Source organism: Clytia hemisphaerica, unplaced genomic scaffold (genome assembly GCF_902728285.1).
Source record: "Clytia hemisphaerica strain Z4C2 unplaced genomic scaffold, Clytia hemisphaerica genome assembly, whole genome shotgun sequence".
Taxonomy (NCBI): Eukaryota; Metazoa; Cnidaria; class Hydrozoa; order Leptothecata; family Clytiidae; genus Clytia; species Clytia hemisphaerica.
This window is the reverse complement of record NW_027104560.1, coordinates 119278-177612: the sequence shown is the minus strand read 5'-3', so window position 1 is coordinate 177612 and position 58335 is coordinate 119278. Positions and strand designations below refer to the sequence as shown.

Below are 58335 nucleotides of genomic sequence, written 5' to 3'. Positions count from 1 at the left end.
GGTTTCAAAGCATAGGAACTTTGCATTTAGTGGGTTTGAATCCCACCGGTGGCGATCTGTCGGTAAGTCATTCAGTAAGTTAGAAAACATATAAAATAACTCACAAAGAACCAGAAAGTCAGAAAAACTACGAACAAGAGACTGGAAAGTACGAAATAAGTCCAGATCTGTCTTTCGTCTTTGTGAAGAAGCAACGGATAGTGAAAAAATTAAACGGCAAACGATTTTCGCTCAATTGTTATAACCTTTTGAAAAAGGCCTATGTTTTGAAACGTCGGTGCCGTTTTCTGTGTCCGTCAAAAATGGTAGGTGGGTTGCGATTATCGGACGATTGTGACTCAAGGAAGCGACGAAAACAGCTGGTTTTTTTTTAGAAGACAGATTAAGAAATTCTCTATACTTAAAAAAAAAAGGTTTCTAAATATATTTTTTCAAAGGTGAGATATTTATCTCCAAACTTCTTTTTTACGAAAATCAGGAATTGTTACCGCTCCGCGCGCAACCTTTCGGCCTCCCTAATCAAAGCAGCAAATTTCAAAACAAATGAACTACGCAGCTCCGCTCGCAGCTCTACTCTATCATTTTTGTTTAGATTTAACTTTGTATTTTAAGGACCAGCCAGGTCATTCATTTGAGGGCTATGCATGTTAGCCTCCACTGATCCAGGGGATGTCAATCGAAAAATTCGATTATCGAATCAATCGAACTTAATCGAAGCCAATCGAATGATTGATTTTCGATTAGCCAAATTGATCGAATTATTACCGTTTGATTGGTGTTCGATTGACGTTTGATTAGTTTCGATTAGCTTCGATTGCATATACTTTTCGATTGATTCGATTAGTTCGATTAATTGGAATTAAGCAAACATTCTTCCGCTAACTTCTTTTGGTGAAGGGAATTTCATGGTGGTATTACAAAAAATCTTCCAAATTTAGCCCCGCAAAATTTAAACTTTTTAAAGTAAAATCGAAGTTGATCGAACGCTAATCGAAGTTGATTGAACGTTAATCGAAGTTGATCAAACGTTAATCGAAGCTCGTTGAACTCATTTGAAACCAATCGAATTTCACATGTTTTTCGGTTTCGATTAGAATTCGATTGCCTTTCGATCAATTTGGCTAATCGAAAATCAATCATTTGATTGGATTCGAGTGAATTCGATTAATTCAATTGGTTCGATTGGCAATCGAACGTTCGGTTGACATCCCCTGGACTGATGCAAGTTACCCGACTTTACTGTAATAAAAAGTAATTTGTTACTGTGAAGTCGGGTAACTTGCATCAGTGGAGGGAAATTTGCATAGCCCTCAAATGAATAGACCTTTTTTCAAAGAGGCCACCCTGTTGAATAACTATGTAGTCCAGCATGATACAGTAATTATGCATGGCTCTATCATTGTTTTTATGGCCGGACTACATAATTATTCAACAGGACGTCCTCTTTGAAAAAAGGTCTATGACCTGGCTGGTCATTAAATTACAAATTTAAACCAAAACAAAACGGTAGAATAGAGCTGCGTAATTAAATTACAATTGTTTTGCAAGTTTCCCTCCACTGATGCATGGAATAAGCAGTCCATCACAAACTGCCATATAAACAAAACTCAACATTCTCACAAAGGTTGTCTTTTTGATTTCCCAAATTTCGTCGTAAGCGTTCACTTTCACAATAATTTATGTAATTGCAATTTTGGTCAGTCCACAGTCGGGTTCAACATATACGCGTGTTTTTATTCACGTGACCGAAGTGCCTACCAAAACAATCCGGGGGTGAATGGCGAGGCAACACAGCAGATTAATCGTAAAGTAAAGAAATATCTTTTGGCATTGTTGACTCAAATATAATATATTACATTATATTTCCTTTAATTCAAAATCAAAAATTCATTTTGCATTGATTCGCGAAAAAAGAAAATAATAATAATGAATTAATATTACATACTAAGACGCCCCCATCTTTTACTCTGGTCTAATTTCTGATCTCGGAACGTGAAAAACGCCTGTCTGCCCAATATCTACCTAATCAGCTTAAATTAACTTTAATTGTCCTTTGACTTTCAAAAAATAGTATTTAAAAATTATGAATTTATAATAATTACAAAAAACAAAAAGTTTGATACTTCATTAGTGAAATATTCAATAAATTCCTAGTTTCAATTTTCAGTGGGCGTTTTTCTAGGGCTTCGTTTATCGCGCAATTTTTGCGTCACACAAACTTTCTCGGCCGCTCGTAATAATTATGCATTGCCAAATTTGGTTCTCCATTGTCAAGACAGGATCGATGGTGACGTCACCTAAGCATAAAAAAAAAAGGATTCCGTCAGGTTTATGCATATATTAATTTGCGAGATATTCTATTCGCCGCGTGAGCGCATTTTTCGTGGATTAGTCGGAATAGACCTTTTCGCCTTTCCGTCCGCCATCTTGAATTGTATGCAAAAATACAGGAACGAAAATGCTGTGGTTGGATTTAGTTGGAAAATATGCAAAACATATGCAAGTTTACACAAAGATTAAAAAGAGAACAAAGCATCTTATAAATAAATATTATAATCATTAGAACAATAAAAGATGGAATTTCTTAATCCAAAAGGAAATATTTACAGAACAACAAAAGCCTTTTAGGAATTTGTTCTTAACCCTTTGCGTGCCGTTACCTTGTTTTTGTACCCCAATCCATTTGCCGAGGGGTAATTTTTTTTAGTAACCTGATTTGCCGATGTCGTATATATACGACATGCAAATTTTAACTCGTGTTGCCGTATGTCGTATATATACGACAAGGATATTTTATTCCTATTTGCCAATGTTTGACATTTGTATTTGACATTTGTATTATATATATTTTATGATAGACTAAAATAAACCTGAAATAAATCTTTTGAGCACTTAATATATACTTTCACTACTACTATGGATTTTTTTATGTCGGATATATACGACATTGGCAAATAAGAAAACCATTTTCCTAAAAGCTGATTTCTCGGCAATAGAACTCACTCTTTTTTAAAGGCCTCGGCAATTAGGTAAAAAAATTTGATGTCGGATATATCCGACATTGGCAAGTAGAGTGAAAATTTGCATGTCGGATATATACGACATCGGCACGGAAAGGGTTAAAGACATTGTATATTTTGTTTTCATGCCATAAAAAAATTCCACGAAGACGGAGTACGCACATCAAACTTTCAAAATACGCAAACTGAAAGCAGTAATTATTACGTCAAACTTTCTCAATGTTTTGATTTGATCATTTGGCGGCTCTATTCCCAGGAGAATAATTTGCGCCGTCAGCCGAATAAGGATTGTTTTTTACCTTTGCGGGTGATTTTTCAGTTTGAGTTTCTGTCTAATGTTATGGTCTTTTGAGTGAATATAATTGTTTCTAGTTTTCATTCAAGAGAAGCAAATTTAATCTTTCTTCTACAAGATTACACTTTAATATAATGCCAATTATGCATGTAAGTTTTTAATTCATACTTTCTTTTTGCATATGTTTTGCATACTTTCTAAGGGAATTTCACCACGGCAATTCGGCCACCATAATTTTTGCATACAATTCAATATGGCGGATCGGATGGCATGGAAAGGCGAAAAGGTCTATACTTTCTTTTACTTGCGGGATTGATGGTAACTTTTTCTTCTTCGTTTTTTTTTTTTAAATGAAGCATAACCGAAAAAAAATGAAACTTCAAAAAGTTGCGTATTTCCAGCGAGTAAACGATTCTGACAATTAACAAAATTGATGATGATTTTTTTTCGGTCAGGCAAATGTCTCGTATTGGGGGTTCTAGTCTTGACCCCTAAGCCTACGCGAGATTGAAGCGTTTGGGTAAACGAGACAAAATTCAAAAAAAGCTGGTGTTTTGAAGCGCTTCCGTGCGATCGAAATACCGCTGTTTGTGACGGACTGATAAGTAAGAGTTAAGACATGATGCAAGTTACCCGCCGACTTCACAGTATATCTGGAGCGAATCCTCCATAAAATGCAACAACAAAGCCAAGTAGACAAACCAACCCAATATAATTACCTAAGACCCAAAGATGCAAGAAACTCAGCTCACGGAGACAGGGACCAACAAGCAAGCAAAGCACCACGTCTTTTGCCTGTAAAGTAAAAGTGACGAACTTCTGGGGAACAGTGGGGTCTAGCTTTTCTATTCGAAGGAATTTCTCCTTGTACTACAGCTGCACCCGACTGAGAGAGTCTGGAAATGAAAAGCATGGCACTTTCGATTTCAAATTTCCGCGGAATTTCAAGATTTTAAAATTGAAGACCGAAAGTAGAAGACTTTGAAACTATTTTTAGTGGCATAATCTTTAACTAATGACTAATAACTTTTCTTTAACTGATTGTATTTGTTTTATAAAATTATAAAATATCAAGTTAGCTAATCTTATATGTTTTTTTGTATCTTTAATAAATTATAATTTCAGTCTTCAAAATACTTACTTTGTTTGTCTAGACAAAGATGGAACAGTTTCTTGTTCCGAGAATTTTGGAAAGAGTTACATCGGATCACCCAAAGTACCTTCATGATTTTATTTTATTTTCTTATCTCTGATCCTGTCTTTCTCTTTTCTGACTGTCTGAGTTTCTGAGTTTCTGAGACTTAGTTTCTCATTTCTGACTGAGTTTTCATACCTGTCAATCATTTGTCCATCAATTTCGACCAACCTAATTTTCGACCCGAGCGGGATTCGAACCACCACCAAAGAAAGACCTTCAGATTCGGTTGGCAGACGATATCATCCACCAGGATGCAAGTGAAAATTTTCAATCTGCGGACCTAGACGGGGGTTCGGTTATTATCAGTTAGGGTTAGGGTTGGAGCTCGAGAGTCACAATATAAGGCCGAAGGCCTTCTTAGGGGCATCCGTACCCTGTGACCTAACTTAGAATCCCGTAGGGATCCTTGTAGGGGCACCGGTAGGGTTGGGAGCTTTCTTAATAAAGGTCTGTAAATTACACGCTATAAGTATTTGTGAGTGACAACTTTCTGCCGTGTCTCGTTGACGCAAGCGGTTAAGCGTTGGGTTTGTAAACCAAGGTTACTTGCATTTGGTGGTTCGAGCCGGGGTCGGAGACCAATTTCACCGGTAGGGTCAAATTTCAGAAACATACTTCGAAAACAGTTAGAAACACTAGAGAAAGTCAGAAAATCAGGATAGAAGATAGGAAAGTAGAAAATAGGGGGAAAATAAGAGAGGATGCATCCTGGTGGATGATATCGTTTGCCAACCTTCAGATTCGGAAGCCAGCGCTATGGCAAGCGATAATCACAAATTCAAGAAAAACTAGGTTTTTCTGCAGAAAACCTGGGTTTTCGGGTGAAAAACCTAGTTTTTCTGTAGAAAACCTAGGTTTTCCCGGTTTTCCCGGAGCTTATAAATTTTCAAGAGAAAACTCAGGTTTGTCAGTCGCGCTTTTAATGATCGCTTTTAATATCGAAAAATCGTCTGCCGTAAAATTCGAATAAGTAACTTAGATTTTCTCAATGTCAATTGAAGAAATACATGGTCATAGAGAATTCAATTGACATTGATTTTCTGAAGCGTATTGGTCTTTTTTTTCCAGAAATTCATGGTTATGTTTGTCTATTGCTCATTCCAACATTTTAAATTTTCCGGGGGTTTTGTTGTTTCATGTTTTGAATTGCTTAGGTAACGGCTTGTCACTGTGCCGGGTGCATACTCGGCGCCTTGGGCCCCGCAGGGTTGCTAGTAACGGCTCGAATTTCAGTCAGGTTAAAAAAGGGGCAATTTTACCCATATTATAATAACATTACCCCCGTCTTTTTTGTCATTCTATAAGTATTTCCAAATCTTATCTCTCGTCAACCGAGATTTCTTGTCTTTTAGTAATTCATCAAAACAACATTGACCAAAGGAGACATGTTCTATCAAAAAACTTGAATTTTCTGAGATATTGTGTCTTCTTTAGAAAACCTAGGTTTTCTACAGAAAACCTAGGTTTTCTACAGAAAACCTAGGTTTTCTACAGAAAAACTAGGTTTTTCACCCGAAAACCCAGGTTTTCTGCAGAAAAACCTAGTTTTTCTCGAAATTGTGATTTTCGCTTGCCATACCATCAATTCCACACAATTCATAACATATTATACCGAACTGGCAAAAGACGGGGGTAATGTTATTATAATATGGGTAAAAGTACCCCTTTTTTAAACCTGACTGAAATTCGAGCCGTTACTAGCAACCCTGCGGGGCCCAAGGCGCCGAGTATGCACCCGGCACAGTGACAAGCCGTTACTAGCAACCCTGACCCTACCTAACTGTTAGTTAATCAATTCCAAACAACAAAACCCCCGGAAAGGTGACTATCAGCGATCCGTGGATAAAAAAATAAAAAAATGAAAAATAAAAAAATGAAGGTAACTTTGGGTGATCCGATATAACTCTCGAAACAAAATGGCCGCATCAAAACAACTTAGAATTTCGTTAAACATTTTATAAAGGAAGATTGTTTTACGTACAGACGAATGATTGCTAGAATTCAATTGATATTATTCTATATCATTGATTAGGTAATGTTTTTATATTACATTCATTATTAAAGAGGTCTAGAGTGTTTCAAGTTATTGCCGCCTGATTACAAACGTGTACCGTCGTTTTGACTCCAGACTCCCGCGCTCGATAGGATCGATCATCGGAACGGCTCGATGACGGATCGATATGTGATCGATGGATTACTTAACGATCTGGATAGGAGATCGATAGAGGATCAATACGCAAGATTTTTTTAAGCCTATGATTAGTTATCGATTAATTATCGATCTATCATCGATCTTTTATCGATCTTATCGACCCTATCAATAACAAATCGATTAACGATCGAAGACGAATCGATTAACGATCAATGACGAATCGAAATACTCGATTGAAATACTAGCTCGATAATGGATCAACAAAGTATCGATACTCAAGACTTTTTAATGGCTGAATCTTCCATCGATCTTCTATCCGGATCGTTAAATAATCCATCATCGATCACCGATCTTCTATCCGGATCATTAAGTAATCCATCGATCACATATCGATCCTTCATCGAGCCGTTCCGATGATCAATCCTATCGAGCGCAGGGGTCTGGTTTTGTATAAGATTCCCATTTTCTCCGCAGTAAGTCTAAGAATCCTTTGCCACTTTTCTAGCAGAAAAAGACCAGGACTTCGGGTAGTTAAATAACGAGCTTAGAAAAGTTAGGCAGATTTGTGAGTAAGCAAATCCTTTGGAAACAAGCTGCCCTTTCCAATCTCATGCCGGTTTTATCCCAGAAAAAAATAGCAGAAAGATTTCTGGAAAAGCGACAAGACAGTATAGCCCTAAATCTCCCACACTTTTCAATAAGACGTGTGCGGTCGCGCTCGCGCTTAGTAAAGGGCTCGTCAATCTCGTATTGATTCTATCAAGCAGTTAGTCACACTAGGAAATTAAGCTTTCAGAAAAAACAACATCAGTCATCTACAGGATGTATTTCAACAACAAGGATGAGAGTTACCTGAATCAAGTTCAAGATCCCAAGACAATCAATTAAAACTTGCAAACTTAAAATGAGACAAAATTACCGATTGCGAACGTGCAGCAGCCAAATATCAACCAACCAAATTTTGTCATTCAATTCCCGAGACAGCGCTTCAATTTTTAAGGCCTTGTTTATACGCTAAAGTAAAAATAATTCCGCACATGTAAATGGGTCATTGTTTGAGGTCCGGCAAAATTTCCGGGAAAAAGCCTATCCGGCGGTGCGCGGATCTAGGTGGGTTCCGCCTCCCCCGTAGATCTTTTTCTTGGGAAGTTGCTCTTCAAATTAGTTTTCAAGGTTGGCTTGGCTTGAATTTTTTCATCTATGGCTTAAATTTTAGGCAATTTCTCAAAGTTTTGGGTAGAGACAAAACGCAGAACGGCGGAATGCCGGAATGCCGGAACCGGAATAGCTGTTCCGGCCGGAATAGCTATTCCGCGGAATATGATTTTTTATTATAATAATAATCTTTCTCTTTTATCACCCCTGAGGGTATATCTATGTACATAATCACCCATTACCACCCATAATCACCTATAATCAGCAATCGGCTACCTCATTGGCTGTTTTTCGTATATAAAGGAATGCACTCGTGCACTCGCTTGTGAAGGCATTCTAATACACCTTTCCCGGGGTGTTGTTTGGGATTTTATGTTTGAGTGTTTCCCTTAGATATAACTAAGATAGAACTAGATTAATTATACCTCACGGAAAATTTGACCGGCTAAAAACGCCGTACGACCCGGCAATCGTCCGTACGGGGACGTCCCGCAGCGTACCTTGCGCGGCCCGTAGCCCGGCGACCGGTAACAGTGGAGTGATGAAATTTGGCATTCTCCCCCCCTTTGATATGCTTGACGTCTCCAGAAAGTTTCAAGTCGTGAGACCTACCCAGTCCGGCGCTAGGGGAGGGGATCATTCACGGTCCCGTACGGGTCCTTTACGGTCTCATAGCGCCCTTCCGTCAACTTTTCAGGACTTCAGACCTATTTTTTCGGAATCTACACCCAAAAAAACATGAAACATCAAAACCTGGATAAAAATTTTAAAGGTGACCTTGACCCGCTTCGATCCGGGGATCCCCAGTACGTGAAACCAACGCTTTATACCACTAGACCAACTTCCAGCCGTGCATTACAATAATTTTTCAGCGATGACATATCTTCGTTAGCTTGACTTGGCCCAGAGCTCAATAGGGACCCCTCAGAGTATTTTTTTAGACTTGGCTGAAGGTGTACGTCAGCACCAAGTGGTTCACGAGTTGTATAAACGCCCCACTTGAGGCCTCTACAGCCCTCCATATACAGCCAATTATATCTTAGTTATATCTAAGGGAAACACTCAACATAAAATCTCAAAAAACACCCCGGGAAAGGTGTATTAAAGGTAGCCGATTGCTGATTATAGGTGATTATGGAAAAATATATATAATCATATTCCGCGGAATACAAAATATAAAAAAATTCATTATTCCGCGGAATAGCTATTCCGGCCGGAACAGCTATTCCGGTTCCGGCATTCCGTCGTTCCGCCGTTCAGCGTTTTGTCTCTACCCCAAAGTTTTTGAAAATGTTTTTCTCATTAAAAAGCGCCGGGTTATTTTTTCATGAATCCCTTTAGAAGTTTTGCGGCGCATTTTTTTTGCTTGAGAGTCAAGTAAACGATATAGCGCTTTCGCAGCATTAATCTTTGATATGCATTTTGGCGGGAAGCTAGTGTGACTAACTGTCAAGACTATAAACTGAGTGATAGATTTCTTATAAAAAATATCAACTACATAAAGATTAAGAAAGATTAATTTGATATTATACTGTAATCTCGACAGAACTGATGTTCATTTGATTTTATACTAAATTTACTTAGGGCGCTTTCTATGAAATCATGAGCGCTAAAATTGATTCACGTGCATGCGATTTCATAAAAAAATTTGCTCGTGCTAGTTAATTATGTGCGTGTTTTGTTGCTCTCCTGCTTTTTTCTTCCTGGAAAAGTCTGATCTCCATTCAAAATTAACAGGAAACATATATTTTGACTTTGCAGTCTATCATCATTTTTAAAAACTTTATTTTCTTTTACTCGCTTCGTTGAATTTTGTTAAGCGCGTAATAAGAGAATTTCCCAGACTTTATGTCAATCAAACAGACCAGACCTAATTCATTCACTTTGTAACCCTCTTTCACCTGTCGTTCAAAAACTAAGCCCAAAGTGATATTTTTACAACTTCTTTCTATTAAAAAGATTTTTTGCTGAAAGCTACTGTATTCAAATAATTCTTTTGGAAGATATGTTACTTTTGTCTGCTTTTGTTTTAAAATATTAGAAAAATGAACGTGATCAAAGAAAAATATATCATAGAGTGATAAAAAATTTGTTCTCAGATTCTTTTTGTTGTTTTCTGATCATGTGACACGCTTAGCAGTTGTGGTTTAAAAGTTATCTAGACTTAAGGTAGTCTCTAAAGCAATTTTTAGTGGGAAAGTACTCTGGGACTGAAAAGGGTTAATAAAATTGGCATTAATAGAATATGATTTCTATTTCTATTTCTATTCAATAATTCAGAGGGTACATACGTACAATTTCCTGAATGTAAAATAAAATGGTAATAAAATAAAATCTATCTAAATATAATAAAATCTAGAATTTAATAAAAAGGCAACCACTTTGGATTAAGAGGTAATTGAATATTGCAGAAAAAAGAACTTAGATTACTGAGGAATTTAAGTCGATAGATGAGAAAAGATTTGACCCATGTTAACCTTGAAAAGTAATTTGAAGAAAAATTTCTCCAGAAAAATTTTTGCAGCACTGTCGGTTTTGGTAAGGTACTAAGAGTGGTCTTATTGTTATAACAATAAAGGTTTTAAATTCAGATCAGCCTTTCAGACAAGTATAATGATGACATTCAATCAGATTTTTTTAAGAATGTGGACCAGTTGATCTATCCTATCTATTCTTATATTTCGTACTAAAAGGTCATAGTACCCATTATCCGTACATTTGTGATCATGGATTGCCAGGAACTGGTCCAATTGCTGAAGTAGGTCCTTTGAAACGACTGTTTAAGGAACATCCCTGGTCTGATTTTCAGATACTTTGAATTGCTTGACGAAATTGAAAGAGCTTCAGAAATACAACATGATCAGTATAACAGATGATTTGACTAGAATGGAGAGGGATAGAATAAAAGAGTTACAAAAAATAGCTGATGTTAGAAATTATAAATAGAGAGTGTGAGGCAGTCGTTGTGATATTAAAAAAATTTACAGTATTATTGTTAGACCGGTTTAGAGAGGACCTACACGGGCCTGAAACCTTATTCTTTATAATAATAATTGTAGGTCACATATCCGGATAGTCTCATAACTATATTTAAGTCCTTGCTACATGCTCCCTTCTTATGTTAAGTTACTCATTTTTTATTTTTAAATTTTCTTATAGGGAGTTTCAAAATGGAAAAAGAGAAAGGCAATACAACACCAGGGAAACAAAGAAAGTGTTTTTCAATGGATGACACAACTATAGAGAAATTAATTCACCAAGAAAGGTTGAGTCAGCAAACTAAGTTGTTGAATATGAGTATGAACTCTTTACCTATGGTCAGCGACAGAATGCTTCTCAATTTCTTATCAAAACAAACTTCAAAAGTGAAAGCATCAGAGCTATGTAAGATTGCACGTGAAATAAACTCCTCACAGCCTGATGACTTATCACTTAATTTAATTGAACACAAAAAAGTAATAGAAGGACAGAAATATCACAGCTGGCCTAAAAATAACTTAAAGAACTTTGAAGAAAAACATGCTGTCAAATATCATAATTATGGACTGCAGGAAGAGGAGAATGAGCACCTAGAAGAATCAAGTGATGATTTATTAGGTATTCAAACAACTGGTTCCAACACAGCTCGTAGCTGGGCTTCACCTTCAGAACTCAATGTTATTGATGGTAAAAATTACAAGAAAACTTTACAGACTGCAGAAAGGAAGAGACGACACTCTTGCCCTTGTTTACCAAATAGAATGACTTTTAATAAACAAACTGTATTGAATGCATATTCAAGTTTAATGGATATTTGTAAAAGTGTAGAATCTGACGACTTTGTAGCCACTGAAAACCTTGAAGTGATTTTAAACAATGATTTTAAAAGCAAGTTTCAAAACACACAAAATTTTGAAGAAACCCCTCCTCAGAGACGTTGCTCGCTGGATGAAAAAATCGACGATTTTGATCAAGTTTATAACAGTGTTTTTAAACATGGTAACTTGTTAGATTTAATTGAAGAAGAAAATAAAGAGTTACATTCTCATTTAAATATACCTATAGACCAGCAATCACTTCTATCAGAAAATCTTGAAAAAGATGTAGATAGTTCAACACTATCGATATATAATCAAACAACTGATGATAATGAGAGTTCAGATAGTGATTCAGGTGTTGGACATATTTCTCAATTGTTACCAGCTTTCAGTCATCATGATGTTGGTGTTGAACCCCCACTATTCAAGAAACGTGCTGATGTAAGTTTTTTACCTTTGCTGGTTTGGCTGCACAAAAGATTAGGGGTTTTGAGGAGAAAGTTTATCTAACAAATACTCCATTACTAAAAATACACAAAAAGAACAACAAATTTCATAAAGCCACCAAATTTAGCTGTCCACAACCCCGACTGAAAGTGACTGTGTCACCCCTACAGATTCATTCCTCTTTGTTTGTCACGGGAATCAACTACAAGTGGTTTACAAGCAATCTTTATAATTCATAATATTTATTCCAATTTTTCATATAGGTTATGATGCAATGGTTTTCAGGATTCAGTAATGAGCAGAAAAATATTTTCATCCAGAAAATTCTGGTAAGAGTTTTTATATCCATTTTGCTTTTGCTTTGATTCTTTCTGTAATTTGGGTGTATGTATGAGACGGTGAAATTTTCAGAAATTTTGATTTGGACAATTTTTTTCTGAAAGTTTACTTGAAAATTTCAAGACTTTTTTACAAAAAAATCAAATTAAAAAGAATATCCCTTTGCCCCAGCATTTTGTTAAATTGGTTGTTTTAAAGAATTATCAAAAAAATGCTGAACATTAAGGTCGTCATACCAACTTTCAGTGACATTAGTAGAATAATCACAATAAAAATAATAAACCAATCGATTCTTAAAATATGTCAGTATTATCAGAAACACTAAAAGAAAAATTTTTGACTACTTTTTTTTAATTATTCATGATATGCACCATTGCAATGTCTTCCACGGATCCAACAGCTGATTGACTGATTTTACGTCACTTACAAACAATCAGCTATTGTGTCCGTGATGTAATGTCAGAAGATATTGCAATGGTGCATATCATGGATTTTCTAATTTGACAGGAATCCTCTGAACTGCCACAAATGCATATGTTATCGTTGAAGATGGAGAACAACTTACATAAGAATTGTCCACTTAATTGTCGTGACATGTTGCAATGGTTACCAGAGAATGTGGTGTACCAGATACTGGACCAACTAGATCCTAGTATGTATTAAGGCCGGTCTCCACTTTCGCACGAAATGAGCGAAAACTTTCTAACGTCTTTTTGTAAGGTCATTGGTCGGTTGAGAAATGAAGCATTTCCATTAGGCAAATCTGACATAACGGTTTAAAAAAGGTGAACATCTTCAACTTTGTATTTTTTTCGCTTGAAACTTTTTTGATGACGCAAAAAGTTTTTGCTCATTTTTGCGCAAAAGTGGAGACCGGCCTTTAAAATCTTAATTTAAGTGTAGAATACACAATAATAATTTTTTAGCACAGTAAATATTTCGTTACGTCTAGAGAAAGTCCTTAAGAGTATAATGGAACCTCTATGGAATATCTATAATGGAACTATCTATTGTTTTAAAACTTATGTAAAATGCCATACAGCATGAGCTGTCAACTCCAATAAAATAATATCACACCTGGAGAAACAGAGAGAAAGTCTTTCCGAGAATTAAGCTGTCTATTGCTTTTGATTTTAATCAATACCGAATTAAATGCACCTGTGTAGATCCAAAACTTTGTAACTTTGCAGAAAATCGCAAAAATCAATCCACTTGAAATTTAATCCACTTTAAGGTAATGTTATCAACAATATTTTATATTCCAGTCTCATTGTCCAACGCTTGTCAGGTTAACCGTGTCTGGCATGAATATGGAATGCACCATCATTTATGGAAGAAATTTTGCAGGTGACCCCCATTTTCACAGACAGACAGTACCTTGAAAATCTTTAAAGCCACGGACAAAAAAATGCTTGGGGAAATTTTTCAAAAAGCTTTTATTTTAGTGGCTTTGAATTTTTTTTCTGTTAAAAAATGGAAATTTCGAGATGTTAAATTTTACAAGACATTGTTGTAAACTGAAGGGAAAGGGTTAAGTGATACTCCCATATGAGTAGAAAACTGTGCCTTGACCGCACCAAGTATTAAGATTAAATGAACGTTTTCATAACTTTGAATGCGGCTAACAAATATTGCATAGACATGATTTCTAAAGAGTGATTCATTTTCTGAAATTTCACTTTTTATTTTATTTTAAATCATCTGTTTACAGGCATCCAGACTATCAACTTTCAAGCCAACGACAACGAGAGCAAATCTTGAAGTTTACCAACGTTAACGGCACCGTCAGGGTATGCCCAATTTCTATTTACCCTATAAAGGCCGGTCTCCACTTTCGTGCGACACGAGCGAAAACTTTTTGACACTTTTGTAAGGTCATTAGTCGGTTGAAAATTGAAGCAATTTCATTGGTCGAAATTGATGTAACGGATGAAAAAAGTAGAACTTCCTTTAACTTTTTTTTGTTTGCGCGAAACCTTTTTATGACGTAATCTTTTATTCAGGCAAAAAAGATTAAGAAAAAAGCTGTCGCCCATTTCGCGCGAAAATGGAGATCGGCCTTAACGTCCTCTTTAATTCAATAAACAGGGGTTGGAAAATCTGCTAAACAATAATCTTCATCAATATTTTCAGGCTGTAATTCGATCTAGATCTAAAAATTTCCTTTTGCTTCTGGCTTATGAAAGTCAGTTTATATATGAAACAGAAGTTTTTTCTGCTTCATATATAAAAAGCTCTACTATGTACATATAGAGAACTCTTGAGAAAGAAGATTCTCTACAAGATATTGGCAAATATAGTGACTTCAGTTTATACAAAATTCAGGATATTCACAACTTATAATGCGTCCAAAATAGCTCGCAAGTTTGCCACCGGTTTTATTGTTCATATTCAAAATTAGTCGCAAACACCCGTGCTTTTATCATGAATTAACGAGTGGGAGAAGGATGTACAAATTAAACAAAGTTATTCGTCAGAAAATAACAAGCGATGAATATCAGCAAAAATATCTAAAGAAATTTTGTTTAAATTTTTTCTTCCCATTTTTCAGTGGTCCATTTATATTTTTAATACCATTGTCTGACTCTCAAATTACAAGCTTTTATGCCAGTTTTAAGTTTTGGAATTTTAAAAATGGGCTCTTCCAGAAAACTTTCGTACATGGGGGTGGAGGATATATTTGAAATATTGTCCAGGGGAGGAGGATATATTTGAAATATTGTCCAGGGGAGGGGGGTAGTGAAAAATTTACAAAATTTGCCTTGTTTTGGGGTGGCAAAACTGCTCTGCTTAGGGGTAATTGTGACTGTCCGGGGGCTAACTGATGCTTGTCCGGGGGGTTAAATCTGTTGTCCAAGGGGTCAAAAGTCGCAATGTCCGAGGGGGTCAAAAGTCACAATGTCCGGGGGGGGTCAAAAGTCGCAATGTCCGAGGGGTCAAAATTCACAATGTCCGGGGGTAAATTTCCAAAAAATGTTACATCCTCCACCCTCCATTTTCAATTTTTTCTGGAAGAGCCAATAGAGTTTTAAAATTTTCGCATTTTTCAAAAAATGTTTCGCGCATGAAAGGTGACCTAATTAGTTCGAGTTATAGAAAGATTCGAATAACTCATGATATGCACCATTGCAATATCTTCTGACATTACATCAGCAATCTCTTCTGACATTACATCACGGACCCAATCGCTGATTGGTTGTAAGTGACGTAAAATCAGTCAATACGTCACTTGCAACCAATCAGCTGTTAAGTCCGTGGAAGACATTGCAATGCTACATATCATGAATAGAAAGGCCGGTCTCCACTTGCGCGCGCTGCGATCGCTCTTCTTCGAGCAAAGCTTCCACGCTATTGGTCAAAAGAAAAATGAAGCAACTCCATTTGTGCGATATGACGTAACGATCGCGCGCTTGAAAAAAAAGTTTAAATACATTCAACTTTTTTTCCAAGCGCGCGCTGCGTTTTTATGACGTAATCTTTTCTCCAAGCAAAAATGATTGAAGCCAAAGTTGCGATCGCAGCGCGCGCAAGTGGAGACCGGCCTGAAGTTCGAATTGTTAGAGAGGGTTGACTGTATTTTTTCCTTTCCATTTTTCATCAGTGGCGAGAAGTGTTTGTTGAACGGTATTGTTTACGAAGAAACTGGATGACTGGACGATGTAAAGTCAAAACACTGACAGGACATACTCAAGGTGATCAGTTTTGTTGTGCTTATAATAAAACCACCGTAGTGCAGTGGTAGAGCATCCGGCTACGGTGCGCAAGGTTGTAGTTTCAGTCCCCGGCCAGGTCATACCAAAGATTTCCAAAATGGTACTTGATGCCTCTCTGCTTGATGCTCAGCAATTAAGATAAGGACCAAGGGTGGAGCAATCCAGGGAGAAAGAGTGGCGCCCTCCCCTACCTTCGTATAGATAGCTATCGAAAGAGGAGCCTTCGGGTCGCCTCCGACTGCTGTCGCAGACTTACTCACTTACTAGTGACCCTAGTAAGAAGTTTGGATATAATGAAGAAGCTAAAAACTATAGGTTGAACCAAAATCTATCGTTCTTTCACTAATGTCGATATTATATAAAATACTCCAATATACTTCGATCCTCAAAACCTCAAGACCATTTTGTCAAGACAAAATGGCAGAGTTTTGGTTATTTCGATGGGACATCATTCCGACATACTTAATTTTCTTTTTTAATTTTTTATTGTTTGTAGACTAATTCTTTCATTAAAGGTGTATCCTGTGTACAATTTGATCAAAGTCGAATCGTCAGTGGCTCTTCCGATAAAACCATCAGGGTAAGAAAACGTTTTGTAGGCTACATTCTTCCATTCATATCGTGGCTGTAGGTTGAGGGAGTGGTCTATCCCCTTTTCTATTTATGCTAGGTAGACTGAATGAGATTGAATGCTGAAGTGGAGTGCCACACCTACTCTCAGCTCCCAGTAACCAACCGCCTAGATTAGATTACTAAGCCACGCGTTCGTTGAGTTTGCGACCAAGGATCGAACCCACAACCTTTGGATTGTAAAGCGAATGTCCTACCGACTGAGCTGCCTGACCACATTGTATAGGGTATAGAAATGTTATGAAATGTAATGACCAACTCAAATCAAGTCAAGTAAACTTGACACATCCAGACTAACTTTGTTAGAAAATTTTGTAGAATTTTTCAAAGCAGCAAATTCTTATACTCACTTTTTTCCTTCTTTTTACAGGTATGGGATTTGACGTCATCGTCTCAAGATCCGGTTTTGCATTTGGTCGGACATTCCGGTACTGTCCGTTGTTTACAACTTATCGGAAATCGACTGGTTAGTGGATCCACGGACACAACCATCAAAGTAAGAAACACTTTTTTTGTTTTACATCTTATCGATTTCTCTCTGATGTTATTGTCTTCCAATCAAAGGAGAGCTGGTCACACAGGGAAGCGTATTTTCAGCTCCGTTTACTAGCTACTTTATCGGCCAAAACTTAGGAAAGCTTAATTATAAACTTTTAATTTGGCCCAAATTTTTAATTGGCCCAAATTTTAGTCGGCCCTCCTAATTTTTAGTCAGCCCTAATTTTAGTCACCAAGCCAAATTTAGTCACTTAGGGCCGACTAAGTTTTGGCCGATAAGGGTAATTCCGCTGTACTTTTTATGGCATTTCCACAACGTTTTACGTCGGATTTGTTGACTTTTTGTTGGTCGTTAAGGTTTTATGTTTTACTTGAATCGGACTTTGCTTTAGGCTGTGTGACCCTTTTTAAGTAATGCTCTCCGTAAAAATCTGTACCTTGACCTTGACCTTGAATTCTTAACTTCTCAACAAAAGACTTTTCATCTACAGTAATTGAGTCTTTTGAAGTTTGAAATCGAACGGGAAATCTAATTTTGGTCAAATGACAGAGAGTATATGTATAATTACAGTTGACTCTTTATAATTCGATCTTCAAGGGGCCAAGAACTTTCATCGAATTGGGAATAGTCTCGAAAGGTACTTACGGAAGGTACTTTGGGTGACTTTCAAGGTGAGGGGGGCAATGTTTTAGTTCGGATTACAGAACAATTCGAATAATAGAAGTTCGAATTAAGGAGAGTTGACTGTACCTTGAGGAATTATGTAAAGATTCGAATAATAGAAGTGTGAATCTATCGACGAAAATCTTTTTATAATTCGAAAGTCACCCAAAGTACCTTCCGTAAGTACCTTTCGAGTCGATTTTCAATTCAATGAAAGTTCTTGGCAAGTTCTTGCTTGAAGAGTGGTTTGAAATACTCTTTGTAATTCGAATATTTCTCTAATTCGAAGAAATTTTTTGGTCTCTTGAATATCGAATTAGAGAGAGTCAACTGTTTGTTATCTTTTGAAGGTGTGGGATCTATCAGTGGGATCAGATTGGAATATGGCAGGTTGTCGTGTTACAATGATCGGTCATTTCGATACTGTCCGCTGTTTGCAGGTACCTTTTATTTCCGGGAGTTACTGTTTTTTCGGAACCCTTATCTCAAAAAGAGTTCTCGACATTTTGATAATCCGCTTAGACCGAATGAAAAATAGGTTTAAAGAACAAAGTTACTTTTTAGAAAGAGGATAATCTGACTTATTATTAATGAAAGGCTTTTTGATTTGATCAAGTAGTTGTCAAATTAAATTTACAAGAAATGTATGTATTTACGTGAAAAGGAGTTGCAAATACCAAATCTAATACCCTTATAGGACATTTCACAGAGCGTAACCAATCCTGATTACCCATGATTCATTTCTACTGCAAAACACCCTTATTTTGATCAACACTTTGAATTGCTGATTTAGGTTGACGCAGACAAGGTTATCAGTGGCTCGTACGACAAAACATTGAAAGTATGGGACCTCAAGACTGGCAATTGTAAACTCACATTAAGGTACTATAATCCTATACTAACTTTATTATGAGGAAAATGTCGTAAGATATACTGCATTCGTGGACAAACGTTTTGAAGTCGATCTCAAAAAATTGACTTATTGGAACTTATTTTCGCGGGAATTAATTTTTGCGTTTTGAACCCGCGAAATACAAATTTTTCCAGTTTTATCGAAAAATTTGAAAAATCTCTAGGAAAATGAAAGTAATTTGTCCAATAAAGGGCAAAACCGTGAAAATTAAAACCCGCGAAATGCAGTTTTTCCGATTTTTTTTTTGACCGCGAATATTGGTTCCCGCGAAAATTAGTTCCAATAAGGTAGCCCTTTTCATCATTAATGAAAAATTAAACTTGTTACTGGTCCTGTTTGAGTTTCACGAGACTGACTCAGATTATTTCGAATGAATTGAATGGAGCGATGGAGCCTCAAACCAGGGGATTGCGGTCCGAATCCTCGCTCCTTCTAAATGTTCTGTTCAGCTCATAGATAGCCGAGGCAGCTGGCCGCGGTCCCCGTGAATACAATGGAAAGGCTGTATAAAAGTCCTAGATAACTGGGCTATCCACGTAAAAGATCAACACTATCCATCTGTTACTTCAATCGCCCTTTCTTTAGATATGAGAATCTCAAAAGTCAACTAATTTGAAAAGTATTCATGTAATAAGAATTGTATGTAATAATTTATTTCAAGTTGACGAACAGATAGCAGCAGATAGCAATAAAGGCTAATAAAAGTCAACGCTACTTTACAATTTGTAAGGTGATTACAAAAAGCCAACACGAAGAAATTCTCAATTTGCTTTTTTTGGAATCAAAGGTTTTATTACCTTATCGGCCAAAACTTAGTCGGCCCTAAGTGACTAAATTTTGGCTTGGCTGACTAAAATTAGGGCCGACTAAAAATTTGGGCCAAATTAAAAGTTTTTAATTAGGCTTTCCTTAACCCACTTTTCATATCGGTATTACTTTAACAAAGAATTTCGGTCTTAATTATTAGCCGGTTCTTAGCGACTAAATTTTGACGAGATGACTAAAATTAGGGCCGACTAATAATTAAGGCCGACTAAAATTAAGGCCGACTTAATTGGCTTTATTTAAAACTGTTTACTTACTTTTGCAGTCTCTCAGATGGGGGAAGAGGCTAAAAGTTGACAGTTTAAAATCGCTGAGTAGCTTTTATCTGAAATCACCATTTTTTACTTGGCTCTCAGTGAATATCGCCAGCTTATTTAACTTCATTTACTGTCTTAGCCACAGACATCTTATATAATATAATAGCTGAAACAAAATAATCCGCCATCTTTATTAATTAAGTAGACCATTGTTCGGTGCCGGGAATTGGATCAGTCTATTCTCTCGCCTTTTCAGGTTTTTTCGGTTGGTTTACGAAATTGCCGGTGCCGAACTGTGGTCCACTATGCTTACATCAAAGATGGTGGATTATTTTGCTCCAGCTGCTGTTGCTTGCAAAATACAGAGTAGCTCTATCTAGTGTTTTCTGTAAGGTCTTATCATCTCACCAATCCATATTTTGTTTTTCAGAGGTCACAGCGAAGCCGTTCTTTGCGTTCAATTCGATGACCAGAAAATTGTCTCTGGATCCTCCGATAAAACTATTAAGGTAATGAGATAACCAGATCGGATCGGATCGGCTTTCCTAATTATTCCGATCCAACCAATCTGTTATCTGGATACTTCAATCGGATTTAATTTCGCGAGTCTGGAATCTCATGCGTTTTCGCGAGTTTTAATTTTGCGAAAATGGCATAATAATTCGCGAAAACGCGAAATTTAATCTCGCGAAAGTTAGTCCGATTAAAGTAATCCTCTTACCATACAGTTGGATCTGATTAGAATGTTTACGACACGCCCAACTTTAAATAAAGAATTAACAAAGTAAAATAAAAATCAGAAGGGGCTTTTTTAGTAGGGGGAAATTTGTAAAATCGCTCGATTTTTTTAGTCAAAGTACTTGTTATACATTTTTAGAAAGGTAAGAGGTATGGGAATCAAAATAACATAGGTGCCAATTTTTTTTTCGGACACTTAGGTGTGTTTTTCGGACAAATATGACGGTCTCAGGAAAAAATCATTTGGTAGAAATTTAATGAAAATTTTAGCTTGAGAAAAGAGAGACCTCTTGTATATATTTGGAAAGCTCTCGAAAAATTAAGATTAGAGATATATTGTGAGTGTATATGATTTCTCTACCTAACTCGAGATATTGAGCTTCAAAAAGCGCAAAAACTGGACTAAACAGCTGTTTCTGGCTTTAAGGGTTAATATCTCGAGTTAGGTACAGAAATCATTGCAAAATACTTGCAATATATCTCTAATCTTAATTTTTTGAGAGCTTTCCAAAAACATGCAACAGGTCTCCGTTTTCTCAAGCTAAAATTTTCATTAATTTTTGACCCTATGATTTTTGCCTGAAAAACACACTTAAGTGTCCGAAAAAAAATTGGCATCTATGTTATTTTGATTCCCTTACCCCTTACCTTTCCAAAAATGTATAACAAGTGCTTTGACTAAATAAGTCGAGAGACCTCAAAAAATCGAACAAATCTCCCCTACTATTTAAGAAAAGGCGTCGAAAAGGCTTTTCAGGCACCCTATCCAGAGATGAACACTTTAGAAAAACAAATGGCTCCCCTCGTTAGTTCTCTGGTCAAGATCTTTCTCCCACTTCTTTGGCTAGACAGGGAAAAAAGCCTTCCGCTGTGCTGGAGATGCCCGATTCCGTTATATTTTTGGATGTTACTATTTGATTGCTCTTGACTCCTTGTGATCTAAAATTCTAAAATTAAATTCGATGCCTAACACTGTTCGTTAACTGAGAAAATCTCCCAATCAACGGTAATCTTAGGTTATGAATATCACTGAGTCGATAAACTTAAATTAATTTTAGCGTGAACTGATTTTCGTGGTTTTGTCGTTTTTTGGACATAAATTTCTTTCAATTTTGATAAAAATGACCAAAATTTTACTTCGCGAGTTCTAATTTTTGCGGTTTTTAGGGAAAACTAGAAAAAAGCAAAAATTAATTCCCTCAAATTAATGCAGTTTTTGTTTCATATTCTACTGTAGGTGTGGAGCTTGTTCACTGGTGTTTGTTTATCCACATTCCAAGGACACGACGATGCAGTAACATGTCTACAGTTCAACCATTCCCACGTTATAAGTGGCTCTCTTGATTGCACTCTCAAGTTTTGGAATCTACACTCTGGAAAGGTACTTAAATTATTCAGTGTTAGAAAGTTCTTTCGTCTCATTGAAGTATATAAAGAGACGCTTTTCCGTTTCAAAATCCTGCACATAATTCACCAAAAGTTTAACAATTTGCGCTAATTTGCTGTGTAAAATCCATTTTCCGTCTCAGACGAAAAGCCCTGCTTTGACCACTAACCATCATTGAAAGTTATGCTATAACCATCTCTTTTCATCACTTAAAGTTACACACTAATTGTACAAAGTCTCTTTGGTACTACCCGGGCGGGGATTACACCCACAATCTTTCTGATGGTAACTGCAACCATGGAGGTATAAAGAAACAGGAGAAGTATGCTATTGTAACCATGCTCGCCCTACGATTAAAAAAATTACGAGGTACGCATGCTCATAATCTCATATATCGTGCATTTTTAATGAGCTCTTTTGTTGATAGGTGAAATCTTATTGGCTAACTCAAGTGTCGGAAATAAGATGAGACGAGATTCATTGTTTCTGACATCGGCGTAAGAAAATATTTGGACTAAAAAAAGGCCTGTAAACTTTGCAATCCTTCATCAAATGACAAGATTTTTCGATCAACATTTTCTTCAAGGTGAATTCTATTGCCTAATACTTTCCTCCAAAATTCTCCAGTGACCTTTTGTCTACAAGACAGTTGGGTCTGAAATTGTGTGTGCTTATAAAGAACTTTTTATTTTCTGGCTGAAGAAAATATCTTTTCAAAACAAAATTTAATGGATGACAAAATTGAACGCAAACTTATTTCGTGGAGCTAAATTTCATTTTATTCTCGTATATTAGAAGGCTAGAAATCTTCGATGCTGATAATAAGAATGTTCAGAGCAAACTTGAGTTCTACTAAAAAGTCGTATTTCATCGGGCGAGCCTAGAATTTCTTTTGATTTATTACATAAAAGAAATCAAAAGACTTTAACGACCAATTACCGACAAATTCATCTCCTGTCTTTCTTCATACCTCTATGCTGCAACACTAAGTAGAAGAATATTTATGTTTTTGTTTACAATAAGAAGAACCAATAAAGAAAGTAGAGAGCTGACTTATGCTTAATCGAGCGACCGTATTACAAAGATAGAGCGTACGTTTACGGTTTGCAAGGTCGTGGCTGCAATCTCCGGCTGGGTTGTACCAAAGGCTTTGGTGGTACTTGATGCCTCTCTGTGTGACCAACGATGTAAAAATAATAGATAACCAACTACCTCTAGAAGGCACTTCTCCCAAGAGAACAACCATTGTTTTCCTATTGAAATGAGCACTCCTTTAAAAAGCTCTGTGTGCAGTGCGTGTTATGCTTTTAGCTAGATTTTGACACACTTTTTGACATCCACTGAATTGATAGAAAATTTGAATTGTTATTTACTGCAAATTTTGGAATTGTTTTCAAAAGATAAAGGTACCAATCTTTAGACAAACTGACTACGGATCGGCCTGATACCACTTAATCTTCATCTGGATAAATAAACGCTCATAAAATGCTGTTATCTGAAAAATATATGTGTGATTTGAAGTGCGATATCTCACGAATGAAAAGTGCATGAAGGTTGCCTGATACAAAATAAACAGATGAATGTTTATAGAACAATAATATCTAATTAAAAAATTCCTTCTGCGAGGCTGCCTATAGGAAAATACACTTTTTCTAACCCAAATTTTGGAAAAATATACACCACGTGATCGATTCTGTCCAATAGAAGGTTGCAAATGAAGCAAGTTTTTATTTAATTGCACTTTTTACGATGCAAAATGTCATTAATATTTTTACAACCGTAACACGGATGTTTTTTGAGAATCAAGGCAAGTTGGTTATCTATTATTTTTACATCGTTGGTGTGACGCTCAACAATTAAAGTGAATGATCAAGGGTTAGTGGAGTAATCTAGGGAGGAAAAGGTTGCGCCCTCCCCTCCCTTCGGGTAGAAGATAGTTATCGAAAGGGGAGCCTTCGGGTCGCCTCAGACTGCGGTCGCAGACTTAAGTACTTAGGATAAAATGCAGTAACCATTTGGTTTTCGATTTTATTTGCAGTGTATTGGTACTATTGATTGGATCCGATCTGAAGGTCACACCAGAGTTGTCAGGTATAAATAATTTTCTGACCCTCCTTGCATTTTTAGTTTGACAATTGACTCTCGCTAATTCGAATCTGAACGGGGAATCAAATTTGATCGAATTATAAAAGTTCGGATTAACAAGACCTCCTTGTAGCGTAGAAAATTCGAATCTTGTAATTCGAATTTTACCATGGTTGAAATAAAGCAAGTTAGTGAGAATCAATCCAAACTTCTTATTAGAGATCAAGCCAACCTCGTTCCCTGCGTATTATCAGCTTTTTGAAGCTTACTGATAAGGCTATACAATACCCTGGCATTGTCTGTTTTTCGAACGCGAAAGATTACGTAATCCAAAAACAAAACGTCAGATTTCATTGTTCTTCTTGATTGAAATTGTTGTATTCATGATATGCAACACTGAGTCTTCCAAGAATTTTCAAAAAGTTCAACCCAATACGTCACTTTTTCTATTGTTTAAGTGACGTATTAGGTGGAAGATTTCAAAAGTTCTCAGAAGACTCTCCAGTGTTGCATATCATGAATTGCAGTGTAACTTTGTAACGTCAGATTTTTTACGACGTATTGTTTTGAAAAGGGGGAACTCGCATCAGCCAACACCAGGGTATTCTCTGGTGTCAACCAGTAACGTAAATAAAGCCGTGGATACACGGGGACGAGGTTGAGATAAAGAATATTTTCACATATACAACAAGTCACTCCAATGTGATATAATGTCACTAAGCAAAATCCGAAGATTGGACATGTCTATCAGAAACGCAATATACTTGAATCAACATAGCCCCCTATCAAAAGGTTGCCAATTTGTCTCGTGAACAAAATAGTATTATACACATTTTAAGTCTCGAGCCCTGATATCAGCCAATTTTTTTTCGCTATCCCCCTAAAGTAAAAGCTTAATAATTGATAATAAAAGCTTGATAATCTAAGCATAAGCATAAATATGGTATAACATCAGGGGTGGTCAAAGCAAATTTTTCAGAAAATGAGCTAGAATGCCAAGTAATCTCAACCCTGACCCGAAAATTGGAATTGCTTATAAAAAATGTGTAATTGAATAGAACCTTTACCAAAATTGCTATAATGAAATCAAATTGGCCTGCCTACCTTCAACAACCTAAAGTTTTGAGTAATAACCTAATCTCATGGCAGATCATCCATAATATGCACCACGTTCTTCTCTTAAGCGAATGTGGCGAATGTGATTGTCTGGCCTGGTTGTTCAACAAAAACAATCAAAAACCCCACAGCATTTTGCTTTAAAAATATAAAAGTTTGAAACTTAGATATTGTGTCAACTCTTTATTATAGCTTTTAAAGCAAAAGTATCTGTTAACCTTGCGTTCCCACACAAGGCAACATTTCTGTTTTGACAATTATGTCTTCCAAAAATAAATTGTTGGAATGTTTCGTCCAGTGGTTAAAAGTTTTGCACACGTTTCCAATAACACTTTGAACCAATCAGAAACTTAGTTTTCCTTTTGAGGGTAAGAACAACATCTCATCAATGTTTATATTAAATTATTGTTTATACTTCGGTCTGGATTTATGATTTCTTTTTAACTACTCAGAGTTCAGGAGGATTTGAAAGCGAATAACCAATTATGGTAGTTCGACCCTCTTTTCATTCTCGACAGTTTTCACACGTGTATCATGAGGTCACGACTTGACCCCAACACGCTGCAGTATTTATAAAGTAGAGAGTAAAATCCATGTGATCAAAACGAAAACGTGTCCAGTAAAAAGAACGCTTTCCCAAACCTCACTGTAATTGTCTTTCTAATTGTACTCTCATCCCTCCTAACTTTTATAATAGTAAACAGCTGACTCTCTCTCTAATTCGACGAATCTCCTTTTTGCCTTACTATTCGATTCCCTTTGAAAATCGAATAAGAGAGCCTCAACTATACTTCCAAATGATATTAAGAGAAGAAATTTTCACGGAAATTAATTTCGCGATTCGCAGCTCAAAATTCGGAAGTTTCGCGGTTGAGAGAACTTTTTGTTTGCAATATATGACCTTTTTTGCCCTAAAAAAGACTAGAAGTGTCAAATTTGTCAAAAAACCGCGAAATTAAATTCCGCGAAAATTTGTTCCTTATGGTTTCTAAATTATATTTTACATGTAGATGTTTACAAGCAGATCGTTGGAAAATTGTGAGTGCTGGTGATGACAAGACGTTAAAAGTAAGTTTAATTGAAAAAGGACTAGTCACATGGTTTGAGAAATTATTGGCCTGCAGAAACCTTCTGTAGTCCTTGAGTAAAACCGTCAAGTACCGTCTAATTATTTTCTAAATTCAAGATATCTTAATTTGAATTTTCTGAAAATGGGTTCCTACACAGTTCTTTCGTTGAATCTCTTGTTTTCTTACGAAAAGTCAAAACTTTTTACTTAATCATCTCAAATGGAAAATAGTTAGACAAAAAGATATTTTGATATTTTGCTCAGGACAATAGAAGGATTCCACATGCCAAGTATCCCAAACCATCTGATTATCTCCTTAAACATAAAAAGTGGAACATGTTTTATATAAGTTTTAAAAACTTTTGTAAAACGCTTTGAAGTTAGGAACCCGTTCTATATGAAGATTATGAAAACACTTTGCATAACGGCCATAAATTATATCAGCTAAAGTCTGTCGCCCTGGCAGGTCCCTAATTTTTGGGTAATTTGCCCTAACTTCGCAATTTTTCAAGATTACAGTTCATGTAGCGTATAGCCATCACCTGACCTTCTGGCCACTATGATGGTTTATGATAACGTTTTGAAAAATTTGCGTGAATTTATAAGAGGATTTATATTTGTAAGCGATCTCTCGCGACTTCATTAGGTGAAAGAAGCAAAACTTTGCAAAAACGTGTAGGCTGCTGGCATCAACTAACGGATCCTGGCTCCTGTCGCTTATATGCCGTCATACTTACGGATTCGTGCTCCTTATAAATCTCGTATAGCTTATGTGATCCCTATACTTACTGCGATTTTGTAGAAGTCTACGATTCAGACTAGAAAATTAAAATTAAAATACCTTACTGCTTACTCTAGGGTACATAGTAAATGGGGGGTTTTGAATAAGCGGGGTGGGTGGAAAAATTCTCAAAACATGTCCTGGGTGGAAAATACTTGAAAAGGAAGCTAATACAGCAGAATCAGGGCAAAAGAGGGAACTTTCAAAAACATTTTTTCCAAAAATTAATAAGCGGGGGGGTTGAAACAAGAATGTGCTGGGTGGAAAATTTTCGAAAAATTAATTAGCGGGGGGACGCTTATTAGGTAACCGAGAGCAAAATGATTGTTTCCTCTCTCATAGATTTGGTGTTTGGAGAGCGGCGAACGGTTTGTAACTTTACACAAACACACCGACGGTGTCACTTGTTTACGTTTCGATGATTTCATGATCGTTTCAGGGTCGTATGACAAAACTGTCAAAGTGTGGGATTTCTTGCCTTAATTTACCTACTTCCCGGCTGGCACACAACGTTGTTTCAACGTTCATTTAATGTTCACAACGTCCATATAACTTTAGATGAACGTTAAAACAACGTTGTGTGCCAGCTGGGTTAAAGGGACATAAAAGTCGTAAAATGTAAACATTGTGCGAACCACGTGTCATTAAAGAGAACAATTAAAATCACGTGTGTCCAAAACAAACTAATAATTATAACAATTGAAACAATCAAAATCAGCCATATTTGCTTTGATTTTTTATTTTGATATATGACATTTGTTTTGTTTTTGTATCCCACTGCATACGGTTTGTTTACAAACTTCGTCAGTACTTTTATGTCACTTTAATGCTGTACAAGGTGTCCCGGAAAAAAAAGTCCTGTTTCCGACCACTTCTATAAGTAAAAAAAAATTGTGTATACAGTACAAAGCTTCTTTTTTTAAATGGAACGGCATTTAAAACTTAAGTATTTATAAATCATAATAATGCAACAAAGACGCTAATCGCTAAAATCTGTAAATTCAAATCAATACATATCACATTAATCCAACAAGGGAATAATCCGAAATTATTCTTTAAGGTCTTCTTTTATCAAGTAATTAAAAAGAACAGTCTTTAGATTTTGTGAAACACATACAATTTTTTTCTACTTAAATAAAAGTGGTGGATTTTTTTTCGGGACACCCTGTAAGGTTATTCAAGAGACAATCTGCAACCTTTCCAAAGCAAGAGAGAGCGATGCCTTAAAATTTGCACCTCATCTCGGATAATGTAATGAATCTATTGAATCTAGCATTTTCTTTGTTTTCACTTTCGCTTACTTAGGAAAGGTCAAATAATTTGTTTATTTTGTATTCATTTCTCGCCCTTCCGCTATGCTTAAGGCTGTACGCATCTCATCTGATATGTTTTTATACAGGGTATACGTACTCTGTATAAAATTCCAATCCGAGGGATACCCACAGATTTCTGTAAAGCCCGAAGGGCTAGATGTCTTGCTTTAAGCTCTTCGAAGCAAAAGAAAAGTGAATATCGCAAAAAATATTGTTGCTTTTGTTGCTATTGGTCAAGCGCTGAAATTCCATTGTAATATCACGTGACCTAGATAGGGTTTCCTACCTAACTCGGCACACCTTTCAGTCAAAGCACAACATCTAGCCGTCCGGGGGTTATATATCTATGGGATACCCCACAAATTTGATGAGGTTGATATGACTCTCCTTCGTTCTTCGAGTAAAGAAACACAGAAAGTGTAACGTTCACTCAGCCTGTTCGGTAAAATATACCCTTCAAAAACACAAAGACGGGGGTAGCTCTCGGACCGGATTTTTATACACGATACGCATCCCCTATATCAAAATCAATCTCGGGAATGCGTGGTGGCGTATCTGTTCTTCATTGGCGTTGGTGGGCGTATTATTTTTATAATTTTGTTTCCTTATTTGTATGAATTCTTTAATTTAGTTTAAATCATTTTTGATTTTTTTGTACAATTTTATATTAATTTTATATTTTTGCTTATATTCAATTTCATTTTATTTCAATTTTTTTTAAAGAAATTATTTATTTTTTATTAGTCCAAATTTAAATTCAATTTCCAAATTTGAATATTAAATGCTGTCGACGGGGCTTAACAGTTAATATTTAAAAAGCTTTATCGGGTTAAGTTGGTGTTTGATTTCTGATAAGGGGTTTTCAGGTCTGTACTTTCTTTCTATATTATTGGTATTTTGTGAAAACAAACTTCTTGGAAAAGGATAGATACTCCCTGGAAAATGGCAAAATTTTCAAAAGAGCCCTTGGAAAAAATTCTTTTCATGTCTTAAAGTGAGGGTGGACGAACTAAAATCAGATGTTCACCCCCTGGAAATTCAAAAATAACTCTTTCCCCCTTGGAAAAATGAAAAAACACTTCTTTAGACCCCCTTGAATTTCTTCTCGGATTACCCCTGGAAATGTTCGTCATAAAATGGAACTGGCAATATATTGCAGAGTTCTTTTTGATAGTCATGTATGGTGGACTTTCAAATATGATACCAGTACAGTTCTAATTCCCTTCTTAGGTTTCGACCAGTATAAATCATTCCATTTTATATCCATACAGAAGGGTTGGACGAACATTTCCGGTGGGGGGTAGTCTGAAGAAGGATTTCCAGGGGGTCTAAGGGAATTTCGCCTGGGGTAAAAAGGTAAAAAGACTGATTTTGGTTTGTCCACCCTCACTTGAAGGTATGAGGAAGAAGTTTTCCAAGGGTTTTTCTTTTGCAAATTTTTGCCATTTTCCAGGGGGTATCTACGTTTTTTGAAATGAAAAAAAGCTTCGTCTGTATGGATATTAAATAGAACAGCCCAATCGAGCCTCGTGTTCTTATATAAACCTTTTTTCATGGAAAAAATGTGTATGCATTACGAGGTCAAAGATTGACATTTCAAAGTCCATTCGATGTAATTAGTGTGCACTCTGCTCCCATGTCATGTAGAAACCACTCTCAAGCGTATTAGTCTTCATACGCTGATATGGTTTTCACATAATTAAAAAAAATGCTTCCAAGCTGCTCCAGTCGACAGTATTTGATAAAAACAATTTTTTTAAAGAATCCAAGAAATGTCGAAATTTTAATTTAAAACAGAAAATAATTATTAACAAAACAATATCATTGTTCAACTTTTTCTTTCAGATCTGCATTTATAAAATTATATTTTCATGTTTAAAATGTTGACTCTCGCTAATCCAAACTTCTATTATTCGAATCTTTCTGTAATTCGAACAAATTAGATTTTGAATTTTGAATTAGCAAGAGTTAACTGTGATCATTCCCTACGGATTATCTGATATTCCGATGGCGTATTGGCGGCCGCCCACGCTAAAGCTCTAAAGAAGCGTTCCGATTAAAATTGGCCCGACCTTCAGAGCAAAGGGTATCGTAGCAAATTTCAAAATCTGGTACTAGATAATTAAATTGACTAAATTTCATATTTTCTTATTTTAGATTTCAGAGATTAAATTAAAAAAGAAATCCTTCAGCTGGTACACAACGTTGTTTTAACGTTCATCTAACGTTAAATGAACGTTTGGGATGTCAGATAGACGTTGTCATGACGTTGTATTCTATTGAATGGTGAAACATTGATGCTCTTCCACACTGAATGGTAAGCGATACACGTTTTCATAAGAACATCTAAAAAATTTGAAGTCTTTCGGATATTCTTAATTTTTTGAGTTTTAAGCCTTAAAATGTTCTTAACATGTTCTTATTTTCGCCATTTTGTGTGTATTTTTATCCAATTTCCTAAGTGTCCGCAAAGCATTAAAATGTTCTCAACTTGTTCTTATATATTATTTTGGCTATCAATCTTTCATGTTCTTACATAGTTTATCCTTATAAAAAACGTGTATTCCCTGTTTTTTTTCGTCAATTGTTCCTTCGTTCTAAATGCTGATTTCAGCATAAAAGTTTGCATTTTTGAAGACTTTTCGACCATTTCCGGTGGACCCAATCGACCAAATGAACCCCACCCAATTCGATGACTTACTCTTCATCAAGTTTTATCCGATACAGACACGGTACGTTTGGCTTTTTAAGGGCCATCTTATCCAAAAGAAATGTATGAAAAGATTTTCTGGAATAGCCTAATGAGTAACGAAGATACGGGATTAAAGAGTCATATATTTGATCCAAAGAAAAAGTGCACCAACGTGGTATAAATGTGCTATTATTTATAATCTATTAGAACAAAATGTTATTATATATTAATAATTTTTTGTTAAATTGTTAAAAATATAACAATAGCGTTCAGTTTGAGGTCGTTGTTGTTATTTTCTGCCCGCGCTGTTTGATTATTAGCCCGAGAGTGTCATTTGGGCCCGACACGAAACGGAGGGCGCAAATGGCACTAGAGGCCTAGCGTCAGCCAAGTCTTTTCGCTACAATGCAATGACTTTAACACGTTTTGAGTACCCTTGCGAGCGGGCCGCAAATGACCAAAAAGTTTTTTTTTCTGACGTTAGTTTAGTCTCTTCGCTTCAATGCAACGACTTCAATAAAGTTCCGAGCGGGCCGCAAATGACGTTAAATCGCCATATAACCAGGGCGGTTAATGATATTTCAGCCCTCTGGAGTGCGACGTCTTAGTTTCCGCCTTAGACTTTCGAAGCTCCTGCAGTAGCAAAAAAATAATTTGCGTCAGGACACTTGAAAAGCTTCTATTTTTCAAAAATCGTCAAATTTGGGGATTTCAAGATTTTTCATTCCGTTTCTTAGTTTGTTCCACAACTTACTGAGAAACGGAATGAAAAATCCCGGTTTTTGGTGAGGTGCTCGCTACAAGAATGTCAAAAAACATTGAAATTTTACCATCACGCAAGTCACAAAGTCCAATCACGTCATCGCACAAACTATTGGGAGGTCTCTTTAATCAGTTGAATTAATCGGTTGAAGGTCTGAAATTATTTCTCCGTAAGTCCCTTCGTAAGATGAAAATTTTCATTGTTAGTTGACTTGATGGAGTTGAATTCCATAGTGGAGAATTTACCAGTGGTTTTGTGGATTTGAGTACTTTAAAGGGAACTTATCTTTCCGGGAACATATTTTCGCGGGACATATTATCGCAGTGCGAGGATACTAAACTGGCGCATTTTGAGGAGCTAGTTTTTGTGGACACTCACTTCTTGCCGAAGTTCTTTCATATTCCTAGAGGTTTTGAGATTTTTTTGTTAGAAATTGCATTTGGCAGAACTAATTTTCGTGAAAAAACGCTAAAACTATTTCGCGCAAAAATTTGTTTTGCGAAAATTAGTTCCTGCGAAAATTAGGTATGTCTGATGATCACATCTACGTCTGATTGGCTGTTTTGGTTTGGTCTTTTTCTTTTTGATTTCGATTGAAGATTTTTTCGTTGTTGTTGCAACTTGACTTCCTTTTCAAGAAAGTCTAGCATTTGTGTTTTTTTTATTTTTTCCGAACATTCCTATATCTGAAGGCTCAAAATGAGATTTGCTAGGAATGTAAGAAAAACATCTCATTTGCTAAAAAGTAGGAAGGCTTAAGTTTCCCCGCCTCCGCCGGGCCTGATATCGCCAAGAGCAATGCAGAATAAAGTGTTATGTATTATCAACAGAGTTTATCCAACTTATACAGGGTGTCCCTAATTAAAGTATCGAGTTTGAACATGCGATTGAGTAGAAAAGTTTGTGTGTGTTATCGCTAAAATATAAGAACGTTCTCCATCACACAGGCTTATTACAAAAGGTAGTTACAACGTATAAATTAATTGTAATGACAAAGAAAAAAGAGGGAGAGCTTAAAATACAATTTTGTGAACACACACATAAAACTTTCTACTCATAGTTGTGTTTCGACTCGATACTTTAATTAGGGACACCCTGTACAACCACAGAAAGAGTCACCAGTATCTGTCTCTACTACTATCTACCTTCCTTTGGTATCTTAGCTAGCACACAGTCTTTTTAACGTTTATTTAACGTTCACAACGTCTATGTAACGTTAGATAAACGTTGAAACAACGTTATGTGCCAGCTGGGATCTCACAGCTGAGTGTTTGGTTATCTGATTGATCTCTCGTCACCAAGTAGATTACAAGCTTGATCAAATGCATCATAATACCTTATCGGGGAAAAAATGTCGGAGTTTTATTCAGTCGGGTTTTTTTTTCGTTGGGGAAAAATTTCGTCACCTACAGGCACTTTCCCCCGACCAAAATTTCAAATTCGTCACTTTTCCCCGACAAAAATTTCAAAAAATTTCGAATTTTAGTTGCGGTATAAGATTTTGGGTAAATGTTTTGGTCGGGGACAAAAAAATCGGGTACAAGTTTTGGTCGGATGATAACATGTCGGGGAAATATTTCGTCACCCCTCAAAATTTTCGTCACTTTCCTCCGACATTTTTTTCCCCGATAAGGTAGTACGGTACATGTTTGCTTTTTTTTAGAGATGCTTAAGTCGAGGGTTTGACAATGCTGAAAAATACTTATAAGGATGCTTATATTACAAGCAAAATCTGTTAAATCCGAGCCAAAATCCCGAAAATATAATTTTTGTAGACTCGGGGGAATCCCAGCTGGTACACAACGTTGTTTCAACGTTCATTTAACATTGTATGGACGTTTTGAACGTTAAACAAACGTTAAAACAACGTTACGCGCCAGCTGGGGTGCTTAGCACATTCTTAAACCATTTAGATTTTGGCCATATCTGAGCTTACATTAGACTATGCTATAGTCTACGACGAATTCGAAAAATAAAGAATAATCTGAAACACGCAAATTAGCAGTCGGACGGAAATTTTGTCCGCGTGGGCGAAAAATAATCGGAGGGGCTCTATTTTCCGCCGCGCAACATATTACGTTTTATAATATACAACTATGTTATATCATAATATTATAATAATATATTATACGGACGATAGCATCGTCTAAACTTACATATGCTTATAAGTGCAATGTTTATAAAGCAAAAGAAAAATGTATTGTGATTTTGATGATTTGGTCTTATTTGATAGACGGGTAGCTTCGTACACTACATTTGTTCAAAGTTCCCCGTCTATCAAATCCAGTTATGTCTAACATACAAATCGAGAGCTATTATTTGTCAAAATTGTGTCGTGATCACTCCTGATCTATTGGAAGGGGTCAATTCATGTGAAACATCAACAGTTTCAGGATTCCGAAGATTATCGAATGTATATTTCCCATTGACCGGCAAAATCATTTACATGCATATTATCATCACAATGATAACGGTTACCTCCAAATGAAAAATGATGTAGGCCCAGTACCCAAATGGTATCCAGTAATACCTATTTGATCTTATTATCGAATGTATATTTCCCATTGGCCGACAAAATCATTTACATGCATATTATCATCACAGTGATAACGGTTACCTCCAAATGAAAAATGATGTAGGCCCGGTACCCAAAATGGTACCCAGTAATACCTATTTTTATTCACTGCATTTCCAACGAATAATTTAGTATTAGATGGATTACTCAGAACGAGGCTTGTATCATCTTCCAATCTTGTGAGAGCATTTCCAATGCAAGCTTCGCTCCTATCTTGCGAGCCTATCACGATTCCAACAAAATTTTGTCCACAGATACTGGTAGCATTGGAGATTACATGAACAACTCGACCAACAATTGGCTTGGAGCAATAATACCTGATTTGTGTTATTTTAAACATATCCCTGTTGAAATATGTTAAATGTCTTCCGTCCAGTGTCCAGTAACCAGATTGCATTATTTCTTGTGTCATTTCGTTGATAGATCCACCCAAATTAACATTTCCAACGAGGTTATTAGCAGTAATAGTGACATTAGTGATCATCAACCAGCCACCTGCATATGAAATAAAATAATGTTGTTTTCTTAATTAGCACAAGTCAATGAAGTATAAGTCCGATGGGCTAGAATCGAATCTCTAACCTTTCTCAGCCAAGAAAAAGTGAAGCCTTAAATTATGCGCCGTATTTTTGACGACGGATTGAATTTAGCAATTCTTTTGTTTTCGAGTGATATTTTTTTCGAAGTTTAGCGGTAAATTTTAGTTTCAATCTGTCATTTGTGTAAAAACCAGGCGGGCTGCGCTAGGCCGCACAACTTTGGTAGAGTTTGGTAGGCTTCAAATCTTACCAAGGAGATTCGCTTCTAGCCATGACGTCATTTCTAGATTTTTTTCAGGCACCTATATCTCGTGATTGGCTCGTCCGTTTCCTTTCAAATTTGGCATGTGACACCTTGACAATAATGCCTTGAAATTAACCTAATTAGATTTTGTCAATTTTGGTGATGACGTCATCATTTGGGCCCTTTTTGGTACTGGAATCTAGACCGTAGTGCAGTGGTAGAGCATCCGCCCACGGTGTGCAAGGTTGTGGGTTCAACCCCCAGCCGGGTCATACCAAAGATTCCCAAAATGGTACTTGATGCCTCTCTGCTTGATGCTCAGCAATTAAGAGAAGGATCAAGGGTAAGTTGAAAAATCCAGGGAGAAAGAGTGGCGCCCTCCTCTACCTTCAGATAGATAGCTATCGAAAGAGGAGCCTTCGGGCTACCTCACACTGCGGACGCAGACTTACCTCCGTTAGACACATCACAATAAACTGTAATCTTAATTGCCGAAGGATCTGAATTTCTGTAAACTTCACGGTATCCCGATTGCATACCCGGTTCATAGTCTTCCCAATATTTGCAAGAAGCTTAAAAGAAGAAAAATACACGTTTTTTTATAGGAACATCCAAAATTTTCAAAGTTTTAAGCCTAAAAATGTCTAAGAAGTAGGGTGTTTTTGAGTCCACAAAGCCTTGAAATGTTCTTAACCTTTTCTTAATATTTTGGCCATTCAAGCTTTATGTTCTTATATAGTTTATTCTTATAAAAAAGCGTATATTGGGATCAATTGAAATCTGAAGTGCAGGTCATTTTCAAATATCTCATTAATTATTGGTAATTCCACTTTGAAAATTCGAACTCAGCCTCTTAGTTCGCTTTTTTATGATTTTGAGAGCGCTCACGAGAGACACTGGGAAACGCCTGTGAAAAATTTTCTTATGCTCGGCAGTGTAATTGAAAATTGGTGTAATGTAAGTGGCTTTGAAAATCGAATTAGAGAGCATCAACCATATGTTTACTCTCGCTAATTCGAACTCGAACAGGGAATCTTTTTCGTTCAAATTACAGAGAGATTCAAATAATAGAAAGTATAGGCCTTTTCATAAATTACGTCACGAACAACACTTGCCTCGTACTCAAACAATTACCATGGTGATTATGTCCCTTGAGACATTAAATGATTCTTTTATGATTAGAAAGTACAGTTGACGCTCTCTAATTCGACGTTCTACTATTCGATAGGCTCCCTTATTCGATGAAATTTAAAGTCCCCGTCAACAAGAAACTCTCATAAACGACGCTCCCTTATTCGATAAGCTCCCTTGTTCGATGAAAATCCAATTCCCCTTGAAGATCGAATAGAAGTAGTTTTAATAAAATCCGCTGGGAATTAATCACCAGGGCAATAATTTCAAAACGAGGCAAGTGATGTTCATGACGTAATTTATGAAAAGGTCTATTTTAATGGGTTTCTCCTTGATCAGTCCGATCTATAGAAAGATTTGAATAATACAAGTTCGAATAAACCAGCTGCGCTGGAAGGTCAGCCCTAAAGGATAAGATAGTTCAAAGGATAAGCTGGATCAAGAGAGAGTAGAAAAAAGGATGTGATCACAAGATAACGATAAACTACTCTTGGAGGTGGCTTAGACAAAATGGGTGCAAAAATCGTCAACATTTTGTCAGGGTCGATTACACATTTTTTTATAAGCAACCGAGTTGCTAAGGGCTCAGGCCTCAATATGGCCCAAAAAATAAGGACCTTTGCTTAGCAACCCTGAGGCCTCAAATCCAAATTAGTAACTTTTCTCCTCAGCAATAAAAAATAACTTTGACAAAACTTGAAAATCTTCGAAAAATGCAAAAATGTGCTTGAAAAAATTTAAGCAACCTTACAAGCAACTTTGAGCCTGGATTTCGAAAAACCCTTAGCGACTCCAGGCCTGACCCGAAAAATGGAGTTTCTTATAAAAAAAATGAGTAACAAGGTTTGATAAAAATTTCATTTTTAACATAAATTTTTAACAATGTTGTTTTAGATAATCATATAATTGTCTATAAATATTAACAATATTACTATTGTACAATTAATTACTTCTTTGCAATACATTTAAAATATGTAATACTCTCTAGTTGAAATAAAGTCTTTAATTATTGTCCAATACCAACGTCATTCCAACAGCAATAATTCCAATAACAAGACATTGAATTAGATACAGGATAGGTATACTGAACCAAAAATTCATTGCAGCATCATAATAGTCCAATAACGAATAAGCTTTGAAAAAACATTGGTCAATCTAATCGTGAAACGTGATAGTGTTTAGTAGGATACGTGAACGTGTGTAATTTTTTCAATTATACCAGCATAATAGTGGCGTTAAAATTTTGCAAATACACTGAAATACATGGTCGCCTATTGAATTTCTGTAAAAAAAAGATATTTTAAAATATTTTCTTCAAATTAAAAACAAGAGTTGACTTTATTGAAAGGGTAGCATGTATAAAGTAATCATTGTAGTAAACATTCACTTTTTTGACATTATATTATTCATCAAAATATCAATTGACCACTATACAAACTTTTAATGTAGGTCACATTGAGGCTTCATTGATTTTAAAGCCTGAAGGGCTAGAGCAAAATCTTTAACCTTTCCCGGATAAGGAAAAGTGAAGCCACTAAACTCAATGTTTATAGTACCTTGTTTCGATTTTAGTAGTGTCGATATTCAAACTATTGGATGGGAAGCAATATTTCCGTCGTTGATAAAGAATCGTGATATTTGGTTATTGATTGATCCCTGCATAGCATATCTGCAACAAAACAATGAAGATATTAAAGTCCCATACACTGGTAAATAATCTGAAATAATAACAACATGAACAAAATCACTTCACTCTTTAAAACTTAGATCATTCATGATTAATTGCTTACGGTATAGTCCTATACTTCTTATCAAATATTTTGTACGTTAAAGTAATGAAACAGAACGCTTGCTAACTAGCTAACAAATCCCTTTTATTCTTTCATTGAGACAAAAGACTACAGTATCATAGATTTTTAACGTTCTTTGAGAGATGGCTGGACGAATAATCGAACCTCGTAAAAAGACATTATTCAAATGAAAATAGAAGGACTATAAAAATATTGCTTTCTAAGATATACCTAGAAACACACGTTAAAGTGTCTGCGTTAGCAAATTTTGATGGATCAAAAAGAGACCTTTAGCTTACCTATCACTTTTATGAACTCTTTCAGTATTCAGGTGTGAAGAAACGAACCAATGGTTTAAAAGTACCTATCCATGATGAGTGAAATGATTGAGTACATTGTACCAAACAACAACAAAAACAGGAAGGCGATGGTAATACCAAGCTCGAACGATGCAAAGCCATGGACTTTTTCGATACTATAAACATGTAACACCAGATACTAAAACAACAATAAATAATCAACGAATTACCAACATTTTCATTTCAACACCAAATTCATTCATATATACATTTTGTCCATTATTCTTTTGTCACTATAGAGATTTGAGTGTTCATTTTTAGTAAAGTTTGCAGAATTTTGATTTATAATAGAGATTTATATGCAAAAAAGAAAATATAAACTATGAAGATAAAAAGTAATTACAAAAAATGATTTTATAGAATGTGAGGAATAAATATGTACTAGTTATCGCATGACTTCGAGTGCAATACGAGAAATATTTTACGAGTTCCGAGATTTTTCCGTAATATTTTTCCGAGCCTTTAGGCGAGGAAAAATATCGGTAAAATCTCGGAACGAGTAAAATATTGAGTATTGCACGAGAAGTCATGTGATAACTAATTTATTGTCGACTCAAAAAAATTGTCCTCTTTTTGTTTTAATAGTGTAAGCCAATGGTGCAAGATTTTGAAGGGATTGTGCACTTTTTGCAAAAAGCATGAAATTTTGCACAGGCCTACTTTAGACCTAAATAAACGATTTCAGTCCGGGAGCCCAAAAAAAATTTGCCTTTTTCCCCCTTTTTCAGGCGATTTTCTGCTGACATCAGCTAAAAAAATTTGGCCTAGAGGTCATCTCTGAAAATATGGTCATATCATATATCGTTGGATCGGAAATTGTATGTAGATTCCAAAAAAGGATTATCTCATACCGTAAAAATCAAGCCAATAAAAGTTATTCATCCCTAAAGTGAGTGATGACGTCATCAAATTTTTCTGCCTAGCAGCCAATTCTGTAAATATGGTCATATCATATATCGTTGGATCGGAAATTTTATGTAGATTCCAAAAAAGGATTATCTCATAACGTAAAAATCAAGCCAATAAAAGTTATTCATCCCTAAAGTGAGTGATGACGTCATCAAGTTTTTTTGGCTATTAGCTAAGTCTTTAAATATGGTCATATCATATACCGTTGGAATGGAAATTTTATGTAGATTCCAAAAAAGGATTATCTCATACCGTAAAAATCAAGCCAATAAAAGTTATTCATCCCTAAAGTGAGTGATGTCATCATCAATTTTTTTTGCATAGCAGCTAAGTCTTTAAATATGGTCATATCATATACTGTTGGAATGGAAATTACTTCCGCCTTCTTCTGCTTCTGTGTACTTTCGAATGTTTTTATTCGAAAATCTAATTCGAACGTTAGATTCGAACAAAAACATTCGATATCTTCCCGCTGAAAATATTCACACAAAAACAAAATAGAGAAACATTTTTCGATCATTTTCGATCCAGAAGTTTTGTTTTGAAGAGTTGCAGATTTTTCAGAAATGTATTTGAAAGTTTCTAGATTGATAATTCAAAATGCAGATGACGTACAGTATTGTTTCGATAGAGAGGAAACACTTCATCATTGGATTAATCAGATTGATAACATTCAGTCTTTTTCTATGTTTTTGTTTCGATGACATGGCCATGGGAAAGAATAGCAGAGGAAAGGAAGTCCCACGATGGAAATGTATGCTTGTAATAATGGTTAAAGAACAACATTTTTTCAACAGCAAAACAATTTGGATGCTTTCTTGATTATCGTCAAGCTCTAAATGTTTCGAATTTTAGAAGAAAGATGTACTGTAATGATTGTTGAGTTGAAAAGTCAATGACGTATGTTGTTGTGGAGAACGAGAATTAGGAGAGAACTTTTATAAAAATCACTCGTCATTTGGTTTAATACAAGACATTACACTTTCCTTGTTATGTTATGAGAAATTTTATTGGCAAATATTGAAGAATCTCAAGTTTTTTTGTATGCATTGATAAAAAACTGTTTGGTTATCACACGGACAAATTTGCCAAAAGTTGAAAATATTTGGGTCGTGTCAAGTAGTTTTATAATTAATTTTTTGTTCATCAGATTTGATTTTAGTGTCTTTTATGGAAGAACTCCAAAGTAAAAGTTAATCTTAACATATTTTTGTTGCGTTTTTCCCTTTGATTCCCAGCCAAGTCCTGTTTTGTTTTGATTTTTCTCCCGCCGCTTACCCAGTCCCCCAAAGTCAACGCGGTCATATTTCCAGACTAAAGAAATATGAAATATCGCAAATATCTCGATGCTCTCGACCAATCAAAACGCTGATATTTTTTTGGGTCGGCAATAAAATTCGAAATTCTGTATAGAAATAAATCAAATTTTTGTATAAAAATAATTCAAATTTTTGTATAAAAATAATTCAAATTTTTGTATAAAAATAATTCAAATATTTGTATAAAACGCTTTAAATAATTGATTTTTAAAAATGCAAGGTACAAAAAACTATAAAAAGTAATTCAAATTTCTATGTAAAATAAGCAGAAAATGTATGGTTAGTGAGGAAAGTCCTTTTTTAATGATATTAATTTCAATTTTGATCACAGACATTCAGAGTCTTTGGGCTAAGATCAACACTCCTAACACATCACAGGAAGATAAACACAACGATACTTGACTGGTTAGGCTCAGTCAGTTTACATTAAAGGAAGAAATTTTAATGGGAATTTAATTTGGCGGATGACAGGCAGGCTGCATCATTTGAAAATTTCAGGCGTGTGGTCAATCGCACTCCTAAAATCTTAATTTTAGTAATTTAGGCGTGTGATAAGGAGTGCTATGCACAACTTTCAGTTGTGAAACTTACTTTATGGGGTGTGATTGATCGCACTCCTCAGACATTTTAGGTGTGTGTGGAGGTGTGCGCGTGCTATCGCACGCCTCAAATGATGCAGCCTGGACAGGAAAATTTTTGAAGGTGAAAATGTTTAAAATACCCCTTTTATGATCTAATAGTGAAACATTGAGAAAATTTAAATTTGAAAGGAATTTAATTTGTAAAAATTAAATTTGGCGGGAACTAATTGTGGGGATTTTGGCCAAATCCGCCAAATTTTCATTCTGCCAAAATTTCTTCCTTTAATGTATTTAATAGAGTGACCTGAAAAGTTATTTCTAAAAATCAACACCAAAAACACGACATAAAGAACAAAATCCTCACACGAGCCATATTGTATTGAATCAGGCCCCCAAGCAATACAACCATGCGCATGTAACATTTCAGCGTTGAAATAAATTTAATAAGTCTATGTAAACCAATGCGCTGTCTTGGAGCTTTCTCTACATTTCAACGAATAAAATATTTACATACACATGGTTGTGTAAGAAGGAGTTGCAGATCTCAACAGCAAAGTTTTATTGAATGTTACAGTTTATCAAAAATTATTTTAATTGCTCTAGAGTTTTGCAACTCCTTCAATCCCACCCTCCCCTATACCCCCATGTAAAAAACTTTTTCTCAAGTCGGTCAAGTAGGTCAAATCGGCTAAGTAGGTTAAGTAGGTTAAACAGGTTTGATAACTATGTGTTGTTTGATATGATAAAACAAACTCCATCGTGGTCTGAAAAATACATGTCCTTTACAAAACACTTGACTTCTTTTTTATCTGTAAAGCTATTCTTTAAATAAACATGGTCAAGAAGACCACCTGCTAGATGGGTTGGTTCATCCACAATCATTTTATATGAAGAAAGTACTTCACTCAGGAATGCGTTTTCAGGATCTAATGCATCAATGTTGAAATCTCCAACAACAATGTCTATATCGTCATATGTTATAAGTTCCAACAATTCTTCACGAAAACTGTTTCTTGAATAAGCAGGTGGTTTGTACAACATTAAAAGTTTGATAGGTCGGTTACTGAAGGTTTCTTTTGAAAATTCGATACAAGTGTAACCTGCCGCTCTATTACATTCTAAAATTTGAATTGAAGAATTAAAACAACATGCATTGTTTTGGAATCGATTAACAGAATTGTTGTTGTATTCAATATTGAAATCACCAAGTATTTGATCAACTTCATTTGTATCACTTGAAGGTGACAATTGAGTTTCAGTAAGACATAATAAGTCACTACTCATAAGAGTTTTACACTTTGCAATGTCAATTGCATGTTTCTTCAAAGAGCGAACATTAAGGAGTGAAATTTGAACATGTTTGTCTGGAGTCAAAGCAGAAGAAAAACTTTCAACTTTATGCAAAGGTCTATCTTTTCGTAAACGCTCATATTCAAGTCCTGCCTCGTTGTTCGCACGGATAGCTTTTCTATCGTATTCACCTGTCAAAAACAATCCATTTATGTTTGTTACTCTGGATAGACTAACATACATTTGACCTTCATTGAAATATCTTTGCGATAAACTTACTACTGCTGATTGAAGTGTTAGTCCTTGAACTTTATGACTTGTGCATGCATAGGATAAGACCAAAGGAAATTGAGTTCTTCGAACCATTAAAGGTTTTTCCTTTTTGTTTTTGTTTTTCTTTTCCTTTCTTGTGTTAAAAGTGGCTTCTGCCCTTTCAATCAATATCCAATCATTTTGTCTACACACATGATCTAAATTAGGTCCTTTCTTGCCTGCTAGAACATCATCAAGTTTAACATAGACACCTGATATGGTATTACCAGAGTTGTATTTAAATCTCATTACTGTTCCAACTTGACCGTTAACCAGTCTATCAGTAATGTCAATATTCTTGCAAATTAAAATTCGGGCACCTAATTTCAATTCTAATACACGGGCAAGACCACCTGTTTCTCTTGCTTTTGCAGTTTCAATAAATCTGACATCTTGGTTTGTTAAATGCTTAGGAACTTCATCTTGTGCAAAAATCAAATGCTTTTCAGTTGGTAATTCATTGAGTTTTTCTATGTTATATGCATCAACTGGTTTATTTTCTGCAAAAATATGAGTTACATCAGAGGGATAATCTGGACTGTCTTTTGCAATAAATCTAGATTTTAAAAGTTCTTCCTTTTCTTTGTCTAGCTCGCCTAAACGAATTTGATTCAAGAGGTCAATAAAATCAATATCATCTCTCTGTCTCATGATCTCTGTCAATTCAGCGATTTGGAATTTACGCCATAATTCAAACCCAATTATACCATGTACTGTGGAGCAATCCGGTTTGTAGATAAAATCTTTAAAAATTGGTGGCAGTTGATATAAATCACCACAAAGTAGAACTGACTTTCCAGCAAAAGGTTTATCTACTTCAAATATTTTGCGTAACCTTTCATCAATATTTCTAAACAAGCGGCTAGACACCATGGAAATTTCATCAATCATAATAACTTCCACACATGCAAGTTTCTTTTGCAAATTTTGCTTTGATGATGCATTCAGTGGAAAGAAATCTGTAGTAGGAATAATCAAACCGCTGTGTATGGTGGTTCCATTGACATTAATTGCTGCCACGCCAGTTGGTGCAAGAACTAAAATTCTTTCTTTTGTGGGTTCTCCTCCTCTGTACATAAGAAGTTTTGACAAAGAATGATAGATTGTTGTGAGTACGCCTCCGCCACCAGTTAAGAAAATATGAAATGGCTCAATACATTTAGGCACTTTTGAAGAAAGGTTTTTAATGAAATCTCTTCCCCATTTGTGAACTACATCAAAAACTTCTCTTTGTTGGTGATTTAGAGATCTAATACGAGCATGTACTTCATTATCTGGGAGCAAAATTGATTCCATTGGAATTGAAGCTCTGGCATGAGTAGTGTCATTGTTATTTTCATCATCCGATTCTTCATTATTGTTTGCTCTACTTTGAAGCTCTGCATTTGTTTCATCATTCTCCTGCTGTTCAAAATCATTCATATTGAGAATCAAATCATTTCTGTACCTTTCTAATGCATCATCTACTAAACCAGCATAAGGTTGGATCAAAGCTCTGTTTCTCTCAATCCTTTCAATGACACCTGGTTCCAATAGCTTTGCAGTATAATTATTGTGTTCTTGGGACAATAATTCGTTCTCATCAAAGAAAGGTAAGTACAGCATGAGTAGGTGGTGGGCGTAATCTTCTGGGTACTTGTTTCTGTTAGGCTGATGAAGTCGAAGTACAAGTGGAACTTTGCGGCATTTTAGTTTACCTTTCATTGAACAAAGTTTGACAATCTTTGGGTAGTTGCTTGAGAGATGGTTTGATTCTATCAAATCATCTTCCAATTCATTAGGCTGGCAATCATTTTCACTACATTCTTTATAGACAACACTGTAGAATCTCAAGAATTCTGCATAACACATTTCAGCAATAGGTTTATTAGGTCCAGTTCTTTCTCTTGGTCTATCACAATACCGGTCAAGCATATTACTTTTGAAAATTGAAGTACTATCTTCAGGCAACTCATTAATTTCATCTTCACTAAGGCACATTCTAAATCTCTTTTCTGGGACATTAGTATTTGCAAAAGTTACACCTGGATACAGCTTACGAAGCCATAGCTGTGGCATACTAAGATACACTGCTTCTTGCACTGACACTTCTCGCTTTGACACATAGGCATGCGCAACAGATTTCATTTGTTCATATTTGTCACCGCCATTTTCAAAAGCATCTTTAACAGCTTGGGTCATAGCATGAGATATTTCATCTTCAGTTTTAGAAAGATATGCACACATGTAAGTTGCAGCTTTGTAATAATTAAATACTGGTTGAATATCCAGATTTGCTTGCCAAGCTTTAAGACCTTCTGTAAAGTAGTTATTGACAAAGCATGCATTTGTATTGCGTTTTAAGTAAATGTGAAAATCGTCATCTTCAGATACAGAGAGAGCATATTCATAATCTTCCTTTGGAATGTCTAATTCAGCTAGGACTTCATTGATGGTAGGAACTGGATTAAAATTTTCTCCATCAGGGTTGAAAAAGTTTCTTTTATCAGGATTAAGGTTCTCATTGATGTAAGTCCTTACTTTTGTCAAAACTTCTTTTCGCAGAGCAAGTATGGCTTCTCTTTCCTCATGTGGTAGTTCTTGTGGCAAGGGCTCAGAAACTATTGTTTTCTCAGAAAAAAATTTACCAAAATAAAACCTGCAGGGAGTGTTTTTATATTTACGGCAAGTTTTTGAATGGCGGTGTAGTTGGTATGTCTTCACAAGGTTAAATAATTCGGGATCCTCTTCTACGGATGGTAAATAGACCTTGATTATTTTATCAATGAACATAATGTACTCATCTTTTGTTTCCTTGGTCAATACTGGTGCATTTAAAATCCACAGAAAGGAATGAATGTGAGGGCTTCCGCGTACTTGAAATTCTACTCGAATAGCGTAGAAAGTTGTTTTACCGAGTGGGCCGTCCAAAACAATCGTTTTAAAAAATACTTCTACTCTGTATTGAAAATGCCTTGCTACAAGTACAGGGTTACTATTTAATAAATCACACCTTTCGTTATAAGAAAGATTCTTGATAAATTCATCGGTTACGTTTTGACCCTTGAGTTTGTAAATTATGGAGATGAGTTCGTTCCAACGAAGGTCTGCACAACTCAATGTCTGAAAGAATGTTGGTGGTCCTAATTGTTTAACCATTGCTAAAACTTCTTGCTGGAATTTTTTCCAATATGCTGGAGTTCCTTTAACAGTACTCATAAAGGCAAAAGCTTTATCATTTGCTATGAATTGCCTTACTGTTTCTTTGAAATTCTGACTTAACATACCAGCATTTAAATTTGAGCCAGCAACTTTTCTCATTGCGACATTTATCTGATTGGTCAAAGACACTTGCTGAGTTACAAAATTAGCAAAAAATATGTAGTCTGGGTCTGAAGCAAACTTTTGTGTGTAGTTCAACAAACGCTGGTTGAAGTATTTGGATGGACTTAGTTTAACATCACGTTCAACTTTGTAACCAAATTTACCTTTAGGAAATAAATGAGGATGAGCAAGCATTTCACAATTTTCATCATGTAAGACTGAAATTGGTTTTTTACCCTGACCAGGCGCTAATGACAAAATTTCATTATCTACTTCTGCATCAGAAGGAGTGTGAGGCATTAGAGCAGTTTCATTTGCATTTGAGCGATGAGCATCAAGTGGGTTGTCAGTTGTCTCAAGCTCTTCAGAATCTGAAGCATTATTTTGTTGATGATCAGGTTCAGTGCTATCGTCATTGGAAGCAATTTCACTCAATTGGTCACTTTCATTAGAGTTTGTTTCCTCATTATTTGCAGAATTTTGTATAATGGTCTCTTCATTTGAAATATTGCTAACATTAATTTCTATGTCTTGATAAAGAGGGTTGTTCTCTTTGAAATAATTCAGTACGCGCTGAATGAAATCAGGTCTGATTGGTTCAAAAACGACATGTCCTTTATATTCCAATTTCCTTTTGAGTTTAACAATAACTAGTCCATTAGCATTTGCTCTTCTTGGTAAAGTATTAGCAATATCTTCAACATCAATAGGTACATTACAAATAGAACCTTTGAGTTTGGGGAACTGACCTTTTGGCATGATTGCAATTTTTTTGAATAATATTCTGCGAGAAATCAAAATTTTTTCAAGTCTACGAAGAGTACGGAATTCAGCAGGTAATTCATCAAGGCTCAGTTTATTTTTGACAGATTGGCACGGCAACTCATTTTTTTTAAGTTTACTATGGCATGTTCTACAAATGTATAGTTGGCCGTCAAATGAAAAAACTTCAGAATAATAATGTTCTTGTGGGATATCATATTTTTCAGGCGAGTATTTGACAACTGTTTTTTTATAGAGGCATCTGTTACAGCAAACACAGATGTAGAAAGGACCTTCATAAATAAGTTTTAAAAATTTTGATACTAGATCATTTTTTTCATTTTTATGGTTTTTGTTTGCAGCCGCATTATTTTTCTCATAGCGCAGGGGGGGTCATGCAGTTATTATATAAACACTATGACAATTACTACCGTGGTGGTATATAAACCAAAATTTGGGAAAACAGTTACTCCACCAGTGGACTAACTGCAACATGGGTGGTGCCTAAGCCCAAAATTGTCGATTTTGGTAGGATATGGTGTACTAAGTGAGCACATTTTTCAATTTTTCACTTAAAATTTACGGTTTTTGAAAATTCCGGAAGCAAAAAAATTCAAAACATTTTTTTCAAAAGTAAAAAAAAATCACAAAATTTTTTCTTCAATCAAGGCATGAAAGATATTTTAACAAACTTGGAAAATGATTGAGATATTTAACTCTTGAACGGTCGTTAATAAGACGTACTCAGCAAAATGGTATCAAAAATGAGGAATTCAGTGAAAAAATTGCCAAATTTGGCATTTTTGGGGGTGGTATACACCAATTTTGAGGGTAAAATCAGTTAGTACACTATGGAATAACTGCAAGGGTGGTGGTGTCTGTAGAAAATGTCCAAAATTGCAGTTACTCCACATAGTGTCAAGGAGTAACTGCAAGACCCCCCCTGCATAGCGTGATTTTTTCGTTGCACTTACACGATCTTTGTTATTTTGATAATAGATTCTATCTTTTTCATTTATTTTGTCTTTGTTTCGGGAGCGATAATCTTTTTTTTGTTTGTTTAATTTTTCTTTGTTTTGGGAACGATAATCTTTTTTTTGTTCATTTAATTTTTCTTTGTTTTGGGAACGATAAGTTTTTCTGTTTTCAATCACTGTTTCTTTGTTTTTTTTGTAATACTTTTGATTAATTTTTTGACGCTTAGAATTGTTTCCATCACTGGCATCACTTTTACGCTTCTTATTTGAATAACTTTTCATGAATACTGAAATGTCGCTTTGTAGAATTTCTTTAAGCTCTTCTTTTAGTTCATCCACTTCAATAAATTGAATTTCAAAGTAAGTACTCTCTTTTTCCATTTGTCGTAAATAAAAAAATTGGATATATTTCTCAAGTTCAAAAACGTTATCAAACTTTAAAAGACACGATTTTCCATTTGAGGGATCAAGTAATCCAAGTTCATTTCGACTATGCGAGTCAAAGATAAAGTAACCCTGATGCCGACTCATAATTGCGATAGTAAAACCGTTAATGATCATTAAGGCGTTGAATTCTAGACTTTCGGACTCACTCAGAGGGATTTGAAGGAAAGCACTATCATCAGGGGGGGGTCAGGGTCCAGGATACCAACCCAGGGCCCAAAAACCTGACTTTTCGAGATTTGAAAGTAGTAGACACCACCACCCCCTAAATTGGTATCAATACCAACTTGAAAACTCCAATTTTCTGAAAAAGGGGGGACCCACCCCCTAAATTGGTATCGATACGAACTTGGAAATCCCGATTTTTCTAAAAAAGGGGGACCCACCCCCCCCCCTAAAATGGCAATCAGTAAAAATGCAAGAAGTTATATGCATAGGATACTGCATACAAGGGACGCTAAACAAAATATGTGGATGTTTTTATTCAAAGAACATTCCTCTTATCAATCACTTATATTATGTACCACACTTTAGACTCCTGAAAATGAAAACAAGTTTTTCTCATTCTAACACAACGTAAATTAAGTTTCTTGAACTAAACTGGCAAAATGTATCAAATTCATAAAACTAGTTGACCTGGGGGGGGGGGGCAGTCAGGCAAATTGACCAACGGGTATGTGCGGCGGTTAAGGGTATGTTTTTCAAAATATCAGAAATGCACTGTAAAGGTGGAAATTTCAGCAAATCTAGAAAAAATTGCAAATTTCGGCTCGAAAATCTTGATTTTTTTGCTCTAAAAGAGTTTAAAATTTGAAAAAATGCACTGTAAGGGTATGAATTTCACCGATTTTTTTCTGCACTGTAAGGGTGCGATTCTAAAAGCCATTTTTTTCGCCGCACATACCGTCAGTTGGTAAACCCACTGCCCCCCCCCGGGCTAGTTGATAAACTAGACTAAATAAAAAACTCATTGTATTAGGCACGCCTTGAGTCTTTGTAACATACCCTGTATGATGAACGTTTTGTACAGAAAAATTTTATCACGACTAAAAAAGATCTAAGATCTGCTAAGACTTGATTCAGTTTGTTCAACTCTAGTTTTGAATGAATTTTGGTTGATTGAAAGGATTGAGAGCAGCAAAAGTTAAATAAGAATTTAATTTCAATTATAGAATGAAGAATGCTTTTATATGGAATCAGGGTATAGTGTAAACGATTTAAATAAGTTTTTATACTTACATTATACAACATTTTAAGTCAGATACCAATTTCAAATTCAGCAAAAATTGAAAAAAGGGGGACCCAACCTCTCATTTTGGTATCGATACCAACTTAAAGATTCCCTAATTTTCAAAAAAAGGGGACCCCACCCCCTCATTTTGGTATCGATACCAACTTGACTTTTTGAAATTTGAAAAAAAAAATTGACACCACCCCCCGGCCCTGGGTTTGGTATCTGGATCCTGACCCCCCCCTGCTATCATTAATCAGGTTCGCTTCGCCGTTTGCAAAATTCAAAAAATTGAAATTAGTTATGACACCATTTGATTCAATGAAACGCGGCATTTCATCAACCGAAAGATGAGAGTTTGTATCAAGCTGTTTGTATAACTTATCACCTTCGATTAAGATTTTGTCAAGGTCGGTAGTCTTCCAAAGATTAACACGTCGAAAATTAGACCAAAAGATAGCATACAGGCAGTTAACGCTACATTGAGTGCCAGCAGTTTGGCCAAATAATTCCTCGTTGGCTTGATTAAATGAGCCCAAAACAGCTTTTGAAATTTGATAAGTTTGCGTATGCAACATATTTTTCAAATTTGACTGGAGAAATAAGAGTTTTGTTTTGCAGGGAGTATAAGTTAATAAGGCTAAGTAGATCTGACGCTGAGACGTATAAGCTGAGAAGCTGAGATTTATAAGCTTAAATGCTGAGATATGTAAGCTGAGATTAGGATGTGTGAAGTAATGGAAGCAAGTGTTTGATGGACTTTGCAAGTTTGAACAATTAGCAGGTTTCGCACGTTTTGAACGTTTGGTAGGTTTTGCAGGTTATTCAAGTTTGACAAGTGTGACAAGTAGTCAGTAGGTTAAGTAAGATAAGTAAGAGGATGCAAGGAGCTCGCATGCAACCTCAGGGTGTAGCTGCTTGTCTGATATATATCACAGACAAGCTTAATGCTATCTTTTGGATAACTTGCAAGTGAGGTAGATGTACCAGTGTACACTTGCTGCTATCTTTTTTGAAAATAACTTTGACAAGGAATCAATAATAAACTTTGAAATAAATCAAGTACTCTCACCTCAAGAAGATGATGAAAGAAAGTTGAGACTGATCGAAATCTTCTTGCTTCTTCTCCATAGGCTATTTCAGGGTCGCGGTGCATCTTGGGTAATCAGGATCAATTGGGTCATGAAACCACTTAGCCAGCTACTAGTGCGAAGCTGCTTTAACATTTCATAAAATTGCTCACAGTACGCTTCGGAAGAGGTGGCGCAATATAAGGGAGATAACGACTGATATAATAATCATAGCGCAGCTCGGCGCATACACATTCTTGTTTCGGATTTTCTAAGTCAAATCGGGAAAATCGGAATTAAACTGAGGAGTCTTAACGACGAGCGGGAAAAAAATCGCGGAACAGATTTGAAGGGTCACCTGGGCTGACCAATAAGCGAGTGTATAAGTAGAATTAAGGCAAAGGAGGGAACTTTCAAAAACACTACACCCAAAGAAAGAATGTGGGAGGTTTGGAATAAGAATGTCCTTGGTGGAAAATTTTCGAAAAATTAATTAGCAGGGGACACTTATTAGGTACCCGAGAGTATTATGCTGAAACTCAAACACCTTCCTTGCGTATTATCAGCTTTTTAATGCTTACTGATAGCGCTAGATTATTCTCTGGCGTCAATCAATATCGTAAATAAAGCCTAGAATACACGGGGATCGGTTAGCTAAACTTACTGGGATGAAAAATGCATTGACGTGTCCTGTTGGTGTAATTTGGTACACATCGAGTACCATTCTCGCACGGTGTTGGAATTGAACAAAGATCCTGTGAGTAAGAAATGAGGAAAAAAAATCATTAGTTGTGTTAAGGCCCGTCTCCACTTTCGCGCAAAATGGGCGACAGTTTTTTCTTAGCCTTTTTCGCCTGAAGAAAACATTACATCATAAAAAGGTTTCGCGCGAACAAAAAAAAGTTGAAAGAAGTTTTGCCTGTACAGACGACCACGGCTTTTTCCTCGACACCGTGATAAAAAATCGAGTGATTGGGAGACTAAAGGAATTTCTACTTTTTTCATCCGTTACATCAATTTCGACCAATGGAATTGCTTCATTTTTCCTCCGACCTTACAAAAACGTCTAAAAGTTTTCGCTCATGTCGCGCGAAAGTGGATACCGGCCTTTAGTAAGGTTAAGTATCGATGGATACATCACGACGACGCACGGACGAATTTTCTCTTGCTTTCATTCGCACTACGGAAATTTCTACAAGCTAAGCAGAAAGCAAGGCTTGTTTTTTCATTCTAAAAGCTATATAAAATAAAATAAAATCTCACCTTTATGATCACGTGTTGAGTGCCAGTTTGGGAAATAAGTGAATTAGGACGCAAGAAACTATCAGTATTTAACAACTGACATTCGAATCCATGAAGTCCTAAATCCTTAATGTTTAAACTTAAACATTGGCCATCAGACTCAAAACATTTATCATAACAAAGCAATAATTTTGAAACCACGATTTTTTGGTACGGTGTAATATCAAGAATTTTATTTTTTTTCAGGATAACTCTTGTATATGTGATTTTAATTCTTTCTTTAGTTTTTGATGACGCGGTCGATTGTCCAGGTATATACCGTTGATATTGGATTGCTGTGTCCTCAGCTTTACAAAGTAATATTTGCATCATATATAAATAAAAAATTGGTATCCACTTCATTTTTGATCTTGTATTTGGTTTATAGAGAAATGTATATGCTGCTCTGCTACCCAAATCTCCTGAGTGAATATAGTTGGGCAGAAATTCTCGATTTGGTTTATCTATAAATTATTTTTGAAAATATTCTTTATGCTAGTAATAAATAACTTTTACTAAATAAAAATCTGTAGTCGTAATAAATCATGGTGTAAATTAAAAAAAAAAATCACGGCAAATCTTTCGATGTTTTACTGTGAAATCTTTCATTGTTTAAAAACTTTTTAAGATCATTTTTTTTGCCCTAAATGTCACTATCGTATCAAAGTCAAAATAAATTCATGCACTATTTCATGTTCAAAATAAATTTTACTTACTGAATAATGTCACAAAAAACATTTTTGTTTTAGCATCGAAACATATTAATCCAACTGTATTGAAATAAAATGAATATTTTTTTGTTGTTTAAAAATAGTTCATTCAAAGTTTTTCAGATTTGACATAATTTTTGAATATGGTTTTTGAATATGAATAGAATCACAATTTGTCTTTACATGGACCCTTATTGGGACTAATTTGACCAAATTTCGATATTTTTAGTTGCAAAAAATTGGAATTTACTATTTTTCCGACCCTTAATGGGAGTAGCACATACCTGTACCCTTGTCTAGTGACCCTCCTTCCGGGGGGAGAGGGTAGCGTGGGAGGGGGCAAAACATTGATTTCTGCTTTTATATAGTCAATAAAACATAATTTTCATGATATACATTTTTCGTGAGGCTAACTATTAGATCTTTAAACTTAAAAGCAGAATCACAATGTTCAAATATACTTTGTGACTGCAAATGTCTGTGTTCTATTCATCCTACATAAGAGACTTGTAGCATCTAGGACGGCGACTTGAATGAGGAAGGACGCGAAGTAAATCTTTAAATCAAATGGCAAATTTTATCTGATTTTATTATGATTTAATATTACATGGACAAATTTTGAATTTAGTCAAGATTTTGTAAAAAATGACGTTTTAATTCTCTAGGGATTCATATTATTTAAAACTATTGTGCTCTTCCTTTGCCGTCTTCGTCCCAAAGGCGACGTTTCAAGTCGTCTTGACATTTGAAAACGTACATTAATTACTTTATTAAAATTCACTATTCTCATGAGAAAATTGATATGAAAAGAATATAACCTACTATTTATATCAATCCCCTTAGGGCTTTCTTTTTGCTCAATCTTGCCGTACTTTTTCAGAGTTGCCGTCCTAGATGCTAAAGGTCCCTTTGGGTCAAGATTTTATTCGCACCGTAAATGCAAGTCTAAGAGAACTTTTTCGAAAAATTGCAGTGGCTTTGTAATATAATAAACAAATGCTATTTACTGCCCATCTAGTCTAGCAAAAACCTTTAGTGGGAGAGGTTTGTACTTTTACGGTGTGACGGGATTGGCCCTTTTTTTAGTACGGTATTACGGGATTTGACGAAAAAAGAGACAGAAGAACGGTATTCTAAAATCATACAGTGACGGTGATCAGCCTTAATTTTTGTCGGTATTCAGCTACTTTAACCTCTACAAACCAGTGTGACAGTGTTATTAATTTTTTCAATTTTTGGGATTCCGGGATTCAGTCAAAATTTTGACGGATTTAGTGTGGTAAAACGGACAAAAGACCCGCACGGCAATTGGCGGCTACGGTCGAAAAGGTGTATACTTTAGGCGTACAAACTTTCGCGACCAGAAACTTTCGCGAGGACGAAAAATCGCGAAATTCACGACATTTACTTTCGCGAATTTAACGGAAAAATATTTTTCGCGAGCATTAACTTTCGCGAATCAAGACGTAAAATTGAGTATTTTCACATGAAAAAATGGCTTAGAGGGACGAATACTTCTGGTATTGGCTTGAAACATTTGTCCTTTGGCTTATTAGTCTTTTAGCAGGCTAAAAAGTGCCATAAAAGTTATATTTTATTCAACGTTTGAAGTTTTACAGATTTTATATTTTTTCAAGAATTTTTCGCAAGCATAAACTTTCGCGAATGGCCCTTCCTAGAATTTTTAAAGACATTTACTTTCGCGAAAAGGGCCAAAACTCGCGAAAATCGCGAAAGTTTCTGCTCGCGAAAGTTTGTACGCCTAACAAGCTAAATATCCTTGTGGATATAAGGTTGATAGGTATAAGTCTGTCAGATAGTTAGACCTTATAGGGTGTAAGTAAACAAACACCATAGTTATGGCTAGAATAACATGTTAATTTGTTTTCTATTCATCGAGTTCACATTAAACCCTTAGTTTCTATCTTGTTAAATATTATACAGTGGAGTCTCCAAACACACACACGGGAAAACACAAATATGCTCGAGTTAAGGAAATTCCGAGTTATGGAGTAAGGTTTATAAGGCATTGTCAATTGAAAGGACCTTAGAACTTGTCCAAGTCAAGGAGACATTCGAGTTATAGAGGTTTGAGTTAAAGAGACCCTCATGTACCATCAACAACAGTGGAGTCACCATAACTCGAACACGCAAAGGGGACACAATGTTGTTCGAGCTAAGGAAATTTCGAGTTATGGAGTAAGCTTTATAAGGCATTGTTAACTAGAAAATATCTCCTGAAATATATCCTTATTGGAGAGAAACATTAATTCCTATAACTGGAATTTTTAAAAGATGAAAACATTTAATTTTAAAACAACAGATTTTGTATCACCTTTGTAGGGTTTGTATGTATAGTTTCTTAATTTTTTTACTCTGACTGAAGATAAAAGAGTATCTAGTTTAAACACCCCTGTCTCACAGCCCCGGTGGAACTTTTTTCCTCAGTGGGATAAAAATTCCTATTGAAATCCTAATGGGGATAGAAATTCCGCGGCGCAGAAAATAAATGCTATGCAAGTAAATGAGGCCCCCCTCCAAGCGGTTTGTGCGTGACTTTTTTGTAGCGTGATTACGTGATCTGGAAATTTTATTTTCGTGAATGCGTGATCAGGGGAAGTGATTTGAAAAATTTTTTGAGCCGTGATACATGATTTGGACTTTTTCAAAGGGGGGGGGTTCATGGTTGGCGGAGGAGCGGAATCGGCCCTTTTTTCGGACGGAGTGGCGGAATTTGGCGAAAATTTAGACGGAATTACGGAAATTGGGTTCTCTGACGGAGACGGAAAATTAGACAATTTTACTGCGGAAAAACGGAATTTAGCAAAAAAATTTGCGGAATTTCGGAATCGGTACAAGATATTCAAAATTTGCGGAATTTTCGATAAAAATATTGAATTTCAAAGGAATTTTCGGTGACGGAATTTTGGTTCAATTTAAGACGGTTTGACGGAAATTGGAGAAAAAATTGGCGGAATACACGGGTTTCGAATTAAATCTGGCGCGAGAGAAAAAATCAAGTAAATAAAAGGAGCGATAAGGGGGAAATGCCTTATAAAAGGTTGATAGATTTCCTTTCTTCTCTTTTGAAAGCCAGGTGTTCATTCAAAAGATGTTTTTCTATTTTAAATTCAATAAAAGAAATATGATTAAACGATTGACTTTTTATTTTAATGTTTTTTGTTTTCATAATGACCCATAAAGTCTGTCAAAATGGAAAAATGAGCTAAAATTGCTTGATACATGGCCAATTTTCGTTCTGTTTACTTGATATTTTTCGTGCAAATTTACATGGGATCAAAGCTAAAGCTAAGCAAAAATTCAATTCGAAACCCGTGTATTGCGGAATCGGGTACCCCCTGAAACCCCCCCCTTCAAAGGGGTGCGTGGTTATCCAATTTTTTTGCTGATTTGCGTGATTGTGATTGAGGACAAAGATCGCGATCGGAGTTACCAATGGGGGCCTCAGGAAATGCCTTAAATGGCACAGGAAAAATTTTTCGATTTCCAAGGTTGGAAATTCAATATTTTTGGGTTGGAAATTTTGGTTTTATAATTGAAGGTTGGAAATTTGAGCGATTACCTTAAGCTGATTTGGAAAACGTAAATTACCCATAGGTTTTGTAGAATAAACCAATGCCCTTGAAAAATCAAGTGAAAAAAAAAACAATAAAGAAATGACAATTTTCCAAGGCTGGTTGGAAAACATGACTTTTTGGGTGGGACATTTTTAATTTCCAAACAGTTTTGGAATTGAAAAAAAGGTCAAAAATCGATGTGAAAATACATATTTTTGTAAATTTGATACCTTGGGTTGAAAAACTAGACTTTTTGTACCATTTTCTGCGCATGTCCTTTGAGAAAACCACAAGCCATTTTTCGCGCAAAACTGTTTTGACGTATAGCTAACCTAGATATTAGGCGATAATGTGAGCAGTCAAGCTGTAAGTTTCCGTCAGGTGAGGCCTGAGGCGTCCCTTCGAAGCGGCCTCGGTCAATCTCAGTGAGTTCGCACAGTGTGTCATAGTTTCAAATGGTGCCCTACTGAGTGTGGGTGATATAAGATCAACCACGTATCTGTGCGAACAATAACGAGAGATTGACCGGGAGCCATCGAGCCTAGGCTAACGAGTGACTGTTCACAAAAACAAAAACCTTGTTTAAGATCTCTTTTTCCACATCTCTGTCATCACTTTTTGGATTTTGGCTTTTTCAACCTGGATTTTTGAAAATTCCAACCTTTTTTAGCTTGGATTTTGGCTTTTTTCAACCTGGATTTTTGAAAATTTTAAGCCATGGAAAATGCAAAATTTCCAACCTTGGAAAGTGTCCCGAGTTTCCAGGTTGGATTTCCCATTGGATTTCATCTATTTTCCAACTAAGAAATCTTGAAATTTCCAACCTTGGAAATCGAAATCTTTTTCCTGTGTGGTAGGAGATACGTTAAATGATGTACTTTTTTAAGACGTAATTGGCTGATCAACGGGTTGTTTAGTCGCCTCACATAATCAGTATTTCTATCAGAATTCTAATGTTTTATTTTTGAAGGTCCGGAGCAAATTTTTCATATCAGAAAAGTTGATTTGAATGTACCGTGTGCAAAATACAAACATGAATGACTATCAATTCTCGCTTATGAAAATACACAACCCTAATCGAAATAATAGGTAGAAAAACTTTTCAACCCAATTTACATCCGAATTAGGAAGTTGAATTCCAACTGTGAACTTTTCTTCTAATTTTTTTTTAGACTTGATTGAAAGAATGGGTCAAAACTTGATTCTGATATCATTTATAGACAATGATTGTCCATACGAGGGCAGTTAAAAGATTGTTATTGAAATATGGTTTGGTAAATTTTTGTTATCTTCTTATTTTGAGTAGATGTCTTCGAATGTCTTTTGGACATTGGTAATACATCCCAGGGGGGGACTTAGACAAAATGGTTGCTGGGTATGTGCGAGACATAAGGCTCCCTTTTCACACCAAGGAAAGCCCCTCAAAGGGGTACAAAAACCATTAAAAGCAAATTGAGTCTCTGTAAGGGTTCCAAAATTTCGAAAATCAAAAATCGACTTCTTCAAAGGATCATAAACGAGGGGTAAATCACTTGAAAAAAGGTGTACGATACTTTTTGACTTTTTGACTTTTTTCATACCTTTTTTGACTTTTTCCCGACAAAAATGCTCTCCGCCCTCTGGCGCCCAAAGTTTTCCACCCAAATTTGTCCAAAAAGGCCAACCGCCCATAAATTTTGCTCCACCCATCCACCAATTCAAGAAACTTTTTGACTTTTTCAAGACTTTTTTTTTTACTTTTATTTGACTTTTTGACTTTTTTTACTTTTTTTTTACTTTATGACTTTTTTTTTAACTTCTTGTAGAGGTGTACGATAATTTTTCGAGTGATTTTCCCCTCGGTCATAAATTATTAAAATTTAGACTAAAATTTGAAATTTTTGGCTGAAATTTTTGGGGAAATAGTCTCTTCAAGGGTGGCAAAAACCTAAAAAATTGACTAAATTTTTGAAATTCAGTCTTTCTATAAAGGACGATTTTCAAACTTTGACTCGGACATACCCGTCTTCTCGCAAACCTAGTACCCAAATTGAGTTTCCCCGGGAAACAGCTCAATCTCACAAACCCAGTAGGATTTTTTCAG

General features: G+C 35.7%; 2 protein-coding genes and 1 long non-coding RNA gene across 4 annotated transcripts; 1 reads left to right on the top strand and 2 right to left on the bottom strand.

The window, feature by feature from the left end:
• Positions 1 to 6425: 6425 nt before the first annotated feature.
• LOC136823021 (F-box and WD repeat domain-containing 11-B-like) lies at positions 6426 to 30211 on the top strand. Its single transcript, XM_067079321.1, has 16 exons — positions 6426 to 6545; positions 10980 to 12058; positions 12328 to 12393; positions 12911 to 13055; positions 13669 to 13750; positions 14115 to 14193; positions 16005 to 16095; positions 16632 to 16696; positions 17117 to 17242; positions 18259 to 18348; positions 18702 to 18790; positions 20334 to 20412; positions 21879 to 22022; positions 24067 to 24119; positions 26240 to 26297; positions 27422 to 30211. Exons 2-16 carry the CDS (start codon positions 10991 to 10993, stop codon positions 27560 to 27562), a joined length of 2376 nt encoding a protein of 791 aa, XP_066935422.1. The 5' UTR covers positions 6426 to 6545; positions 10980 to 10990; the 3' UTR covers positions 27563 to 30211.
• Positions 30212 to 33772: 3561 nt separating this feature from the next.
• LOC136823027 (uncharacterized) lies at positions 33773 to 52619 on the bottom strand. The gene is made up of 4 exons (XM_067079327.1): positions 51947 to 52619; positions 51348 to 51438; positions 35658 to 35777; positions 33773 to 34917 (listed from the first exon to the last, which is right to left on the bottom strand). Exons 1-4 carry the CDS (start codon positions 52325 to 52327, stop codon positions 34391 to 34393), a joined length of 1119 nt encoding a protein of 372 aa, XP_066935428.1. The 5' UTR covers positions 52328 to 52619; the 3' UTR covers positions 33773 to 34390.
• On the bottom strand, positions 37192 to 50894 carry LOC136823030 (uncharacterized). 2 transcript variants are annotated; one of them, XR_010848988.1, is made up of 4 exons: positions 50686 to 50894; positions 38426 to 38624; positions 37893 to 38005; positions 37192 to 37618 (listed from the first exon to the last, which is right to left on the bottom strand). It is a non-coding gene; the product is annotated as an uncharacterized lncRNA (long non-coding RNA). The 2 variants fall into 2 exon arrangements; XR_010848987.1 differs by lacking the exon at positions 50686 to 50894 and having other exon boundaries at positions 38426 to 38842.
• Positions 52620 to 58335: the final 5716 nt, after the last annotated feature.

What these genes read in the sequence shown, in the direction of transcription:
- LOC136823021 (XM_067079321.1), top strand. Translation starts at nt 10,991, where the DNA reads ATGGAAAAAGAGAAAGGCAATACAACACCAGGGAAACAAAGAAAGTGT. An exon ending in TTTTCATCCAGAAAATTCTG is followed by an intron (nt 12,394 to 12,910) that starts GTAAGAGTTTTT and finishes CTAATTTGACAG; the next exon opens with GAATCCTCTGAACTGCCACA. An exon ending in ACGTTAACGGCACCGTCAGG is followed by an intron (nt 14,194 to 16,004) that starts GTATGCCCAATT and finishes ATTTTTCATCAG; the next exon opens with TGGCGAGAAGTGTTTGTTGA.
- LOC136823027 (XM_067079327.1), bottom strand. Translation starts at nt 52,327, where the DNA reads ATGAAGTGGATACCAATTTTTTATTTATATATGATGCAAATATTACTT. An exon ending in CTCAACACGTGATCATAAAG is followed by an intron (nt 51,439 to 51,946) that starts GTGAGATTTTAT and finishes TCTTACTCACAG; the next exon opens with GATCTTTGTTCAATTCCAAC. An exon ending in TTGTGATGTGTCTAACGGAG is followed by an intron (nt 34,918 to 35,657) that starts GTAAGTCTGCGT and finishes TTTCATATGCAG; the next exon opens with GTGGCTGGTTGATGATCACT.